Source organism: Tetrao urogallus (genome assembly GCF_951394365.1).
Source record: "Tetrao urogallus genome assembly, chromosome: 9".
Taxonomy (NCBI): domain Eukaryota; kingdom Metazoa; phylum Chordata; class Aves; order Galliformes; family Phasianidae; genus Tetrao; species Tetrao urogallus.
The window spans coordinates 16,503,952-16,576,040 of record NC_136822.1 but is presented as its reverse complement, the minus strand read 5'-3'; the positions used below and the strand labels follow the sequence as shown (position 1 = coordinate 16,576,040).

Below are 72,089 nucleotides of genomic sequence, written 5' to 3'. Positions count from 1 at the left end.
CCTTCATATTGGCTTTTTCATCCTAAATATTGAAAAAACAGAAATCGTGACTTAAACAAAACTCCTAAATATTTTCAATAGCATCTTTCACCCAAACAAATTCTGTAGAATTTGTCATGTCAATCCTACAGCATCAGGATATGATGCAGCAGTTGATTGTATGGAGAAGAGTGTGACCTTGATCATGGACAAATTTGTGCTCCTGTGAAAGACATCATATTATCACTGTCCACGCAGAATCACAAGTTCACGTACTTCAGTGTATAACACGTGGAATCCCGTGTTCTTCTTTCCGAAAGCTGAGAAAAGGAGGGAGTCAGCTCTTTCAGGACTTGAACCTCTGTCTCCAATTTGGTCAGCTGTCTTGCATCTGCTGCTAAGGCTACCTATCCACGTAGCCGGTGATCAAAGTTTCTTAATCGAAAAGTGGATATAACTGGTTCTGTTTCTTTTTCTCTGTTAGCCTGGCATAGACGTGAAAAGGAAGCCACCAGGTTCTGTGAGATTTGGGAGGGCTCATCATCTGGTGTTGAAATACCAACTCCACACGCTACAGCTTTCTTTTCAGGATGTCACTCTCCCGCCTCCACACTCACCACCAAACAAACATAGAAATCTACTACTGTTCTCCCCATGCACTCCATTTTCTTCCAATCTGAGAGCCATTTGTGTGTATAATTGAAAATTAGCAGTGCAGCTGTTTGAAGAGAGTAATTTATCACAGCACATTGTTCGCTCCTGACACTTTAGACCTGGCTCTAACAAGGCAGTGGTTGCTGGGGGTTGAGCTGCAGAAAGTGATTCGGCAGTAATGCCGCGTTTCCCCTGCTTTGTTGCTAATTGTAGCCTCTTTTTCTCCATTGAATTGGGAGTTGAGTAAAAGAGCTTGTTTGCTCTGTGCGACGAGGCTGCCAGGGCCGCTTGGGCTATTATCACAAGATACTCTTGATCTTTTGAAAAGCAGGAAATAGAATTTTTCTCCAACAGGGAAAGTAATTTGCGATGCGTCCATTAGTTCTTCATTAAAGCAAGATTAAATTGCACAGCAAATCACATCTGTGTTTGGATGATTAAAGGGTGGCATTTTAGAGGCCAAAACTAATTACTAGCCAAAATGAATGGGAGTGAAAAAACAGTCATGTTTTTACATTAGATAGTGTGGCTTGTAATTAGATTCAAGCTAATTCCACTATTTCTTCTCATTTAATGAGATGAGCCTGTCCTCATCTTTTTCTAGGCCATGCTAACAGCCCCAAATGTATAATTTTGATAATACTGAGAGTTTACTTTATTGAAATTTCTTAGCTACCTGCCACAAGTGACTGTTCTGTCTAGTGGTGCTTCATTATACATCAACACCAAGCTACTGTGCGTGGCCTGAGCAAGCATCTCAAGCAATCCCTGTATCTTTGTATGTATGTATGTATACTGAGATAATTGTAAATTTGTATGTCTGTATAGATGTACACACACATTTAAATATAACATCCATGATATACACATATCTTTTTGTTAAATTAAGGCAGGAATGTTGGAGAGGGCACTGGAGGAAAGAATGTGAGCTAGGTTTTTGAGAATCTGGAAAGTATGAATGTCTATGGGAAATTCCTTGAATTATGGGGATTTTGAGGCAGTTGTTCTTCAGGCAGGAGAAGGAGATAAGCAGTTGCATAAGTGGTGAATGGCTGAAATAACACATTTACTTGCTTTTGAAAACGTGGTTCTGCTAATTGTCATTAAAGCTTGAAACTGATAGCTGATTCGAAATGACCTAGTAATTCATTACCTTTAATATATATTATGTTTCTAAGATCAGAAATTATTGTTTCTCAAAAACAGATGTCCAATATAGTGTGGTACTACTCTTCTTGGGTTGCTGTATTGAGAATTAGGCAAGAGAATAAGTGTTATCCCTTGCTTCTACTCCTTTGTGAAGCAATAGATTGGAGATTTGCTTTGTGTTCTGCACAGTTTCATTGCAGTTACTCCCTAAGACAGTACAGACGTGGACAAGCCTCTGCTCGCAGGCCTCCAGTGAAGCATGCTGCCAGGTAGTGGAGAGTGGTGGTTAGAGCAGGGCAGAGAGGAAAGGGGAGTACAGGTGTGTAATCAGGCAATCGCCAACACATTCTAAGGGGAATTTACTTTTGTCTTTACTTGCCCTGCTCTTAAAATAGTAATAATAATACCATAATAATACTAAATGTATTATTTTATGTATATATATAGTATTACATATATAATATATAATATAATAATAATAATAGTAATAGCTTGCTCCTGCTGATTGTTTGCTGCTGGATGCTGTTAGGAGAAAATTGCAGAAAATAATTAACACTTCTGGTTAACTTCTAGCAATTTAGGGGTTCTTCTAGAGTAGTAGAGGAGTAACAACGTGTCTCCATTGCCGCTTTCATCTATATTCGGTCTTAACATTATGCTAACTTCATTGTGAAAATAACGCAGGATTTCTAGAAAAGCAAAAGATAAATTTCTTGAATGCAAAATGGACAAATCATTACAAAGAGGAGAAATTCCCCATGATTGAGACTCTTTTCCTAGGTCTCACGTAGGAACTCTTGAGACAATTTAGCCTCAGAGGCTGACTTCATTTTACTTTACCTCACAAAAGTATTTCTCAGACATTACCTGTAGCTGGTTCTCTCAGCTGTTAGTTGTTGGTTTTGTCTCATAGAATTTGCAGCTTAAATTTCATTTTCCAACTTTTTTTTTTTTTTTTTTGTATCTAAGACTGTGATTTTATTGAATCTACGTATTATTTATATAATCTCGGGATATAGGTTTCTTTGTCATGGACATGAAACTTGCTACTTAGTTTTAATAATTATTTTATTATTATCTAGTAATCAGGAATTGCACAGTGGACATTTATAAACGATGTTTCAAATTCATTATTACTGCTCATTCTGTGTTACATCTTACCAAACTCATAGTCATCTCTCCATTATGAGCCACATACAGCATTAATATAATAGTTGAAAATGTTGATATTTTTAAGTGTTTTCTTTTCTAAACTTATTTTCCCTATTGTTTGTCAGTTTTAGAAACTCATGCCATTGCAGCTGTGTTCAAATTCTCTTAATTACATGGAACTTTCCTTGCTAAAACACTAAGAGAAATGTGTCCATTTATCATTGCTTGTAGCTGGAAAATCTGTGACTTGACATACCTATAGATACTCTGACAAGCAAAAAGGCTTCTTACAGCTAATGGTAGGGGCTGAGAACTCATTTGAAAGGAAAAGGATCCTGTTTTATTCTGAAGATTGTTTATTTTCTGAACTGTGAAAGCTTCCTCCTGTAATGGAACAAAAATTTGCAACAATCCACTTCAAACCACTTAAATGTTCTGTATTCTCAGTTTCTTAACATATTCCTTTTCTACAGCATATGCAGTCATGGTTCATTTTCTAATAAAACACTTTAAAATGTACGATTTGTGATTCTGAAGAAATTAGTTTTGGCTGTGGCAGCAGTTCTCACAGTGTTCTTCACCAAATGTCACCACTATTAGCAGTTGATGTATGCTTTGTTTGATCATTTGTAAGTTCCCTGTGGCTAGCCTATCAAAATCATAGGCTTCCAGAAAAGTAACAAGCATTCCCACACATTCCAGTCTTTCTGGAAGACTAGTAAGAAGTAACTTCGGGGTTCAGTCCAGCTTTATGCATGCAAGTAAGTTGTCCAAATAACTTTACAACTTGCTTGAAAGTCCAAGATACAATACAATACAGGTCAGGCTTTTTTTTCTTTTATTGTCCATAAACAGAGGATCTATGAAAAGTTACAATTAGTTCTGACATGTAAAGAAATGCTAACAGACCTGATTACCTTCTTTCCCTGTATCTATAAAGGTCAATTGTTCCAATTCTCATTTCTGGTTGTTTTCCAGAGAATGAAGCATAACTGTTACTAATGCCATAACACATCACTGTAGGCATGCACTTTTTTATTATTATTATTGTTATTTTAATGTAATTAAATAAGTAATTCCATTTGAGGACTGTTATAGTCTAAGTCAGATACAATGGGTCTTGACAGAGAAACAGATGACCTCTAGCAGACAAAGAAGGGGAAGGGAAACAATATGTGCAAGACTGCTAAAACATGAGATTTTTCAAAGGATTATCAATGCACTCATCATTCCACACTTCTGATGGAGAGTGACAACATCAGTTGAACTGGTAACAGTTAGTTCTTAATCTTCTTCAAATCCATCATAAGTGTTTCTATGATTGTGTCTATATGCTGTCCAGAATAGCCTGAGAACTGTTGGAAAAGTGAACTGCAAAGAGGAATTTGTAAGAGAAGATGGTTTTATGGCATTCAGCAGAAGGAAAGGCTTTCTGGACAGAGATATCATGAGAGAAGCAAGAAGAGAGAGAGTAGAACAGTGCCTGAGGACAAAAGCTTTAGCAACACATAGGCAATCTTCAGCTGGAAGCATGAGGGGGAGCCAGCATCATATGAATATCCAGAAAGTGCTTGCATTCACTGGTATCTGAAGTGAATTCTTAGAAGTAAAACTGTATTTAAGATGGTGTAATTTATCTAAGTCATGATCTTGGGATTTTGTGGAAATACTCTAATTTTTAAAAAAGTTGATCAGATCCACTCACTAATAAATTGTATTATGACAGGTAATATTCAGGTCACACTTCACCTTTGAAGTATTAATGGCCATTCTAAGTTAGTCACTCACCTATGTCTGAAGTAAGCATGCAAAGCCTTAGCTGTCTCCATTTGTCTATAACTACTTTAGAAGCTTCAGAAGGCACTGAGCTCATAAAACTGCAGGCTTCAAAGAGCTTATTCAGAGATTCCATTCTGCTACTGCCATTCATCAAAGGAGCACTTTTAAAATATATATCTCTTTATAATAAAATGTTTTTTTTTTAAATATAACTGACAGTGGGGATGATTGAAACAAAATCTCCATTGGCTTCAATGACAGCAGAAGTGAGCTCCATAGTTTTAAAGATAACATTTATATTTCTACAGATAATGCTGTATTCAATTGTGTTATAAATGTAAGAAAGCAGAATCCATTTTTCCTCTCTTTTTGTTTAATCCTAATTTTATGGCATTTGTGGAAATACAAATGTACGCCTTGAACTTAAATGTTAACCTTGAACCTTGTAAATCAACTTTTAATTTAACTCATAATACGGAGAATGATCGTCTCTCCGAAAGGAAATGGAAACTCACTGTTTCTAAGTAGAATTCACCTTGTTGGACAGATACAAACCTGAAGAGTTGGTGGAATATTAAAGCTAGATTGTAAGTTATTAAAAAAATAGTACAAGAATTATGTAATTTACCAGTCCCATGATGGATCTTTCAGATATCTAGTACATGATTCTAGGTAAATCACAAAGAATCGAGTTATTTTACATCCCCTTTATACAGGAATAATACTACTTATCTAGATCATATTCCTCGTGGCATGTTCTCCTGTACCATCTAGTTTCCCAAAAGAATAGCAGGCTTTCCATTGACCTTACTGTTTATTAGATCAACCCTTTAACTCATCATTTTAACTTATGCAAGAGACTGTGGTCTTAGGGAAAAGTGGTAAGGGATGTCTGTGAAATAAACGTATTAACCAGCAATGATTTTAGAAATGAATCTTTATGGTTAAAAATAATACTCTCACTGCTTCCTTATCCCAACAGCTTGGTCACTTCTTTTGTTTGCTGCAACAGTGGACCTCAAAACATCACAAGCTGTTGCCATGGAAATGGCTGTGATTTTGCAAGTTCGGTTTTATGCCTTCACAGTGAAATCAGATAGAAAAGAAATGAAATGGGCAATAGGGAAAAAGCCTTTGCTTAAGAACAACTGGGCAATTTGATTCTTAAATCATGCATAAGTTCTTGAATTTCAGTGGGGTAATTGCCATGTAAGCACCTTCTGAAGTTACTGCTTCTCTATGGTTGCTTACCTGCTTTATCGAATTCTGCTGGGAAAAGAATGCCACATCAAGTCTACCTGAGCACTGACTGGCAGAGTAGCTATGGTTTGCTTTCCAGACTGTGACTTTGAATTTCTGGCTATTCCAGGAATGCATAGTGCTGCTTGGAAAAACATGAATTTGCTCACAGACTGCTTTGGAAGTAATGTAGTTGCCAAACACCAAAAATAAGATTTGATGCTCTCTGATAAGTACGTGCATTTCATGGGCTCTTATTTCAGTTCTGAAACACAAGGTTTAAGTATAAGCTTGCTGAGTGTGTTGTACAAAATTCTGTTTTGGCAGAACCATTTAAGGAGACAAACTTGATGATACTGTGCTGCATCTGGTGTTTCAGAGTAGACCTATGGTCATTTAAAGAATTTAAGTTGCTTGGAAGGGGAATTGACATTATTTTCTGCTGGCTAGAAAAAGTGAATTCTGCAGTTCTGATACAGTTCACAGTACAAACTGTGATTAGTTACTTTGATGAAAACTCCTAGATGGAGTTTATAATCTATTCATTGCAGAATGAGTTTGTTTTCAAAATGGGTCTTAATCATCAAAATTTCCTCAGATCTCCCCCGATGCAGCATGTGGTTTCCACCTAATGTTGAAGATGGGTATATCCCATACATGCTGCTGCATGACATGTTAGAGAAATGAAGTACCTGGGCCAGTTCCTTCTGTGGAGGCTGTTGCGGTTCAGACATTTGCAAAGCCAGAGGAAGGATGAGTGGTTGTGATTCCTTAGTTCAGCACTTACTTTTCAACCCATTGCAGCTAGCACTCTGTGTTTTCCAACATTCAGCCGTGGGATGGAGTACCAAGAGAGTTAGAACACTTTTAATAAATTGTTGGATAAGGTCATTGATCATTATGATCATTATTTGCTAACAAATCTACGCAAGCTTGATCTGACCGTTTGTTGCAAAGATGATGAATAGTCCAAAGCAGTTACTGCAGGAAATCGACTGCATGTGTTGAGAGAGATACTGACTTTCCAAATGATAGCGATTGCAGTTACAGACTTGAAGAGCATTCATTAGAAATATATACCTTAGCATGACTACAGAAAACAGACCAACAGCTAACAAGAATAAATTGTTTTTCATAAACATAGGACAACTATAAAATATTTCAACTGTAACATATTTCAAAACTGCTCTGTGAAAAAGGATGCAATATTGCATCTACCTAACATGTTTATCATGTTAAACCTTACTTTACATTTTGCTGTGTCTATTTCAAACCTAAAGACAGGAGTTTGCACAGGAAATCATGGCTTTTTCCCCTTTATAGCATTTGGTCTAATGAACTGTACTGCCTTTCTCTGCTTTGTATGCCTTGCTTATATAATGCGAACATGCACCATTCAGGAAAAATTGTTAAGGTATAAGAGCAAACACACCTACATGAACAAACAGCTTGAGGACAAAGCTGTGTTCACATGGGAACAATTATCTGTTCTCTGTTAATACATTTTCAAAGCAGGATTTTCTAACTGATTAGTTCCTGGATGTAAATTTCAATATAAATATTGGTATTCAGTGAAAGATAATTACTTGAGGCATTATGAGCCTGACCATTTACTGTCAAAAGCAAAAGCTATACTTGTTTAATAATGTAAACAGAGTGGGAACTCTTATGTCTTAACCATTTTGAATCACATTACAAGAAGATGAAATAGCACTTGAAGGAATACAACAGGGATCCTATGTGAATTTGGATTAAAGAGTAAGTTGCAGAATCAAACTATCAACTATGAGTGCTGGGTATACACTGTCTGCTGATCAGGATGCAAATGCTTTTCCTAAATCTCGTAAGAACTTTGTTAAGTTCCTTATATGCTATACATAAAAGATAACACATTGATATAAATTTCAGTGTGCCGAACAAGTAACACTGAAAGAAAGTTCAGTGGATAAATAGTAGGTATTGAGTATATTATGACATCTACTAAGGTAATTATAACTTCTCTGTTGGGGGAAAAAAAAGAAATGAGAACAAAAGTTAGAGATCCAAATATAGTGGCAGATACGATGAGTATTGTTTAAAAACTAAAGGTGTTACTTTGAGTAGGGCAAACGTAGCAAAGGATGTTCAGAATTGTTACCTCCGTTCTTGGTAAATACCTCCCAAATTTCCACTTTAACCATAAACCAGTCCCAAGAATTAAGAGCCATCAGAAAGCCATGACCTGAATCTCTAGACTTCTACAAAAAGAGTAATTATCTCTGGACTGCTTATTTGAAATAAAACTAGTTAGTCCCCATGCTTTCCCCATGCTTTGAGAGAGAGATTATACAATGCATGAGAGAGACCAAATGTCAGGAAAGGATTAATTAAATTAACTGAATTCATGGCAAAAAAAAAAAAAGATGAATTCATGGCAAATTCATCAAAGCACCAGAAGGAATGGGCAGTTACAGAAGACAAGGTGAGCCCTTAGAAAGAACAATTAGATGCTCAGGTACTTGGGCAGCGACCAGTAGCATCTTCCACTCAGGCTGAAGCTTGAGTACAGTCTAATGGACTGGCATGGGGAAAGAAATTACTGAAGTTGCAGAACAAATTATTGATTACTTTTAATTCTAACAGGAAAAAAAAAAAAGGTTTTCAAAAAGCTTATGTGGAATGAATCTTTCTGCTGGACAATCACCCAGTGGTGCAGTCTTCTGATCAATTCTCATTTATACTTGAAATATAATGGCAACAAATATTAGAAGAAAAACCAACATAAATACCAGAGACAATGATTTATTTTAAAGCAAAAAAAAACCGAAGTATCGGCAGCGTAGTACCTTTTTCTTAAGCTGAGAATAGCATTTATTACAATTATTGGTTATAGGACCTAGAGGTCAAAAAAGAAAAATGTTGTCAATATCTAATGAAAACAAGGCATCCTAAAAAAAGTCACTGCAGACCAAATGAAACATGACAGCAAATGATCCCTATTTCAAACTGGGAAAAAAAATAAAAAAGATAAATTTTGGAAAGTGGTTGCTAACCCAGGAAGACAATGGGTGGTTCATTCTTACAGAAGTCATGTATTATCATTCAGCCCTGGATCAATTTTAGGAAGGACAGAAACTAATTAGACTAAATTCAGGGTGGTCTAAGAGGATAGAGCCACTGTGGCCACGAGGTGGTAACAGCTAGCAGATGTAAAGATTATATAGTTTACACAACTCTTTTTTTTTATTGTTACTCAGATATAGCTGAGGCTAGTGAGGCTAGGAGATAACAGCAACCTATTGCCAACACTTTTTTCATACCTTTAATACAAAGGCTATTTCTAAGCTTGCTCTTCTCATATAATCTCATGGTAATAACTATTTACAGTGATGAATGCTTCAGAAAAATGCTTTTTCAGCCACTCTCATTCCTTACACAAAGCAATTTTTATATTTGTCTGTCTAGCTTGGTAAGGTCGTATCCACCACTTTGCTATTCTATCTTCAGGAATGCCCTGAAGCTTTTCTGTCTTCGCAGTGTGAGACTGAATGAGCCCTCCCAGTGCATGGGCATCACCAGGTCTCTGTCCTGCCTTCCAGCCTCATAGGGCTCTTTCCCTCCCCACACTATTTGCTCTTCATCCTTTACACATACTGGGCTCCTGTGGCTCTTTCCTCTAGACCTGCCTTTCACTCCATTATTACTTACTTCTACAATGAGAAGACAAGCGGAGATGAGATGTTTAGTTGTTACAATGCATGCTGTTAATAGCTTTGATCTGTAGAAAATTACAGAGCATATTGAAGCTTCTGGTTCTGCCAGCTCTATATGTGGAGCTTCCTATATTCCCTGTTTAGCTTTCTTTTCCATTTGATTCTTCTTAAATCTGTAAATAGCTGTGCATTTATGCCTACGGCATTCTTTGAGAAATTGTGGAACTGATTGGATGTATTATCCTAAAGTTTCCATGGTATGACCAAAGAGACAAATGACACCAACCTGAGAACAAAACCTTCCTTCATTTGACTACCAACGGTATCTGCAGTAGCCTTCCTGGGGCGAGCTATTTGGAGAGTGTACAGAAGCATGTGTGACTTTCATGTTGCTATTAAGGTGAAGCCATTGTGACAAGAGCTATGACTAGTTTTCATAAAGATAGTTTGAAAAGACAAAACCAGGACATCAGCTTTACTTCGTAGGTAGGTGAAAGAAGGCAAGGGGCACAACTAGACAAGCTAGGAGCCAAGAGCAGCCAGCTGGAGAAAGGTCTGTGATCAGTGCTCAAGAAAAGGTGTTTTTTTGTTTTTTTTTTTTTCCATGAAATTTGACATTAGAGATATTGAGGAGGCCTATGTATTAAATTCCTTAGTTTTGAGGCACTGTAGTAGAGCTGTCAAACAAAGATATAGAAAGTGCTACTGTTTCCACTAGACATGACAAGCTAAGGATTCCCAACAAAGTAAGCTGTCGAGGCCACCTGAAGAGGGATAATGAAAGTGATTACATCAGCAAAGAGGAAGGAACAATCCAGGTAAAGCGTTGGTGGATGTTTGATCTTGGAGGGTTGCTGTTACCTCCAGTGCAGTCATCCAAAGCTGTCTAAAAATTAAATAGGCTAAAAGAACAAGAATGCCTAGGATTTCTTCCAGGAATTTCTGTAGTTACCTACTAGGCTTCAAAGGGTACTTCTTTTGAACCTTCAAATATACAAGGAGGTCACGTGCACTAGTGACTGCAGATTTGGAAACCTATTATTCATTATTTTCTTTTGCTGATTGTTTTACAGTCCCCAAGGCGTGTGTGTTGCTCTCTTTATCACAGAAAAAAAAAAAAAAGAAAAAGAAAAAGAAAAAAAGAAAAAAAAAAGGTTCTGTAAAATCTTGTTCTTTGTTATAGGCGTAATGGTGGCTGTCAGTTATGACAATGGCAGCCTATTTTTTCCCTTTTTAATTCTGATCAGGGCTTCTTATGAGAATGGTAAGTCCAGTTTTCATGATGAATGGTATCCTGTGACCAGAAAAAATGTCAGGTTGACCTAAGATATTTTCTCTATATATAGGCTTATTCTAAGATTACCTTCAAAAGCCTAAAATCAAAACAAATTAAGTATTTGGCCTGACCACTTTGTTAATTCTTTAAAAAGGAGTATCAGATGTTGTCTTTGGCTATGCTGACATTCAGAACAAGAAAACAAGCCAAAGCAATGATAGAAATATGAAACAGTCAGATATTGCCCACAAATATAAATAGCCACTAATTAAATAGCTATAGTTAAAATAAAAAAAAGTACATTTTATAACTCTAGATGGCAGCAGTGGAACAAAATAGAGAAAAATGTATGGTTGTGATTATACTTGCTCACTGATAATATAAAATCTACTACTTAAAAAGTGCTGATATTTCTTGGCACAGTTTTACTGTTATACTCTAGATGGCAGCAGCATCACAAAATACAGAAACCCAAGATTCACTGTGTTTGTGCTAAGTCCAAACAGCCATCCTCTTCAAGTTTTTGGAGATTAAAGCTGGGAGAGATAAAATGCGTATTTCCTGTAGGCCTTTTCCCACTACAGAAAGAATATCAACGGAAGTGAAATATGATGCACAAGTAGTGATACATCGCTCCTGAAGTCAGGCTACATTTTATCACTCTCAGAATATTCCAGGTTTTACTAATGAGAAACTGATGTACAGAAAACGTAACCAACAGCATCTCTCCAGCTGGGTGTTGCTGCTCAGCTCCGCTTTTTCATCTCCTGATGGAGATTGGATGAAAAGCTCCAGCCATCTAGGAATACTTTTTGTATTCCTACCTGCTGAGGTTACATTAAATTCTGCAAGTAATTATTTAATTATAGTAGGTTTGTTGTTCATTCTGCTGTGGGTGTATTCCCCTGTATGATTTACTGCTGTTATAGCCAAACATTCAAGAATCTACCAGGGAGTTGATGATAGGCAGCATAACATCACCAGATGTAAGCACTGAATATTAAGGCAAATCTAACATGTTGAAGAGATTCTCTCCAGTAAGGTAGAAAAAAAGTATTTACTGCTAAGATAGAGGATGGACTTTAGGGAAATGGGGCTCTCACTTTCTCTAGCTGGCTGGAATATTATCCTCAGTCACAGAAAGAAGCTTCTTGAGGATTAATTAGGGTATTGTCTGGTCCAGATTTGTGTTAGAAGCAGATTTTGTCAGACACAGGCTGTTACCCAATGCCATAACAGGGTCATACTATGGGGATTATTCTGTTGATGTCTTTTGAGAGTATGGCTTGTTCCAATGTTCAAATCTGTATGAGTGAGGTGATTGACTGTGGTCTTTGAGTATGACCTATGAATAGGACATGAGAGAGATCCAAACACTAATTGGGAGCCCATCAGGTTTTTACTTGGATTGCTTAATATTCAATCATGAAATTAACTGAGTCACCCCATCATCAGTACCACAAAATGATTGTAAACTCTCTAGAATTCACAATAAGCTCTCTGACTGTAATGCCTAAATAATTTCATCTGCTGAATCTGTAGCTCAGAAATGGTTAATATTTGACAGAGAAATAGAAAGAAAAAAATAGCACCTGAATAAAAACTTGGAGAAGGTCTCCTTTTCATTTCACTGCCTTTATGGTAGCTAATACATTCCTTTTCTCAAAAGTAAGCTTATCAGACTATTGCTTTAGACTACTTGAAACTATTATAAAGTTTTTTTGGCACTTTTCCCAGATAAACTACACCTGCTTATAATGAACAGGCCTAAGTGCATTTTCAAATCCTAAAATTAAATTAGAAATAGTTTGGATGTCCCTTGCCAAGGAAAAGCAGGCATAAAAGTAGATAAAGGAAAAAAAATAATGAAGACTACAAAAAAAAAAAATTGCAACTCTTCTATTCTCTGGTCTTATGATCTCTTGGAATAAGAGGTGAAGTAATCCAAGAATCAAATGGTGCTGGTATTGTGTTTCTCATTACCAGGCACTCTTCACAATGCAGAAAGAAGCCCATGCCCTAGGCTGCAAACTGCTCCGAAGCTCCACAATTAGGTGTGCTGAAGTTTCTATTTTCTGATGAATGCCAGGTGCCACTTGTACTGCGAAGCACACTACAAGCCTTAAGTCTGTCGAGGTCCTGTATAACTTCATGGCTGCAAGTCAGTGAAGTCTATGAGATCAGAGTCTTCTGAGGATTAGGCATAGTTTCACCACTTGTCCTTGTAGGTATGAGTACCTGCTGGGGGGATGCTCCAGGGAGAAAATGATTCCATGGAAATAGTATTTTGTCCTATTAAAATGAGATTCCCACTGAACTTTACACTGTGGTGGTAATTTTGCGAGATGTGGATATGCATTCTCTTTTACTTCTCTGTAGGCAGGTTCACAGGCAAAGCTGTTCTACTGGTGGGATGAAAAAGCACAGTGAAAGTCAGGGCACCTTATCCTTCACCCAGGTAGCATCTCTCTGTGCCTTCCCTGCTTTGAATAGATTCTTTTCAGCCTTGTACAATTCTTGATGGTAGACATCCCATTAGCAGGTGCCAGCTAATGTTGCTGATGGTATGAGGGCAAGGACTGCTGCTGCCTTCTCCATAGTGATGTCTACGTGTACAGTAACAGTAATAGTGTTCTGCCCACCAGTTAGCTTCTCAGCTGAATAGCAGCTATATACTGCAAGAGACTAATCAGCACATTCATTGTTTTGTCTGTTTCCTATTTTATTGCAATGACTTCTTGAATATTTAGAGTGGAGTTCCTGCAACCAAGACCATAATGTATTTATCTACTGTCTGACTTACTGCTTAGTTTTAGAAAGAAAGGACTGGAGATACGTTTTAGGAAGTATCTTGAAGTGGAGTAAGGTAGGAAAAGAAGTGATACCAACAGGCTGTTGGTAATATATATTATCATATATGAGGCTGTGAAATATATATTTTCTTTGGAGCACAAAAAATGCATTAAGGCATAAACATTTTCTGCACATGCACAAGTGCTGGGCTCTCTGCTACAATACCACTTCACTGAAGTGGTCCTCTCAGCCTGTGAGGAACTGTTGTTCACTGGAGAGACTTAAATTACTCCTTGCTTTGTGAACCACTATAATGATCAGGCATAGAGGTGTCCTAATATACTGAAATGAGACAATGACTGAAGATGTTGAAAAGCGCTTACTGAGCTTGTCACAGAATCCTTGCAGCACAACCTCGCTTCAGTTTTCTTCAGCACTGTTGAAAAACTTTTTTTTTTTTTTCTTATGCTTTGCATTCCTGTGGTTTCTAACACAGAGGCACCACTATTTACCACCACATGCTATAGGCTATGCTGGTAGCCATAAATTCTAAAGAAGGGGATTCTCCAGCACCCCAGACGGCCTCCGGTGGGGCATTCTCTAAGGTCAGTGCTGTGATGTTGCTAACAGCAGGGAAATTCTCCAGTATTTGATTCATGAAGAGATCTTTGCCTAATAGAACGCAGAGGTTCTATAGTGAGGACTTCTGGGCAGGTAATATAAACTCTTTCCTGGTATAGGGATCTATATTCTAGATCAGGAATTAGTCTTCACCTATCAGTTATCTTTTACATCCTCTGAAAGCACCTGCTTTCGGCTACATGTAACTTCCTACATCTGTAAATGGCTGTGGCGTAAGGGAAGAAGTGATAAGCAAAAGAAGCCCTAGGCAGGGAAGAGGAAACACTCAAACTATGGAAATGCCATATGGGTCAGTTCTAACATAAGGGCTGTCTACCAGACCACGATGAAGGACTGCAGTGTTTTCACATAAAGGACAATGAAGTTAGCCTTCTCCAGCTGCAGGTCAGAGGTACCCTGTCCAAGATGCTGGTCTTCTTCAGTCCATGTTCTGCTGAACTTCACCCACTGCTCATCCACTGCACAGCTTAGGTTCACCATTAATATTAGAATGTTAAGAGTTTCGTATTAGTGATTTTAAATGTTTATTTTAAAATTCTCTTCTCAGTCCACACAGGCAGCACCAAGTTACCCCAAATCCAGGAGAATTCAGATCTTACAATGATGTAAACATCAAAAATTTCATTGCTGATTTAGTAACCAATTTCAAGCAGTATGTCTTGAACTGAAGAACTCAAACCTAGGAGAAAAAAATCTCAGCATTTCATAGTGAAAGCAACTGTTATCTTTGAAGCATGAAAAGCTGCACCAGTAACATTCTCAGCTGAGCACGCAGTTTCTTAGATTGGTTTTGCTGATAACTAAAAATTAACAATTCAGCATAAGTCTTAATATAGACATCTGTCTGCCTCCTGCAAGACTTTCCTCCAGTGTTTTCACCATATTGATGCTGTAAAACATCAGTATTAGCAAAGACTGACTCAGCAACATACCTTGAACTTTGGAACAGTGACTTGGCACCTCAGCCTAATACAGCATAAAAAGCACTGTGCACCCTTACAGCTTACCAACTTTACTCTTAAAAGGTCATGTCAGAATGTTGCCAGCCTGTATTAACAGGATATTCAGAAAACAGAGATGTTGTATTTGTTTTATACTGTCCTATTCTGATAAGAGAATAGGCAAAGTTTCTTAACCGTACTTCAGCTCATCTTTCCAGACCTGGTTGAGAGGTCAGTAGAGAGGACAGCAGTTCTTTTTCATCCTATCAACAGAATTGCTGACTAAGTTCCATATAGTTACATATGTACACCTGTACTCAATTAAGCTGGATAGATAATACAGGCCAAAATGTAGAGACAGACTCCTGACTGACAAAATGAAAGCCTAAAATATTACATATGCGTGATGTGCTGAAACAGTGAAAACACAAGCTCTGGTTAGTTTGAGCTGCAGGATTACGGGGCAAGGTCTTGGGTTACAGGTTTTCTAAACTCGGTGGTATGAAAAATACAACCTTTGCTTTTAAATGATTGAATTTTGTGCAGACTCATTGACAGAATGGTAATGCATCTACTCTGCAGAGAAGAAAATGTAGAAATTCAAGCATGATGTGTAATCTCATTATCAAAGGGAAGCCAAAGCTTTGATGTCAACATGAGTCCTTCTGTGGACTTTGATATAGAATTAATTTCTGTAATCTTAATTATTTTTCCTCTGTCTAATTTTTTTTAATTGCATCATGAAATAGTGTTCTCCTAAGAGAGAACAAGCAGTTCAGGGATTTTCTTTTCTTCCTTTTTTTCAATCTTATTTTCGGTTTAGTGGGAGTACTTGTTCATTGAGTTACTACAAAAAAAGTGAAATGCCTCTGTCTAGAAAGACAGTACAAGATGTATGTGACTCATAAGAGAGATGTAGATGGCATTTTGGCCTTATAATGGATGCACAAGAATGAAGAGTGGTAATTCATTTAAAATCCCCAGTTGTAATATTTTGATGTATTATGACAATATAATTTTGTATGGTAATAGCTGATTATAATATGTGCATTTATAGGGCAGTGTTTAGCCAGGTGGCCTTTGCTTATGTAAATTTAACTGTCTGTGTTTGAAAGTAATAGTGGCTGTTTCTTAATAGTCTTCAAAAAAAGACATGCAGCAGCTTCATACATAATGTGGACTGCAGGTTTGGAAGGCTGTATCCACAGTTATTTGTTTCCTCCTTACTCTTCATTGAGAATACCCAGAAAAATGCATTCCACTCAAGAACAAAAGTGTTCCTCTAATTTAGTGATATTAATATTGTTTAGGTGTGTGCCCTTTTCACAGACACAATTCAATGTGTCATTTTTCTCTGCCACACAGAGCAGGGATGAGTGAAGAAAAATCAAAACTTTTCTGAGAGCAGAAAGAAAGCCTTTATTATGTGAAGCTTAAACAGAAAAGCAAGAGTGACAGGATTTCCATACGACGGAAAGATTATCTTCTTTAAATGTGTAACTCATGTTTGCTCTTTATGGGTAGATTGTTAGAGTGCATGTTCAGCTCTCTCAAGAGGCATTTAGGACTTCAAATGCAATGATAAATTAATTTGCACGATAGAGACAATAATGAAAGATTCAATTTCAAACAAGAGACATGAAATTTTGTAGAATTTTCAAACATTAAAAGGCATAAATGGCTGCCTTATTTATTTGTGTAAATGAACCCAGCAATGAAGCCACATACTAGATTAACAGCTTTATCTACAGCAGAGATGGGATTTACAACAGTTGTTACTGGCTTTCTTCCATGATATTTGGCCATCCCATCCCTGAGAGGCCAATCACAACAAGGCAAGGGCAGGTTGCAGATCTGCTGTATGCAATCCTTGCTTTTCCTTAGATAGCTAAGGTTATTCTTGGCAACGAGGAGACGACGAGTTGACACCCATCATCTAAGAAAAGAAACCATTGGTTTACTCAGAAGGCCGATACAAAGCTCCCAGATGGGAACAGTTTTCTGTCACTATCTATCAAGACTAGAGTACAACTACACAGCCTCCTGTGACATCAATTCTATGCTGAGAGCACAGTAGTCTTAAAAACCACTGAAGAGCCATTTACTTGTAAGGTATAACATCTGGCAGGAGCTAAAAGTGGCAAGGAAATGCTTAACTGTGCATTGAGTTGGCAGATTCTTAGGTTCAGATCACATAAAAAACATCAGCAGTGAAAGACCGCGAGATTTATCCTAATTTTTCAGATTACTTCTTCAGAAACTCTCCTTTTGAACTGCTCTTCAACAGAAGAACAAATGTGTAGACTTCAATGCTTAATAAAGCTAAAAGCTTCTCCCTGGGGTAATTGAAATTTTTCTATCAAAGTGTAGATAGACCTGGTTGCAGCTGCAACAAAGAAGAAACATATAAAGCCAAGTGGAAAGCAGTTAGACAGCATTGGTGGCGTAGGACCATTGAACGTGGTCTTGCTAATTGGAATCTATAGCACAGGACATTCAACTACATGCTGGGCAAATGACCCTGAAAGTTTCAAGTCTATCTGGTATAAAAAAAAAGTTCAGATGTAAAAATAATCATACGAATGATGGATTCTGTATTCTTGAATGGGCATAACCAACCAGAGATCTCGGTAACTGGCAAATTTCTTTTTTAAATAAGGCCCTTTGAGTCCCATATATGCATCTACTTTCACAAGCATTTCAAAACCTGTCTGCTAATAATTTCACACAGAGCTTCCAGAGAAGCAATGTTCAAAAGAATGAAAGTAATGAAACACAGCAAAGTTTTACATTTTTATTTCTGTACTTTGGGAAAATTCCTATTGAAGACAGAAGGCAGTGCAAATTGGGATTTCTTTACTGCCAACAAAAATGTGTGACTCTTGATCTAATGAAAAATTAGAGAGATTGAAAAGCAGAAGTAGACTTAGGAAGGATTTCAGTTACAGCAGGATGCAGCCCTTACTGCATTTGTAGTTTGAACTGTGATCTCTAAGGAAAGCTCAATTGCTCCGGAGTGTGGAATTTAAGGGCTTTTTTTTCCAGAGGAACAAGTAGGTTATGCATTTAGAAAACACAATTTAAAAGAACATGCTGTTTAATAATGACAATGTTTAATTCTTGAAGCATCTGACATCTAAATTAAAAGTTGTTCAAAATGTTTCCATAAACTGGAACTTGTGAATTTTGTCGGTGATGTGAGCCCTGGAATCTGATTTGGCAAAGTATAATATTTGTGCAGAAAAAGCTTTTGTATTATTGCGATTGCTGTTGGTATGCAAAGATTCACTGGCTTAAAATCCAAAGTGGCATTCTCGCACTCTCTGTAGCTCTGTGAGCACTGAAATATTTACGGGTAGTGAAAGAGCCTCAACAGACGACAGTAGAATTACGTCTCTACTGCACAGTCTGCTAGCATACAAGGATGTCAGCACAAGTGACTCAGAGCTTCTGCCATGTTTGTCTGGTGCTACGTCGAGGGTAAGTGCCTTAATGGAGGACAGGGTACCTTAGCTTGGGTGCAGCTCTGTGTTACGTGGCTGCATCGCCTCCCATGCAAATGCTGCCACGTTCAGCGCTCAGTTTGGTATCTTGACACAATGCAACAATACGTAGAACAGACAACCACACAACCTCAGCAAATTCCTGCTCCAGGACAGGCAAGAAATAGATTTGACCTAGGACTACCTGAATATCGGTGAACACTGTTAGATATTAATTAGTCTTTTGGTTTACTCTCATCTTCTGCCATATCTTACATTATTTTTGGTAGGAAAAAGCATCAGAGGTGACAATCATGTATTTTCATGTATTCTGCCAAATCCTTCTTTATCTCTAGCCCTTCTTCATCTATCACCCATTTTATCATTCTATCTTCATCTCTTTTTTCTTCTTTTTCACTACTGTTTCTTTTTGTTTTCATCAAAGCCTAAAATTCGAACCTTTCTTCTGCTGTTGTCCATTTCTCTTCCTGTTGTTTCCGACTTTTCTCTATCATCTTTATTCTTGTTTCTGTTTCTTTTCTTCTGTATTTCTGTTTGTTTCTTTTGTATTTCTGTTCATCTGTTTGCTTTAATCCTCAGCCCCTCCTTTTGATAGTTCCTGAACGTATATAGTTTCTGAAAATTGCCCATTTCTTCCCCGCTGCCAAAAGCAGCATCTTAACTGTTGAGAAGAACTCCTTTCAGATGTACCAACTCAGCACAGCAGGAAATAGCCAGGGCTGGGGGTGTTACTGCACTGCCTCAGACTTGAACAAGGGAACATGTACACTTGTGGAACAATGGAAATAGCAGGTTAAAGCACCCTCAATTTTTAGGGCTCAGATGATGAGTCTTCTAACAAATCACTGGTGAAATCAGAAAATGCTATGTCTAATATGCCAGACAGGGTATCAAACTTAAAAAGAAGTGGAATTATGCATGATGGTCTGAGCACTTACACAGTAAAATTATTGACAAGATCAAAAGGATGGTCAGTTTCCTGGTGTTTATCAGAGCTGTCTACCTTTATCACCAAAGTAGCTTCATGGTTCCCTTTTTTATCTCAACAGATAGGTAGTAAGAAAATACTATGCTATTAATGGAAGAGTATTTTTAAAAAGATAGTAAAAAGAGAAAAGCAAGTTCAGATTTAATCTTCTCCCCTCCTCAGAGGTATTTATGAACACATGTACTACAGTAAGGTCATCTGAGTTGAGACAGAAATCACAAAAGCCACAGAAAACACTTTTTAACTTCTTGCTAATTCATTTTACTCAGTTCCATACTGCCTCATTGTATCTAGCAGTACAGCAGGGTTTCAGGTCATGCACATTTATGTGGTATCAGTTACTAGCTGTGTCTTGCAAACAACGAAGTATGCATATGTGCATGCTTGTTCTAAGTATTGGTATCTAATTTCTTAAGGTCAGTGCCTACCAACTAAAATAATAGTTGATTAAAAGCTCCTCTGAGCGAGTTGAATACAATCCTATTTTGGAAAACAATTGTTGCTGAGATCCTGATGTGAAAGTCTATGTTCTTAATGCTTATCTTTGCTCTTAGGGCAGTGGGTCTTGTCAAGTAAAAACAAAGGCAGCCTAGGATACGTGCCTGAGAAGAACAAAAGAAACAAAAGAACAAAACTACCAGAAGTAAAGTGAAAATAGTATTTTCCTTTCCTGGTTTCTTTTGAAAGTATTCAGAAGACAACAATGATTCATTTGTTCGCATGTGCGTATCTACAGTGATAGGAAGGATAAAACATTAATACTTGGAGATCAGAACTTCCAGGCTTAGATACCCAAAGCTCATACTGTGTATGACACACCATTACTTAACCATGACCTCACACAAATACAGAGATACCTCTCTGGTGGCACAGTGCACTTCACTTCATGGCTTGGAACAAAGTCAAGTACAAGCTAGGCTATTTTTGACCAGCTGCATTCATACTAGCATTTGAAAGAAATAGAATCAAAGTGATAATGGGATTAGCAAACCAAGCCAACCCCATGAAAAGTTGTTCTGTGAATGGACGAGCTTCAGACCATTGCATAAAGTCCATTAAGCAGCAGTGTTCTCATTTGAGTTCATTAAAATTTCAGTGAAGCGATTCTGCATTTTCTTTGCATTGTGCCAGAATGAACATTGTGCACAACAGCAGGTGTTGTCTACTGTTTCTCTTTGCTTTTAGAATGACATCAAACTTAAAGTTGTACTTTGCTTACTTTCCTATGCTGCTACTGACAAAAATAGGAACACCAGCCAAGCACTGGTAAGCCAGAAGTTCATCCAGTGTGAAAAACAAACAAAAAAAAAACAACCAACGTTCACAGGTTGTAATTCAGTGTAAATTTATTTTCACATAGTGGTTTGTTGCCTAGATGTATATATTTATTTTGCTGAGCATGCATATCTTGTGGATTTTGAAGAAATGAAACCTGAGTCATATTCGCTCATCGTTACTTCAGCATAAATACAAAGTGTAGTCAAAAATGATTTTCTTTCAGCATAGATTCTTGATGTCTTCCCTATGTAATTTAATTACTTTGGTGACAGTGCAGTAACAGGAGGCAGAGTGTAACCGTAAATGCCTGCTGCATTCTGTGAATTATTTACATGTTTTATCCCACTAAACAGAAGGAATTTTTAACCCTAAATCTGTGGAACATTTTAAGGTCACCGTGTCTAGACAAAGAAAGATAAATGTGAATGCTGTAAGCTGCAATACATACAAACCAGCTCCAAAGACTCTTCCTTTCAAGATAAGTATGAATGCTTATTTACAATAATAGGAACACTTACTATTTCTCCTTTCTCTGATTTCTATACCAGAGGGTTTAAAACTGCACTACATGAAAATGTTTTTACATACACTCACTTAGCAACACCTTTTGTGGATCCTATTTTCAGAAGCGGTGTCTGCTTACAGCACTTGCAGATGTATCTGGGCATGGCACATGCAGTTCAGCTAACCTCCAGACAACTATTCATTCATTTGTAAAGGTCAGGAATGCATCTGTAAAAGGCTGCTGAAAATTGGGAGAGATTCCTGTTTATCTCAGTATTCGAATAGTGCAAAAATTACAGCAAAGGACAAAACAAACAAACAACAACAAACCCAAACCTTTCCTTTTGGAGTTTTCTTTCCTATTTTTTTTGATATAACAAACCACTGGCCCTTTATATAGCTGCAGCCCAAGAAGACAATCTAGTTGAGACCGTGTGCCTTAATATGAGCTTTGGGCAATGAAAAGATTAGTATGCCCTGATTTAATTACACAGTTCTAGTGCAGCTGAATTTACATGTCTCCAATACTTACCTCATTTTGAGGAACAAAGAAAATAAGCATGTAAACAAGTAAACCCCACACACTCGGAAGCAAAAGAACTTCCGAGACTACTGCTGAGCTGTAGTTTTACCATTTGGTAAAATATAAGAGGCCAGTAAGAACTCATAATATCTTTCAAGTACTCGTCTGTGTTGCCTGTCTCCAATGGGGATGAGGGATGCAGGGCTGTTTACAGAGGATCTGAGCGCTGCCAGTTCCTGAGCTCCTGCTAAGTCTGGAAGTCTGAATGGATGCCTCTCTCTCATAGTTATCAGCCTTCTGCCAAAATTTCAGAATTTGTTTTTTTCCCACTTAAAGGTGAACCTAGATTTTTTTACGATTATTTTATGTTTTTGTGACACAAGCTGCTAAGTGTCAGCATTTTTGCCTCATTGAATAGAATGTAAAACCCAGATTACTACACTCTGGGTTTGTAAATGAAGGTGAAAGTGTGAATGTATTTGACCTTTATTTTTGTTCTTTTTAAAAATCACAATATCTTCTAAGAACTTATGTTTCAGGGGTTTGATTTTACTGAAGGACAAGGAATATGTCCAGTAAGACACAGCAATACTCCTTGCTTGGGTAACAACAGACACTAAAATTAATTTGCATAGAAATAACTCTTTAGTTGAAACAACTGGAAAAAAAAAAAGGCAAAATTAAATTATCAGCCTACTAATAGCTTCAGAGGGCTATCAATTTGTGTATCTTTGCATACCCAAATATAATCTTAGTTTGTAAGATCACTGCACTGCAGAATTACATTGCTGATTCCATAGTTGTCTCAATCTTGCCTGAAACATTGAAAATGGCAACAGTTTTCCTACTTTTGGCTAAAATTAATGTGTAACATTCTCATGTCACAAGGGTTTGAGAATGACAACTCTGTTCTGACCTTCAGTTTCACAGACAGTGGGATGTCCATGAATTTATTTCTGTCGTACTATAGCATAGCCAATCTTTGTTTTAAAATTGCTAGTGATACAAATCTGAAGTCTTTTGGAAAAGGTTCTAAGTTGCTAATATCAGAGGACTCTGAGTTGTTGTACCTGAGTAGATAAAAGCTTCTCCCTTTTAATATTCTCCCTTTTAATATTTCAGTAAATAACTAATTTAATTTGGTAGTTACTTCTAATTTACGTTAAGTGAAAACTTAGGCTCAGAACTTCACTGTCTCCTTCCCAAACCATCATGGCCCACGGCCTAGAAACAACTCTCTTCTACCACCTTTTCACAATAGGCACAGTAATCTGCTTCAGCGTAAGCTTGTCAATCTGTAAACAACCCTGCCCCCTTAACTGCTACTACATAGCAACATGTGCATACTTTCAGAAAAACAAATTTTATCAGGCAAATTTGGATGCAGATTGCTTTGGCTCAAGCCAGCTCTCGTTATCATTAATGACCAGAACCGTACTCTGCACTGCAAATATGGAGACCCAACCACCTCACGCAGTTCTGAAATTGTGCTATTGGTTTTTTTTCATGTGTGTCCTGTTTTGACTCCTGAGGACAGCAGCTGATGGATATATATATATATATTCTTTTCCACTTATTTTTGCCTTTTTTTTAAAAAAAGAAACCCAAGACCGTGACTGTTTTAACATCTGACATTAAGAGAGCATCCCTTGGAAGGTGAATAAACCAATCCCAGGCTGTTCAGTCTTGGGGCAATGACAACTTTGGCCAAAGAATTTTTGCAGCACAACTGTTTGCTTCCTATTATTGGCTCCCAGAGTTTCTCCTGGAAAGGCCCAAGGGCCATCTACCAGCAGGAAAGAAGAGCATTTACTTTTTTGTGTGAAGCTTTCTCTTCTCTCTTACACGTGGCCTGGACACAAGTGACAGAACGAACCGTAGGGCATTTCTAAAGGTTTAAGAAGTATTTACAATCAAATGATCCTTCGACATTCCTGTGGAATAATTATGATACAAGAGTGAGAATATCTGGGCACACAGAGAGGGAAAAGACTAGACGATAGAACTGCTTTTTTTCTTAGCATTACCTCATACCCAAACAAAGGTATGAGCCAGAGTGGAGAAAGTGCAGTGTCCTCTGGAAGTCTGTTTATTTGTTGTTTTTATCCCCCAGTAATTTCTGTACCATTTCCCTTCATGCTTCACCATAGCATCCCATAGCTGTGCGCTGCCTGCGCAGCCCACGCCCTGGCTGCACCGATCTCCATGTCTCCCCAGCCCAAGCCACTCCCAGGGCACACGGTGGTAAATGGCTGCTCACGATGGAGTCAGCTGGGACACCCAAGCCAAGCGGACTGAAGGTGTCATTATCGATATTTAAAACCACTGCAAAAAGATGCATTTGGCAGGCACGAGCCTGCTATCCAACCCTGCATGACTAAGCTAACGCATAGCGCTGAGCTTATGGCACAGTTTGGGGCCGATCCTGCGGTGAGGGACAGCGAACGGCACAAGCGGGCGTTCAGATGCGTATCTTTACACGTGTTTTATTGTGCTTTTCCCTCAGCGCGGAGGAGGGCGCGGCCTGCGGCCGCCCCCCCCCCCCGGCCTCCGTGCCCAGGACGCACAAAGGCGGCGGGCAGCGGTGCAGGGGCGGGGGAGGCGGGCGGCATTGCGGCTCGGCCTTCCGCACCGGTACCGCTTTCAAAAAGGACACCGCGCAAAACGCCGCATTTTCCCCGCAGCGCCGACTGCGGCTGCAGCCGCCGCTTCCGCCATTTGCGCATCGCGGCGGCTCCGGGGCGGGGCGGCGGGGCCACCTGCGAGCCGGGAAGGCGGGAGAGCCCGGCCCCTCAGCGCGGCGCCCGGCCGCTCCCATCCCCTGGCCGCGCGCGGGGGGGGGAAGCGGCCGCCGCCAGCCCTTCCCGCGGGAAACGCCCCACTCCGGCGGCTCCCGGCACCCCCGGCCGCGGCTTGGGCGGAGCGGCAGCGCCGCGTGGGGCGGGAGCGGCCCCGGGGGGCGGGCGGAGGGGGAGGGGAGCCCGGGCAGCGCTCCCCCCCGTGGTGACAGTTTCTAGAAGCACGTCCCGCCGTCCTTTGCGCTCGCAACATGGAGGAGCTGACGGTGGAAGTGCGCGGCTCCAATGGGGCCTTCTACAAGGTACGGGCGCGGTGCAGGGCCGGAGCCGCGCGGGGCTTTGCGTGCCGCGCTGGGAGCCGGGAGGGGCGGGCGGTCGTGAGCGGAGCCTCCGAGCCGGGCCGGGAGGGGGGGCGCGGGGCGGCGGTGCCGGGGTGTGGCGGTGCGGCGCGGCGCGGCGGGGCCGCGATGAGGGGATCTGCTGAGGGAAAGGAAAGGCGCCGCGGGGAGGGGGGGCTTCAGCGAGGGGGGTCTGTGGTGCGGGGGTTGGGAGGCGTGGGGAGAGTAGGGGGGGGGAGGTTGGGGCTGAACGGGGGGCATCGGAGATAGAAGTAATGGCTTTTAAAATATTTGGAGTAATTCCGTAACGATTTCGGGTTTATTTATGTCGTCAGAAAGCTTCCTTCGCCATCAGCCTCCCCGGAATGCCGGGACGGTACGGGATCCGTGCGCCGTGCCCTCAGCTGTGCCCGTCACTCACTGCCCTCAGCCCGGGGCAGCCGTTAACGCTCCGCTCTTTTTATGGCCAGAGCCGCTGCCTCATTCCCGCAGCGCTGTGCTCCGCAGCCGTGCGGGGCGGGACTGCGCGTGGGGCCGGGGGGCGGCCCGCCGTGCCTCCCATTTTCCTGCTCGCGTCTGTGGATCTGGGCTGGGAGCCGTTGGGAGCCGTACGGCATGTGGAGGCGGCGGGCAGGGGATTGTGAGCAGCTGACTGCAGGAGTCGGGGTTTGGGTGGTTTTTTGTTTTTTGTTCTTGTTTTTTTCTTTTTGCAACTGGCTGTCTATTAAAAGAGACAGATAGGAGATAATCTTACAAGGAAGGAACATAATGGGATAAGCTCTGTGCCCTTGGTAGGTGTTCCTCTTCATTGTTTTTGCCAAAATCCATAGGTAATAAACTTTGCATATGAGATAAATTTTTAGGTAGATTAAAAATAACCATGTGGAAACCCACATCAAAATAATGTGTATTTTGAACATAGCTGGCCTAAAACAGGATTGATTATTTTTCCTGCCTGTTAGGAAACATGGAGTTTGGAGACACCCTTCTTAGCTTTCCATCTGTGCCCTAGGATCTTGGGCAAAGAACGAAGCATGAGCTGGTTCTTTTTTCTGCTTCAGGGGAATGTGGGACTAATGGGAGCATTAGGAGGTGTGCTGAATTCTTGGAGCTGTGTGTACAGCATTTATTGCAATAAGCCTGATTTAAATTCTGCAATAATGACGTCTCCTAAGTCAGTGTGAATTGTCAGGCTTGGATTAGCCCCATCATGTGTTCAGCCCTCTGGATGGTGGCTAACGAGCAGAAGTTTTACTTAAAAATGTCATTATTGGCTTTCAGGTCAGCAAAACAGGGATTAGGTCCAGCATGAAAGCCATTCACTTCTTGGGAAACTGAAGGGCTAGAGTGTTTGGGCCTGGAGTGGGGAAAGCCCCAGCTCTAAACAGTCACTGTTGTTGTGAAACCCACCCCAAAACACAATAAACCAAGCAGGAAAATGATTTTAAAATGTGTTGGTTTTTTTTTTTTTTTGAAGTGAAATCTGTGTATCTGGTTCCATTTTGTGAGTCTTAGAGTTGAGGCAGAAAGGTTCTGCCTGTGTTGTGGAACTAAGTAATGCTGCTGCTGTGTAAAGTTTGGGAAGCGAAGGAGAAGGGGTTGTCGGCCTCATTTGGGAAGTGCTCACTTAGGATTGATGTTGGCATTTGTGAGGTTATATGAGGGGAGAACGTTTGAAGTTTGCGCTCAGAACAGTCTGAATTTAGATTCATTATCACTGCATACCTCCTGGTAGATGACGTGAGAAGGATCCTGCTATGCCAGGAGAGATAAAGACCAAAATAATTATGTAAACAATCACGTGACAGTTTTCTAATTAGTTGTTAAGACGATCTGCAACTTAGCTATAGTAACAGTAGTGATTGCATCTTTTGGAGTGTCTTAATGCTTTTCTAGTAGTTACTAGAGGTATGACCGTGGTAGGTAAAACTGGGATTGCTACAAACTAATAAGAAAAACCATGTTCTTTATTAAAATACACAAAAAATAAAAATGTTTTTCTTGATGCATATATCAGTGAAAAGTAACAGTGGTTGTGGTAGGCATCAATGCCTGCCAAATTCTTCTGTCTAAAAAGATATAGTATGTTCTGAATTTAACCTTTTGTTCATGTATCTGCAAACTGTATTCCCCCTTTGCTTTAAATCAGTAATGTGATCTGGAGAAAAAATGGCATTTGTTTTGCATTTTACCCCCAAGGTTATCCCCAAGTAGACAGCAGAGTATGTTCGGCCAATCCCTGCAGCTCAGAAGACTGCGTCTGTCAGCATTACTCATCTGTTGTCTGTGAGCCCCATCAGTGCCATCTTTTCTCTAAAGGAGTTGTGCTCTTGTGGTAAAGGTGAGGTTTGTGTGGTGGAACAGTTGAAGAAGTTGGAGAATGGAGTGATAAACCAAGCTAGTTAACAATTGTATCTGCTGAAGGCATGTTGATCCTGACCTCAGAAAGGCTGATGATGTCTACTTCAGTTCTAGATTGCAGGTTGATTTATTTTCTTCAAGGTGTTAGAACAGACTTCATTAGTTTATTGGATTTTATTTATTTATTTCAGTTTAAAATGACCAAATGTGCATGGATTTCTTTGGGCTCAAGCTGGGTTGAAGAGAGTGAGACTCGAATGCTCCCAGTTCTGTTTGCAGTGTTCTCAGGCTGATGGTTTTCTGTGTGGAGCTTGGAACTTTGGTCATTCTGTCATACAGAGATGTAGATCATTGGCTCCCAGAATTAGGGACTGGTTGGCAGGGACATCCGGGTCTGTCCGGTCCAACCCCTGCCCAAGCAGAGCTGCCCAGAGCACAGTGCTCTGCACCACACCCAGCAGCTTTTAGAGATCTCCACTGAGGATATTCCATTGCCTTGGGCAGCCTGTGTCAGTGCTCCATCACCCACAGAGGAAAAGAAGTGTTTCCTGATACTCAGGGCAACCTCCTCTGTTCTGCTGCGTACCCATTGCCCTGTGTTCTGTTGGCTGTGAAGTGTACGTAGGCAAGAACGAAATGAAAATTTTGTCTGTATGCAAATGAGAGCCATGGTTCCACTTCTTGTTGTGAGTTTGGATGTCTGCTCGAAATAAAATGACACCAAAGCCCATAAGCTGAGCCATAGGTAGCTTATAGCACGTGGAGCCTTTTGGTGACATCTGAATAACTGAAGATTCATTGCTGTAGAGATTTCCATTTAATAAAGAACGAACTCCTGTGTGTGGTTTGCCCTAGCAGTTTTCCCCTTCTTCAGGAGTAGCTGCATTGAAATAAAAATGACAAAAATGGGAGATAGGCTTTGACTCTTCACCTTCAGTGGTCAGGTTCTAACGCACCTTGGTGCCTGTGATAGGAGGTGTGGTTTTGGTAACAGTCCTGGCTGCAGCTCTGGGAGCAGGAGCTGAGCTGGGCTTTCATATAGAGAGCAGCCTAACTGTTGTGCAGGAAGAAGTGATGGAGGAAGGCGTGGTATTTCTCCGTGTGTATGATGTCAAAGCACAGTGAGCAGTTCTGTGCAAGAACATACTTATATATCAATAAAAATATAATGGTGTTTTGAAGTTGTAATGAGAAGCTTTGGAAACTTCTCCATGAGATGTTCTGTTTGTTTTTTAGCTTGACAGTAAAATAGAAAACTGTCATTAAGAGGCTTACGTGGGTGTTGGTGCCCAATTATTGCACCAGGACGCATTACAGTAAGTGGAATGAGGGGTGTTTTTATTTTTGTAAAGGTTTCAGCTGTCTCTTGATGGACAGCGTTTACTTACTAAATCTTGCCTTACTGGATGGGAAATTTAATGCATTTTTAAGATGTTACTGTTCTTGGAACTTGTGTAGACTGGTGCATGAACTGTCTCTAGTCATTGCCATCGAAGAGTCATTGTCTTGACTCTTAGGCTGATAAAAGGCAGACACTGCAGGCGGTGATTATTGATTTCTCATGTACACAGTGAGTGGAGGGCATCTCTAAGTTAAAGTTTTGCCCTTTGGGAATATGCACATGAAGAAAGCAGCATAAATAACGTGAGTCATTTAGACTTCATTCATAAGCCTAAGCCAGGAGATTCAGTGCTGAGGTTCTTGTGTGACTCATGAGGACTCTTGAATTTACACATGATAATGATGACTGTGAATGAAGATAAGTAGTAATGTCATAAATAAAAGTGTGGTGGTTAGAATTGAAATAGGAGTTGAGCATTATTTCCTACCTGATGCCTGCTTGTAATGTGTGGACTGCTGTCTGTTAGCAGGCCCTGTAGCATTTGCAGTGAAAAGAGCACTTCGAAGTTCAAACCAGAAAGGCAGCATCTTGATTGTTTATAAGCTTCCTGTGTTTGCTTTGGTATTTCTTTATGGGGGTCAGAATGGAATAGTAATAATTAAGTGGGAGGTTTTGTATTTGTTACATGAGACAGAGGTGTATAACTGTTGGTTTAAAATACTAACAGTGTTTGGTTCTGACAGGAGTGAAAGGACTGGTAATTAGATATAGGCTTCTTGACCTTTATGTTGGTGATTCAGGAGCAGCCGCAGTACTTGATGGCAGTGTTACTGTTGGAGATGTGCTCAGCAGCGCCCGGGCTCCCAGCGCAGCTCTTGGTGTGGTGGATGTGGCTCAGAAGCAGCGCATCGTCCGTCTGCCCCAGGAAGGGATGCCTGCAGCCTCACTGGCAGCACCTTGCCTTTAGGTTGGACTGTTGTGCTTGGGGTCGGCTAGTCTGAAAGTGGGCTGGAGATGGATGTCAGATTGCATCTGGCTGTTAGATGGATTTTGTGACTTGGTGTGGAACTGGATGTAAAAGGCAGATACAGGTGTGTGTGTGTGTGTGTGTGTGTGTGTATGCATGTGTGTCCACACAAGCACAGTTCACTGTAAGGGCACTTCAGTAAGTCTTGATCCGTTTATGTCATAAGCAGAACTTAATCCTAAATCCATGAGCGGAACCCAGGTAAAAGGGGAAGATGCAGTGTGTGCTGCTTGTTGTGAGGTCCCAGCTGTGGTGGTTTTGGTGGCAGGTGGTCTTTTTTTAGTTTCCTGCCCTTCTGTTCATGCTTGGTGTACAGTATGGCCTCATGTTAACTTTGCTGGGTCTCAGATCCCAAACGCAGCTGGCAAGCCCTGGCCGTGCCAGCTCTCAGCTTACAGGTGCTGGGAGTTGGTTCCTGCCCAGTGAGTGGCAGAGACAGGTCTGCCTGGAGCACTGCGAGCAGCACGCCATTAATAGTGTAGTACAGTAGAGTCCCTGCTGCCTTGTGAGCAGCTCTCAGCACATACATGGACTTCCAGGGATGTGGCACTGAGTGACTGACATGAAGATCTGGATGAGCCAAAGCTGAGGTCTGCCAAGGTGAAGTCGCATGAATTTTTCTTCTTATCAGCAACTTCATGTGTGGTGTAAAGCACGTTTGGAAATGTTATATGTGAGGTGGTTCCTCATGCAACAGCTTTACTGCTTTTATGCCAATATATTAGTTGTGGTATGTGGTCTCCTGTTGGCTTGCTCTGCCTCATCACTTGTATGGAGGAGCTCTGAATTAGATATTGTCTTTTGTCCATCTGTAGCCATTGCTGCTAAATTAAATGCCACTAACAGCAGCCTGTTTAGTTGAAGAAAAGTGAAGGCGTGTAATCAGTGAGCCTAGCAAGAAGTGGTTCTTACACAGTGTGAGACATGAGGCATGCTAACTTAGAATACAAACCTACTTACACAGGTTACCTCGCTGACAAAGAGCTCCTTTGAAATTCCTGTTTGAAAACCATTTGGGTAAAGAAGAAAAGTCAATGTTCATCAGATCCCATCTCTTGTAATTCCCTTATAAATGTGTGGCATTTGATGGGAAGTTTAATGTAAAAAGTACATCTGCTTTATTCAAAATATCTTAATTTCTCAAGTTTTGAGCAGAACTGTGAAGTGTTTGGTTTGTTTTTTTTTAATTGACAATCATCTCCAGGCCACTGAATACTTCTAAAAAAAAATTGCAGTAAATCTCATCATGATGTATGTGAAATCTTTCTGGTTTTATCTTGGAGTTGCAGGTGATGGCTGATAATGCTCCTAGGATAGGCCAGGGCTGTAGGTAGGAAAACAGAGAGGACTTGTTACTCTTCAGAAATAATTTCATATTTCTGACAAGTTGCTTGGTGATAATGACCAAGTGATTCCTTATAGAATGATTTAAAACCTATATGAATTCTCATTCTTACTGGTGGTGTTCTGCCTGCCTGCCTGCCACTGCTGCACTTCTGTTGCTGTGTGTGTTCCTCCCCTGCAGAAGAGAAACTGACCATAAGAGGAAGAATTAAACCTTGGGAAGTCTGAAAAGCGTGATACTCCTTCACTGTTCATCTTGTATTTGTACAACTGGATTCTGGTCAGACCTTTTCACAATAATATAATTATTTAGATACAGTTGTATTTAATGTTTTATTTGTCCTTTGTGACCTGAAGTGAATACCTGATAGATGTTAGCTTATCTCTTCTGAAGTATTTCTCATATGAGTGCTGTGGAGTAGAAGAGTCAGAGCGTGCCAACTGGGAGTGTTGCTCTGATAGTTGTAGTGTGTATGTGCGCCAGTGTGGGACGGCGTGCTGCTCCTGTGTGGCACTGCAAGTGCAGTGAGCTGAGGGGCTGCTGTGTGCCAAGGAGCTCCAGAAACTCACATGGTGAGAATGTAGATAAAAGGCTGCCCGTGGAAAGGGGTTTAAATCTCCAGTAAGTATTGCTTGTTGCCAGTAAGTTGGCATTCCAGCAGTGTGGTACCATGTAAACCTGGTTCATGCTGATGTGGTAAGTGATTTTTCTTACATATTTTTTAGAGAATCTGAACGAGTTGTAGGAAAACATTATTTCCTGCATTTTACGTAGCAGTAACGTATCCCCATGCTGGTAAATAAAATGGAACTTTTCTGGTTATTTACAGATGTTGCTAGCTAACAGATGGTTCAACCAGTAACATGTTGTATGCCCTTCGTGTTCCTTGCCTCATGAAGCAAGCGTGGCTTCAGTCTTCCTGTACAGAGACTTCAGGGGAACTGCAAATCCCTGTGTGCACACGTGCTTTGCTGCCAACTGCCTCTGTTGCTTCCGTCTCAAAGGGCTTTGCCTTCCTTCCCTGGCAGAGGCAGGGTGGCCTCTAAAAGGGTTTATTTCATTAGGAGCACACTAGGTGGTTGAACAAGGTGACTTTGGTTTCTGATGGCCTGCTGTGTTCAGGATTGACCCAGCTGTTTGTGCTATAACCACTTCCTTGCACTGCTGGCAGGTGTCTTGTGAGCGTTGCTTAGGGAGCGGGTACTCAGATTTCAAGTGAATGCTGCCCTTTGCTGGCGTTGCACAAGTACAGGTTTGAGTCCAAGGAGACTCATTCCTACAGCGCCTTGCAGCCAGCTGTCACTGCGGGCTCGTGCAGCATCTGTCAGGCACGGGGAGCCCATGGTGAGGTGCCTTTTGCTGAGCTGACCCATGACACCTCTGGGGGTGCTGTACTCCTCACACAGCTGACTCTGTGCTTAGACCTCCTCAGCTGGCAGTTTGTGAAGGCAACTTAATCCATCCAGCAGGTTTCCTGGAGCCTTTCGTAAGGATCCCTTGGAACTGTCTTCTCATCTGAAACTGCATGTTCCTTCTTGGTCTTCCTTCTTGGGCACATACCAGGCTATAACAAACACAGGAGTCATTAGAAAACATTTTCTTACTTTGTTATTTTTTGTCGTCTTTGTCTTCCGCTTTTCTTTTGTTCCTTTGTGTTTGCAGTCTGCCTTCCTCTCTTAACTATGAGATGGGAGGCCTTAATTTCTGCTTGGGTATAATTTTTTCCATCAGGTTGTTCTTTGTCTTCAGGTTTTTGACATTAATCAGTGCACCGCTAAAAAGCCCTTCGTTTTTCAAAGGGACGAAAAATGGGCTTTTGCTGCAGTTGTTCCCACGATCATAAAAATGTCACACAAAATGACGTGTAACATCCTATTATCTTTGCTCTGCTGTGAGGTGCTGTGGGGATTTGACTGCACACCGTTCCCACTCCGTGTTTGAAGGATGACATAGTTAAGTAGCCACATAACAGCCTTTATTGGCAAATGTTATCCATCCTTCAGATTGTGCTATTCTGAAGGACAATTGTTTGGGACTTTTTTTTTGTTTGTTTGAGAAGAACACCTGAAAAAGCAAGTGGTGCTGCTCACAGCTGTGGGACAATATTTTGAGTTGGACTCCTTGCCCTGGGACTGCAGCTTTCTCATTTTGCTTGCGTAAAGTAGCTGTGTATGCCTGTAAAGAGAACAATAAACTTTGAAGGCAGGATTTCAGTTGTAAATGTGTCTGTATGAAAAGTTGCTTTCAATAGTCCACGTGCAACGTATTTCTTAGAGCAGCCTCATCCATGCAGTGGGATTGTCTGGGAACTTTCCTACATTCAGATTATAACAGCAGAGGTGTTCTCGGGTGGTTTCAGGCTGTGCTGAAACTGCTGCCTTGCTGTGATTCCATGTCTTACAACAAAATTGTTTTTGTTTTAGGGATTTATCAAAGATGTTCATGAGGATTCACTCACTGTTGTGTTTGAAAACAAGTAAGTATTTTATCTTAAAAATCATTTGTGCATTGTTGTGTTTGTTTTGACATGAAGGGGAAATAGACTTCATTAGAAAGGTAGTTCTAGAAATACAGGCTCAGTGTTGTATTCCATTTCCATGAACTGATTCCTTAAATAGCTGTGGTCAGAAGTCACACAGTCAATTAGCACTCCTTGGCTTTTTGTTTTAATATTTTAGTAATGCCTGCAGACGCAGTGGACAGATGTAATTAGGAGGTAGTGGCAGCTGCCTGATATTCTTACACCTGCAGCAAAGAAAGGTGGAAAATACCTGAGTAGCTCTTCCTGAGCAGTTCTTTCTGTGTCTGACCTGGGAGTGCAATCAGCTTCATCAACCCGAAAAAACGATACAGATGTCCTGATGGAGTGACTTTTTTAACTAGTGCAGAATAGAATGCATAGAATTGCTCAGGTTGGAAAAGACCTTAAAGATCCATTGAGTCCAACCACAACCTAACCATACCACTCTGTGTGTGTGTGTGTGTGTGTATATATATATATAATATACACATAAAAAATCAACATTGGGACATGCATCAGCTTTTGATGTGCAAATGGTTTCTAAGCTGCCAGCACCAGCCTGCAGGTTTGTTGGTCAGCCTTTCCTGAAGGAAGATGAGGGAGTAAGAAGCCTAATAGTGGGAAGCTTGCATGTATGTACACACAATACTATATGAATGGTTTATGTAATCCTGGGATGTATGTATGTGTAATGCATGCATGAAGAAAATCCTGGGGAGAAAAAGATAATCCTGTTTTTTTTACTCTGCAAATTCAGTCTGTCTTTCTAACCTGTTTTCTAGCCCTTCCATAAAAATCAGTTAGAAGTGGCAGCCGTAGCTAGCACTTCCTGGGTGGTTATGGGAGCTCTTCGTGTCTCTTTGGTTTTCATGTTACCCCACTCCTTCTCCGTCCTCACCATCCTCCAAAGAATCACACAGATCTGCTTCTTCATCCTCCTCTTGTTGATCTTCATTTTCATATTCAACATCCATGTTACTTTTCTGTAAGAGTAGATGTTCTTAGCCTTGAAGGCACATGCTTTCACACCACAAGCCAAGTGAGCTAAAGGAAGTGCCGGTGGTTCACAGCAGCTGTTTAATTATTGGCAAACACACTTCTGCTGGTTTATATCTGTATCATCAACCTGTTTTACTGAATGTGTGGCAGCAGCAGCTTCGTTCTGAAAAGGGTAAGCTACAACATATTGAGTGCTTTGTTGACCAAAAATAGACCTTATCAGGAAGTATGTGTACTACTCTATTTATGCCATGATGCAAGACTGATAAATTATTACGCTTTTTATTGAGTTTAATTCATAAGGGCTTTAATCAAATTGAAATTGGCAGGAGGGTACCATCCGGAATGCATTCTTCTGTTGTGATAATGAGCAGCACTTAGCAAAGTAAGTGAGTCTGTTAATGGCATTCAGTTTACGTTTTTTGCTATTGTTTACCAGTCCTAATCTATAGCTATTACAAGGTTCCCGAAGTTGGTGAACTAGCACCAACTGCCAGTGGTGATTTTGTGGCCACAGCAATAATTAATCTGTGGGCAGATAGCAAGTCCATTAGGAGGCGTTTTGGAGAAGTAAAGAGGCAGAGAATGAACACAAAGTTGTCTGGAGCTGGGAGCCTTTGTTGTGGTGTACAGGTGAGGTTCTAGATGCAATTCTTTGTAGGTCCACTAGAATTTGAAGCAGCCATAATCAGAAGACTTCTGTATAGTAAGAAATACTTCAATTTTTTTTATAGCTTTTACCAAATATTTGCGATAATCATTCGGACCAGTAGGATCACATGCCTGATCCTCTTAGTAGGTAACTTGTAACAAAACACAACTAATTTCTTAAATAGCTGTTGGTGATATTTTGCTGGTGAGATGCTCCCATTTTGGACTTGATGTCATCAGAACTTCAAGTCATATTCTCAGAACTGAGCCTTCTGTGCGTATTTCTCCCTGTTTTTTCAAAAAAATACCAAAATACCTTATGGCTGAAATGGGTGAATCATTACTGTACTGTCTCCTTACAGTAGATGAAGATCCTCCAGAGATAGAAGCAAGGATAGAGTACTGCGTGCATTCAAAGATTTTCTTGGAGTGGCGAGGTCTCTTCTACTGTTGCATCTCACTGTGGGCAGTCTGTAACTTCCTGTGAGCTGGATTCATAACCTGCAGTGCACAGTTGAAACTCTCAAGAGAGCTTTAAGCAGCTCAGTTGTTGACAGCAGTTTGTATCTTGTTCAGTTATGATCACTGTGTTCCAACTATTTCCAAATTGAACTTTTACATAGCTTGTAATCAAGGGAATGCATTTTGTTCTCAATTCTTCCTATTTGCCTTTGTGTCTGTGAGACTAATAACTTGAGGAAGGGAGGAAAGAAAGAGACAATACACAGATCCTGAGGTTAGTGACCATTACAGTTATAAGCATGTTTAAATCGCAAGTGGTTTTTTTTCCAACCTCCTCTACTGTTTTTCAGAGGTAAAATGAGATTTAAGCTACACTTCATGACAAAAATACTTTCCAGCTTCAGCAAAAGCTATCCACAATGTTCCTTGTGTTATTGGTGGTGGTTTTTCAAAATTACCCTGTAGATGGAAGAAAAATGAACCGTGTAGCCATGGCTAGGGCAAAACTCCATGACCCCTTCTGTTGTGTTGGTCTGTCTGTACCTGATGTGGTCTTGAGGATGTTCAGAATGATAGATGTTGAATACTTGGACAGATACCATGTCCAAGTCCCTTGGATCTTGTAGGGTTTTCTAGTTGTTATTTTTGGTGGTGGTGCTGGCTTTATTTTAATCCATCTTCAGTTGGCATTTTGAGTAAAAGAATGAGAAACAGCTTCATGGCTTCCTGTGAGATTTACAGAGAAGGGAATTATAAAAGAATACAGAGGGTGTCAGTTACTCTACAAGTCTTCATATAATGCACCTGAAATGTGTATTATATATTAAGAAGCCTTGCAGAACCAGCTACAGAAAAACAAATAGCCTTTCTTGTACAAGAAGGTAGCTTATTAATTTAACATGCATAGTAGTAATCAGTATTAGTAAGCAGATGTAGAGATGTGTTTTGAAATGAATCTGTTCCGTAGGCTCCTACTGGAGATTGTTTCAAATAGTTGTAGATAAAATTCCAAAGTTTTATTAGGAAACACAGTTGGATTTTCCTGCTTAAAAATTGATAGGAAGCAATTATAACGCTGTGTGCCAATGAAATTGTCATTGCTAAAATGCTGAAGAAATGGACAAACCCAAGGTGACCACAAGGATGAATTCACATGTTAACAAGGCTTTCATTGAGCAGTACAGATTTCAGTATGTCATCTGACCTTCTCATGGAGGGTTAATAAAATCGGTTCAGTGAAGGCAGTCCATTGAACTTTCTTCTGAAGTTTACTGAAGATGTGTTCTGTTACTGAATATCTTCCCAGCTGTGTCTTTTGTTTTGACAGGGTTGTTTCAATACTTCGCTTATGAAGTTTGCTTTCTAGGAATGAAGAAACTGAACTGTTGTGTGAAATGAGTGAGAGTGAACTCGGAGTTATCTAAAAATGAAGACCTTAACAAGAGAAAAATCCTGGCACTAATGTGTAATGTCTCTTCAACTTTCAGTTGGCAGCCAGAGCGCCAAGTACCCTTTAATGAAGTCAGATTACCTCCACCTCCTGATATCAAGAAAGAAATTGGTGAAGGAGATGAAGTGGAGGTGAGTTGATCCAGATGTTTGCTAATGAGCTGTTGTGTCACATAACTGGTTGTATCTTCGAGATGGGGGTGGCTGTAAGTAGATTAGTGAAGAATGGAAAAGGACTGTGTCTCTAGGAATGGATTTATTAAGCTGGTAAATAAAAAACGTTTTAATTTTCTCTTAGCACTTCAAAATACAGCAGATTTTGCTTCCGGAGAAACTGCCTGAAATTACAGGGTCTTTTTTTTCCTCAGAAAATTACCAATGGAACTTGATTATCATCTAAAATTTGAAACAAAGCTCTGTATTTTACAAGATAAAAACCTAACTTGCTAATTCTTGGTGCTCATGAAAACTGCTGGAAATATTTTTATGTGAAAGTTCAACAGAGATGTGCTCAGTTTTTCTGTTTTTATTTAAAATATAGGGAATACTTTGGCTTTATCAGAGGTTAATTTAAGGCATTTTTTTACCTCAGATTTCTTCAATTAATTTAAATTTCTTGTTTAGTCTGCATACAAATAGTTAGAAGACCAGGAAAAACAGAAAGCTTCAGATATCATTGGTTCTGTATTTGATCTTGTATTGTTAGTGGTGTTTGTTCAATACAAAATACATAATCATATGTGATGTAGTCCTAAGTTTATCAAACCAAAGGCAAAATGAAACCTTAATTTTGGAGATCCTTCTGTATAGGAACCTTTGGTGTTAAGACAGTTTTTAAATTCAGTGAGGAATTACCACTGAATAAGTGTTTTCTCAAGGTTTTATCTCCAGCAATTTCTGTTGTATAGTCAGTGAAATATAGAAAGGAAATCTGTCTGTAATCCTTGCAGGGCGAAGTAATGAAGCTTGTGCAAGAAGCACATAACAATAATAACAAAGGCAAAAAATATTTCTGAGCAGTATACTGTTCCATTGTAATGGGAGCTAGAGAAGTTGAGATGCTCTTTCCTGATTGTGAATGTAGGCAACTCAATTATGTCTGTGTGTGCTTTAAATATTGTTGTTTCATTTGTTAATCTGCTCTCGTTTTCAGGTTTATTCTAGAGCAAATGATCAAGAGCCTTGTGGCTGGTGGCTGGCAAAAGTTCGAATGATGAAAGGAGAGGTAAATCCTTCCTGCTGCTTTCATGCTGCTTTGTTAGATACAGTAAATACGGAAGTTCTTTGTGATGCAAAGAGATGAATCAACCAACTACCAGCACACAAATATGGCAGAACAGATTTTTGAGCCGAGATTGCTTTGGAATGACCCGTGCTGTGTTACAGCAACTGGGCTGAGCAGTTGCTTGTAGCTGAGCAGCACATTCTGATTATTAGTAATCAAAGAGCATGGAGGTCTGTATGCATGCGTGCAGCATATGGCTTCCAAAAATTCTACTTAGTGAGTTGAAGTTGGCTCTAAGAAGTAATAAAGTAGTGCACCTTATTTGTGGTTATGGTTACTGTTTATACTACAAATCTAATTCTGGTAATCAGGCACTCTCTATCTACAAGTGTGTGTTGGTGGTTCTGTTTGTACATACATGTCACTTGAGTGTAGTAGAAAAAGTTGTTGGTTTTTGCACATGCAGAGCTTGTGTTTTACTGTTGGCTTTTATGATTGTACCAGCAAATTCAGATTCAGACAAATTGTAGATTCAGACAAGTATATTTTTCATTTCAGCTGATTGAAATGATAGTGTTTTTCATTTGGAGCTAACTCGAGTTCTTGTATGCCACAGAGATTAGGATTTTTGCTGTCTGGTACTTTGCTACATTGGTTGGTTAGAAACTTTGACTTCTAAATTATAGAAAAACAACATTCTTAATCTGTGTGGTCTCAGTTAAGTAATGACAGGTGTGAAGTTCTGCTGAATTCTTAATTATTTTTAACAGGAATAAAAGATATTTTTTTCATTCTCAGAAGGCTGCTACTTCTATACCATTGTCAAATCAGTTACTTTGTAAAGGTGTGCCAAATTTAAAACTTCAAATAGGGAAGCAGTGTGTGGAAAAGCACGTTGTTACATCAGCAATGTACTCTTTCCTGGTACTTGAGTCTTTTTTTTTTTTTTTTTTTTTTTTTTTGATGGAATCAGATGTTCTGGGGGGAATCTTGGCCTGTGTGTTTGTGTTTTTGTTTGATTGGTTAGTATGTATTTGTCGTTGCTGACTGAAGTTACCATTTGGACAAACATTCTTCCCTAGTTTTATGTCATTGAGTATGCTGCTTGTGATGCCACCTACAACGAAATTGTGACTTACGAGAGGCTCCGACCTGTGAATCAAAATAAAACCGTCAAAAAGAACACGTTTTTCAAGTGCACAGTGGATGTTCCTGAAGATCTGAGAGATGCGTGAGTAGTTACGCATATTTTACTAATAAGGCAATTCATTTAATGAGAAGAATTTGAGAGTGTGGGGGGGGTATTTTTGAGGGTCTCATTAGGAATTATAAGGGTGGCTGTGATTGCTGTAGCTGAGTTAGAATCTACTGGCTGGGATCTCTGCTGAGGGTTTGGGCTATGGACAGAAAGCAGGTATCAGGTGGGATCTTCAGGTCTTGCTGCAGGCTGATGTAGCTGATGAACTCACAGCATGTCTCTGGTTCTTAGAGATGCCTCCTAGCTGTGGTGGTACAGCCCGTGGAGAAATAAGCTCTGGAAGCATGGAAAGAGAGAATTTTCCAATTTCTGAACTTTCTTCACTATAAAGTAGTGAAACATTCTGGGATCTGGTTGTGTTATTACATTGGCAAGGGGAAATGCTTTTAGACTAAAAGATGGGAGATTTAGGTTAGGTGTTGGGAGGAAATTCTTTACTCAGAGGGCAGTGAGGCACTGATTGGAGCCTCCCAGAGCCGTGGAGGTGCCCCATCCCTGGAGGTGTTAAAGGCCAGGCTGGGTGAGGCCACAGGCAGCCTGGGTTGGGTCCAGTGGGTGGCATCACTGCCATGGCTGAGGGAATGGAACTGCATGATCTTCAAGGCCCCTTCCAACCTGAGTCATTCTATTATTTTCCTTTCTTTCTGATGCAACTTCTTAAAATAAGTCATTTATCTCTGTAGATGCGCTAATGAAAATGCACACAAAGATTTCAAGAAAGCTGTGGGAGCGTGTAGAATTTTCTATCATGCTGAAACTGCTCAGCTAATAATACTTGTAAGTAACTATTTTTGTGTGAATGTTGCATGAATTTGGTTACATCATTTGTGGTAGTTCTGTAGCCATCTTACATTTCTGTGGATTGCAGTCTAACTTCACGATCTCTGGAAGCTGTGAGCAGTTTAATACTTGCAGATGTCTAGATCTATGGGGGCAGGCCTTTGGAGGGGATTGTAAGTACTGCACTGCAGATAGCCTAAATTTAGGAACAGCTCTCAGATAGGATGACAATCATAACAGACTGAGAGCTGTTTCAGAGACTGGTGTGGATTGTTCAGAGCTGGCTAGCTTACTCTGCTCGAGAGCAGTAGGTTGCACTTGTGCAGCATTACACTTTGTGCTTTGACCCACAACTGGGTTTCCACATGAAGAGCTGCATCAGCTCGCATCATGCAGAAGCCTGGGTGTGAACTGGCAGGTGGGTAGTGCGGGTTATCAGGGAGCACAGAGCCCGAATCATAGGGAGGGGCCACACTTGATACTATGTAGCCTAAAGGAGCTTTTGCAAAAACAGCTTAGTTGGCCTTTTCAAATGTGAAATTTCTTTTCCAAAGGAAGCCATTAAGAAATTGTTCACTTCGATTCTTCTGAGATTGCTTTGTTTTACTACATAGACTTTTCCTAACAGTTTCTCTGCATTTTTCTGCTTACTTAATTGCATCCACTTGAATCAGACTAGGGAGTCAGTGAGTATAACATGGTAGAATAATATTTAGTTCGGTTTGGAACATCAAAGGGAGGGAACTACTTCATAGGTGATAGCAAGACTTCTGGTGTTAAGCATAACGTGAGTTAGAACAGAAAATTGCTGGCTTGGTAAAGATAGTGCTGAATTTTTCATTGTTTGTTTTGTGGAAGAAAAATGACCACCTAAGTACTGGAAATGCGGTTCATGTTTATAATTTATTTAAATAAGCAGGTTCTTAACTTATCCTTTAAATGTGACTTTCCCTAAAAAATGAAACATAATGTCCTTATTCTTTTCTGCAGTCTGCCAGTGAAGCAACAGTGAAGAGAGTGAACATACTGAGTGACATGCATTTGCGCAGCATTCGCACCAAACTTATGCTTATGTCAAGAAATGAAGAAGCTACAAAACACTTAGAAGTAAGCAATAGCTTGAAATTCTTGTTGCTGGAAGCAGTACTTCATGTTGAAGACATGCACACGAGCCTTATTTTCTTTTTTCCTTCAGTGCACAAAGCAGCTTGCAGCAGCATTTCATGAGGAATTTGTAGTCAGAGAAGATTTAATGGGACTTGCTATAGGAACCCATGGCAGTAACATACAGCAAGCCAGGAAGGTTCCAGGAGTTACTGCAATTGAACTTGAGGAGGACACCGGTACTTTCAGAATCTATGGCGAGGTAAGGGAGAGCCCCTGTGTGAGTCTGGTGCTCACTGTCTGCTTTCAGAGTGGTGAGAGCTTTACACAGAGCTAAACTGGAAATTGCTCAGTATGCGTTTGGATATCCGTGTGCACATTGCAGTGCGGCAGCTCGTGCTGCATGTAGGTGAAATACAAGACTTTGTTTCGTTGTTGGTTTCCATTAGATACGTTCTGTCCTAATCAGTCCAGGTGCTGTTGCACAGATGCAGGGTAGCTGCACCATGTACGTCAGTCAGCCCGAGCGAGGTATTGTTGACTGCTATCTTAGTTGATGGAATTTTTATTTTTTTGGCTTCCTCTGCTGCTCTTGTTGGTGCCCTCCCCCTGCCGTCTGCCTGCTAGTTCATGTGTGTTTATTTAATCTGTGTGGTGTCTGTCCTCTAGCTGAGCCAAATACATTTAGGCGTTTATCGGCCTCTTTGTAACTTGGCCATTTAATGCTGGTTTTATTTTGGCCAGTTAGTGATGGATTAGATGAAGTCTGCAGGTTTGTCCTGAGTTAGATTCCATTTGTGAATGTCTCTTACCTGATGTGCTTTAAATCTCACAGATGCCTTGTTTTCAGCACCAGCTTTGTCCTTCCCTGGCAGCCCAAAGACTCCATGTTACTAAGGCTCTTGCATCTGTACATACTTGTCTGCTTTTTGTCTCTTTTCTGCTGGTGCTGGCAAGCAGCCAGGCGCTAATGCCTGGTGCATGGGCAGGCTGTTTTGCACTTAGACGTGTGGGAGTAGTGACCCCTTATCCTTGACGTCATAGAGTCTGAGAATCTCCCATGATTATATTCTGCAGTGAGGTTTATCAGAGCCAGAGTCTTTGAGGGAAGAACCAGGAGGTGCATTTTAAAGAATATTGGGAAGCTACAAAATCGGAAATTAAGCTGTATAGGATTGTTTATGATTTTTCCCTGTGTAATCAAAACCACTTTGATTCCGAGGCCCTCCGCCTTCTGACTGAGTGTCTTGCTTGTGGTACTCAGAAACCACAGCACTGTGAACTTAAGAGCTTTGGTAGTGAGTAGGGTTATCTTCTGAAATAATTTGGTTCCTCAGAGGGAGAGAGCCAGATCTGAAACAGAGAGCTTTCTGTTAGAGCTTCCTTACTGGTGAAATGCAATTGCATGTGCAATTCTTGAGGTTCTTCCCTCTTGTACCTATTTTAAGATACTTAGGTATTACATTAACCATGCCTTTGGATGGAAGGATAGCAAGATTTTTCCGGGAGATTTGGTTGTTGTTTTCCATTTAGAGAGCAGGCTGTTCTTTAGGACCACTTCATTAACTCTGTTCCATTTAAACTAGGGGTAACATGCTTCTTATTTTATATTTTTGGGAGAAGGAAAAAAAAAGCAAATTCATCACAACAGAAAAAACATGGTTCCTTGCTGTGACTTAGGGAAGCATTTATCTGCGTGGGACTGGGCTTCTCAAATGATCAACAGAGGTAGTTTTTCCTGTTCAGAAAGGTCTAAAAGAGCTACCGTGACTCTGGAGAGGGTTCTCAACCCTGCTCTTGATTGATTGTGAATTGATTATGAAGCTCCTGAGGTGGCTCCACCATTTATAATAGATGTGAGAGTCTATCTGCTGTATCTGTATTAGCAGCTGTGTTAAAGAACATTTGCCTTGAAATCTGCAGCCATGCAATCCTTATTTCACACTTTCGTGTGGAACCTTGATGCTTCAGAAATAGTAGGAATAACACTGCATTTAGGAGAACATCCTGCTTTTAATCTTTCTGTTAAATACTTTACAAGTGACCTGGATGTGTCTTGATTGTATGGGGGACTGTATGGAGTAAGCAAGCAGGAGCGGGCGTATGTTCCCTACCTGGAAGTGAAAAGATAGTTTGTGCTAACTGGAATTGTGGGAGGTGTGTATATGGTGGCTGTTTTCCTGTTCTGAATTAGTGGCTGCAAGGACGTGTCCGAGTCAGTGTTCTGTGCTGTCTCATGTTGGGGTGTGAATGAGTCACACAGGTTGGACTTGCATTAAAAGTTCCAAGTGCTTGCATTGAAGCATAGATATGCTCTGGGTGTCCTTGCAGCTTTTTTCCTCATTGTGGCTGTTGGTGTGACAGCAGTCACTGACCCTTCTTCTCTATTTGGGGAAGAAGTGATAATCGTGCCTCTGAGGCAGGGCGCAGAGCTGTCAGTCGTGTCCTCCTTGTAGAGCTCACTGAACATGAAATTGCAACTGCGTGTTGATGTTGGTCGTTGTATCTGTTACTGTGAGCATGCAAATAGCCCTGCTTCCTGCAGCTACTTCCTGTTTATCTCTTCTTGCATGCTTCATTGCTTTCATCTTGAAATCCATATTGCCCATGGTTCTTTCCTTTAGCATTTTTAACTGTGCCAGAATTGTAGGTTTGTGGATGTTACGTCCCTCTAGGACTTGGTTAAATTTAATGTAAAGTTTCGGGGGCTGGTGGCATCTGCCTGCTGGGTTGCAGAAGGGATAGCAGGTGAAAGGTCGAAACATCAGTGTCTCAAATGTTGTCATTGCTGACTAGATGCTGGCTGTGCTTTCACTGTTGGTAACTTTGTGTTTATTTCTTCTTGCAGTAATGGTAGGACCTCTAGAAATTTATTGTCACTTAATTTCCATTATTTCATACTGAAATTTTAAGGGAATAATGGTAGAAATTCCTTCCACGATTCAATGATGGAGTAATGTCTTAAAAAGCTTTGTGACTGAGGCCAGAACCACGTTCATTTTGTTTTTTAAAATGTTTACTCTTCTGGAGACACATGGATGTTGCTACAGGGTTTTGTTTTTAACGTACTGCATTATTATTATTGTTATTGTTACTATTTATTTTTTACTTTTTTTTTATTTTCAGACTGCTGATGCAGTAAAAAAAGCCAGAAGTTTCTTGGAATTTGTGGAGGACTTTATTCAGGTTCCCAGGAATCTTGTTGGTACGTAGTGCTTCATAACCTGTAGAAAGGAAGTGCACTCAGCGTGGCTGTGCATAAAGCTCTACATGCAAGTACCCTGTTGGGCTTTCCATTTATATAGAAAGTGATTCATCTTTGAAAATTTTGTACATCAGGGAATTATCCAGAATCTGCATGTTATTTTAACTCTTGAAATGTTTTAAGCATAGCTCTTTCAGGCTTGTACAGTCTGCTTTAATGGCAATGTTTGAAGCTCAGGTTCTAGCAGTGCAAACAAATTATTTGATAAATTAACTGCATAGATATTCTGGTAGTAAATTCCAAAATGTAGTCTGGAAATGCCGTATCTGAGTTGCAGAAATGACTCAGGACAATTCTGAGGTCATCGCTCACTAGAAGGGAGAGTATGATGAAATAATTTGGATAAATAAGTTGTAATACACATTTTCAAGAGTTCTGCTGTTTCACTGCTACTCTGGTTCTGTTTAAAACTTGTATGTGGTGCTGATTTTGGTCAGTGCTTGCTGTTGTGTGTGTGCATGCTGTTTGAATATAATTTCTGAAGTTTTGTCCTATTTGGGCATGGTTTTCATTTATGTGTATGATATGGAAAAAATCCTGGGGGGGAAGAAGTAGAAGGCAGAGGGGAGGGAAGTGATGCACTTCTTCGTACGTAAAAACCTGTTCAAAATGTTTTGGACTTTGGTCTAAAATAACTCTTCTTGCTCTGAAGGAAAAGTTATTGGAAAAAATGGAAAAGTGATTCAGGAGATTGTAGACAAGTCTGGAGTCGTCAGGGTGAGGATTGAAGGAGATAATGAAAATAAACTGCCTCGTGAAGATGTGAGTACTTTATTTCTTCTTACAATTGCGTTTTTATTTTGAATCCTGCAACAAAGAAAACACCAGAAGATGTGCAGAGAGTGAAAATTTCTGGAGCGAGGTGCTGCCTTTCTGCATGAGAGTGGGATTATTGTTCCATCTCACTGTCATTATTCAGTTTATATCTATAGGCTTCATGGCCTATGCATCCTTGTTTTTCATGGCCGACCTGTAGTGGTGATGTTCATTTTAAGAAACCATGGCCTCTGTGCTAGGGCTGTGTGTATGGATTGTTTATCAAAGCCCATCTTACAGCTTTTTATGGCAGTAGAAATTGATTTTTAGGTCTTTTTCAAAATGGCATTGTGCAATAAATCTTGTATGAAACAGCTCGAGAAAAATACTTGCTTCAGGAGCAAAAACTCATCTCCTATGTACAGCGTAGTTGTGTAGCTGTCAACACTGGAAACGCTAATTTGGGGTTGATATATTTTAAATATATGAGAACATGGCATAAAAGAGTCTAAAGATGCTTCATCTTGTCAAGTTGGTGTAATTAACCACTGGGCCTTTGTCAGGAATCTGTGGATGCCTCTACACACAGCTGCTGTGATAGAAACGTGTAGCAGTTGTGTTGCAGGGGCAACCAGTGGTACGTAGAAACTGTATGTCGATTACTTCAGCTGGTAGAATGGGATGTTGGGGACACTATGGGCAGTCTGAAGTCTTACTGGATAAGCCCTTATCCCAATCTGTGAGCTGCTTCTCGTGTGTCTTTGCTGCGTGAGATTCGGTTACCGTTCAGATTGCTTTTATAAATTAAGCATAAAGTATTTTGATGATAATATTCGTTTTGAAAGCAAGATTTTGTGCTTTGTTTCTGTAGGGAATGGTACCATTTGTATTTGTGGGTACTAAAGAAAGCATTGGAAATGTCCAGGTTCTTCTAGAATACCACATTGCGTATCTGAAGGTAAGTGTACTTCAGAAGGGGGGGGAAAAAAAGGTTGTAGAGGAAACTTCTGTTGGAGTAACAAAATATCTGAGTAACAGCTTTAGAAGGGTTTGCATCTGGTCAGCTGTTTTTCTGTTGACTGGGATTTGAGGTTTGGTGCCCTGAAGCCTCCCCTTACGTGTGTTACTTAGGCCTTTTAAAGCATGATTGTGGCTGCTGCTTACTGCCCGTGCTGAAAGAACCGGACTGCAGAGAGCACTGCCTTAAGTGGCACAGGAGAAGTAGTATGTGATGGCTTCCTCCACATCAGTGTTCTGTTGTTCTGACATTACTGCTGTGTTGGTCTAGGATGGAGTTTGTAACTGAGTAGCACAGAAACACTCAACCACTTTAAATAGTTTTGTTTGTGTGGAGTCGTGGTGTGATTGTTACCAAAATAATTCCTTAGTTTGAATCGGGTTATATTGGTTTGCTTTTGAAAGTTGACTCGAAAAAGTGAGGTGAAGCATAGTTAAGAAGGGTAATATTTGTCTTACAAACAGTCTTTAAATGTAGTGATTTAGAATGTAGATGAAGGGACAATGGTATTTTATGGGGAGAAGTAACATTTCTTCCTCTGAAATGTTTTGTTTCCATTTGTGTAGGAGGTAGAACAACTAAGACTGGAAAGGCTCCAAATCGATGAACAACTGCGTCAGATTGGTATGGGTTTCAGACCTTCCTCTGCTAGAGTTCCTGAAAAAGAAAAGGGTTACACAACTGATGAGAGCACCCTCTCCTCAGTGCAAGGTTCCAGATCGTACAGCGGAAGAGGGAGAGGCCGCAGAGGCCCCAGTTACACATCTGGTTACGGTAAGCTAGTTTGGTATTATCTTCAGAGCAGCTATTGAGTGAATCCTCAGTGTGCTTTTGAATTCATCACTTCTTTTTAGGTTTCTTTGTGTGTTGAATAGTTGAGTAAAAGTAGAGTTGAAAATTCAGAGTTGCTGTTTTATTTTTTGCATAGCTCAGAAAACCTGCTTGGAGTTGCATTTTTGCTGAATTTAAGTGTTAAACTGGAAGAGATGAGTAGAGTGAAGTTGGGTAAGATCTTGCCCTCCAAAGGTAGTAGCTGTGACCCAAAACAAAAAAAACCCACAACTTATCTGTGGTCATGGTCATTTGAAGAACCTGAACATGGGCATATTTCACAAAAATATGGTGTGCAGTGAACAGAAGGGGAAAAAATTACTCAGTGAATACATTATAAATTACTCTTGATCTGTGTGCAACTCAGTCCTGTTACAAAATCAAACCAGTTCTTTGCGTTGCACGGTCAGACACAGATCATCGCGGCCGGTCGTGGCATGTTAGACAGGTTAGTTCTGAAATGGTAATGCTTAGTTATTTACTCTTCCCTGGTGGATTGTTTGAATAAATGTAGTTGAGGTTCAGGTTGTTTATATGCACACAGCGTTCAGACTTCCGTTTGGCAATGTGTGTTTTGTTGTTGTTGGTTGGTGTTGTTTTGTTTTGTTTTTTTTTGCTGTAAAACAGCAAGAATTGTATGATAGAGCCATAGGAGTATGGATATCTTTATTCCAAAATTGTTAGTAGGGAGAGTTCCTGGATGCTTAAAATAAATGGTAGGTGTTTAATTTCTTAGCAGTAAAAAACTGTGCAGGTTTGGTTAGCTCAGAAACAAAGGGAAGTTATAAGCAGTATTTAATATAAACAGCTAAATTGAAGCAGCATTACTGCAGCCAGAAGGGGTTGCTTAGCAACAGCCATTAGCTGTAAGGTGGTGAAGTTGTCCTTGGGAATTTCAGAGAAGTTGCCTAGAAACTGCATCAAATGCCTGCAGTGTATGCACAGGAAATAGCATTCAGTCCTTGATTTATCCATGTACATAAATTGCCATTTGAGTAATTTTTGAGCCCTTATTTCTCATCTTACTGCAAGCAAACTTAAGAAGCATAATACTTAGGTAGTTTAGCTGTATGTATGTGTATATGTGCACATTTAAGTGTTTTTATTTATTTATAAACTTGCATCTTTTTATATAGAGTTTATTTTGAATTTGTGTATTTTTATATATATCTATAAAATATTCACAGCTAGGCCTGCTGGTTGAGAATCTGAAACCAGAATACGATCCCAAGTTTCATATTCACTTCCCATTTTCTTTTCCTTCTTGTACAAGGTACAAACTCTGAGCTCTCTAATCCCTCTGAAACAGAATCTGAGAGAAAAGATGAACTTAGTGACTGGTCCCTGGCAGGAGAAGATGACAGAGAAAGCAGACATCAGCGTGACAATAGACGACGTCCTGGAGGACGAGGACGCAGTGTGTCTGGAGGCCGTGGACGTGGCGGACCTCGTGGTGGCAAGTCATCCATTAGCTCTGGTACTGCATCTCAGACGTGTTTTGTTTTTTGCTCCTTGCCATTTTCTCTCTAGCCTTTCAGTACTTCTGAACATTCCCTTTTTACTCTGTAATCTTAGTACACTGGTATTTCAGTGAAGCTCTGTGATATTTTTATCATGCACTGTCATTAGATTTCTGCTCGTACTGATACTCGTTTCCTTCCTCTGCTATAGGCAGCTGTTAATGATGTCACTAAATGTTACAGATCTTTGCCATGCCACCAGTGGTTGCCTTTTGAGTTAAGCTTTTCTTTTAGATACAGGAGAAAAGAAATGAAAGAATAAAATTTAGCACAGTCAAATTCTGATAAAACAGTAATTCGCAACACTTCAGTATCGTCAGCATTACCATCAAGCTAATTAATTGAAAGGTACATTTTACACGTGAACACCTTTAAGTAAAATGGTTTTAAAATGTTCCCTTGAACGTAAGTACCACACTGTGATGTCCCAGAGGATATATGGTTGGATTAGAGCATCAGAGAGGAGCCAGTATGCACAGGACTGTAGCGTTTATACCTGGTCGTAAAGATTGCTTAATGTTTGGAACCACAGATTAAAAACCAGTCGGGAAGATGAAATGTGTCTAACTCAGTATCTTAAATAAAAACTTCTTGTTTGTTCAGTGCTTAAAGATCCGGACAGCAACCCTTACAGCTTACTTGATAATACAGAGTCGGACCAGACTGTGGATACTGATGCCAGTGAATCTCACCACAGTAGCAACCGTCGCAGGAGGTCACGCAGGCGAAGGACTGATGAAGATGCTGTTCTAATGGATGGAATGACAGAGTCTGATACAGCTTCTGTTAATGAGAATGGTTTAGGTATGTAAACGGCTAGTTGATAGAGCCAGAACAAGTTTGTAAGAAAACAGTGTTACCCATGTAAGTGTAGCGTTCATTTCTATTAGTGATGAGTCATTGTTCTGTTAAAGGTTGCTGTCTGATTAAAGGAAGACTTCTACCTCCATGGCTCTGCCATGCAATCTCTTGTTTACTGAGCTCCATTAGTACATTCATATGCTCTTTCATATGCCTCTTTTGTAAAACCTGATGGAGATACCAAAGACTAACTTTGTTTCCTGTTTGTACTGCTGTTTTCATAGAAACACGGTGCTGTTATAGATCAGCGTTCTGTCTGTCCTCCGTTACCTCAGTGTCAGGGTAGGAAAGCTGCTTAAGCGGCTGTTAATTCATCTCTACCCAGTTTCTGCTTAAGTAAATTCTCTTTGATACTTATTGGGATGAGAATATAATTTGTTGTTTAATAGTGTAGAAAAAAAACCTTATTTTGTGGTTGTGGCTAAAATCTGACATATGGTTATTTAATAAATGAAACCTGAGGTCATTAAGCAAATGCCTAAATGTTTTCATGAGCCAGAAGCAAAACAGTAAAATCTAGCTTTTACTTCATTGTGTATGCTTTCAATATAAATATGTTGTTCTTTCAGCCTGTCTTACTTAGCCTGTTTCTTAGCCTGTCTTTTTTAACAGAAGCAATTTAAAATGCTCCATGCTGAAACTGCTGAAGAATATTTTTTCATCAGAAATAGTTCATGGTAAACTTTGCAATTGCAGATGATAGTGACAAAAAACCCCAGCGACGCAATCGTAGCCGCAGGCGTCGCTTCAGGGGTCAGGCAGAAGATAGACAGCCAGGTAATTCGAGTGAAGCTGTGGGTATTCTCAGGTCAAAAGCATGAGAGAATGTTGTGTCTGCTGTTTTACATATAGCTGCTTAATATACAAAGGTTAATAACTAATAAGACTACTAGATAAAGATGAAAGATGTTTCTTATACTAGGAGAACTTTTAAAAGTTCTTAATCTGTCTAATGGAACTAATTTATAATGTCTAACTTTTTGCTTGGAAATACAATTAAAGCTTCTGATCCAGTTCTCATTGAAGTCAATAGGCAGTCTTCTGTTGACTTCAGTAGTCCAGGATCAAGACATAAATGAAAGTTCATGATCTGCACTCACTTGCGTCTGCACACTTGCATTGAATGTGACACAACCTTTTCAGCACTGGCTGAGGAGCAGAGGTGGAATGGCAGGCTGTGGGTGCCCTGGCAGAGCTCTGCGAGGGAACCTGCATGGTAACTGCCAGTCCAGAGCTTGATCCAAACTTCTGCTGTCAGTCTTCAGCTTTTGTGAGCGTTGTAAATCATCCACAAATTGAGGGTGGGACGGAGGAGGAATTTAAATGAAATTGCATGTTTTCAGTTTTTGTTGTTGTGGCTTGTTGCACTTTTGTGTGTACTAACACTTGAGATGTGAAAGGTGAACTAGCTCATTTCAGTAGAACGCCCTGCTCAGAAAACACTTGTACGTGTGTGCCTTAAGGTAGTAGCAGAAGGTCTTCTAGATTGACAGGCTCAAAACATTACAACATCACCCACATCTGTTTTCTGTCTATCTGTGGTGCTCATACGATATTGGATTTAGAAGGAAAAAAAAAAGGCTGTTGCTTTACAATAATTAAAACTTAAGGAGAATAAAAAGTACCCTGTTACACTTCTCAGCATTCTGTAGTTCGGGAACAAAGTTTATAAAAGGGTGGAAGGGATGACTGGCATCTCTACAAAATATGAAGTATTTCTCTTTAAATGCAAGCATTCTAGGAACAGAACCAAATCCCCATAAAGTTCTTGTTTTTTTTCCTGTTGATTTCTTTGTTAAAAATACCACTTCCAATTTCAATAATAAATATTTTTGAAACTGACAATAAGAGCATTGGTAGTTACATGCTTTGTGACAAATGCTCAAATTTAATCTTCACTTATATTTACTACATCTATAGAGAATGAAATGGAGAGAAGGAACTCTTTCCTCCTAAATATGAGGAGCATGTTTCAGTCATTTAGTAGTTTTGTTGGTTTGGTTGTTTTTTTTGTTGTGTGTTTTTTTTTGTTTTTTTTTTTTTTTTTGCTGTAGTTCCTGGGTTCCTACTTAGATATGAGATTAAGAATTTATATTCTTCATATTAGTCGGTTACAGAACATCTCTTAGAGAAGTCTTCTTGTGCAGAAACTCCCTTGGTCTCAGCAATAACACAGGGACCCAGTTAAGAGCCTAGTTAATGTACCAGAGAACTTGTTATGCTTGCTCTGCTGATACGGGATTCTTACAGTTATTGATAAACCCAGGAAAATAGTTCACCTGAATGCATGGCATACTAAATACAGTTGACTGTAATGTTAGTAGATAATGCTTGCCGACTCTAATATGCTTTAGCTCATCAAAGATATGAATGTATATTTAAATTTGTAGTACTGTGTATTCCAAAAATAGAATTGACTCTCAATTGTTGTGGTTACGAGAGGGCAGGATAAGACAAAACCAAGCTACAAGAACATGTGCTGAGGTGGTAAGAAGAAAGGAGGTCAGAGAACCCCTGGCCAGCATCCAGTAAGTGTAGCCATAGCAGTGCAAGCATGGCTGTCCTGCTTTTGAGTACAGGCTCACTCATACAGAGCCACCTCGAGTGCCTGTACGCACAGCAGTTGCCCACCTGCCCACAAGCCGGAGGTGGATTGCCTTTTGAGTACCAGGAGGGTGAGTTCTCTTGTCAGTTGCTTCATGGAAGTAACAACAATTTTAATGCTGCTCTGTCGTAAGTGATAACATACTCTGAACCTCCTCCCCCAATTCATTTTATATTTTAACCTGCGTTCATTTTATTAGTGTGCAGTTCATCACTACTTAAGATAGTTAAAATCCCAATAAAAAAAGTGTATGGATATAAAGAGCCTGCAGTCTTGATGTTCTGAAGCCAGGTGTAGAAATCCCTTCCTTTCAGATAGAATTTACACTCAGGACAGAAACATTATTTTGTTGATGGATTTCAAGATCCTGCCTTCAGATCATCACTGGCTACCACAGATTTTGGTGAAAATTTTACTTATTAACATAACTGATCCTTGCTGCGTAGTTGATAAAACCTGTAAGAGTGAAGGCCTTTTGTGAGGTAGCTCCCAGTGGTAGTGTGACTGTGCAGAATAAGGGTATGAAGTTTTAATGCTAAGTTAAATATCTAATATGAGCATCACTAATTTTTTTTTCCTTGAACAGTAACAGTAGCTGATTATATATCACGAGCTGAATCTCAGAGTAGACAGAGAAACCCTCCGAAGGAGACATTAGCCAAAAGCAAGAAAGAAGCGGTAAGAGGATTTTGAACATACATTTCCTTTTCTCTTCCCTTGCAGGAAAACAGTAAAGGAATGCCTGATTTAGATAAATTTTATTTGAGTGCTCTGAGTTCAAGAACAAATCACTAGAAGTAACACTGGTTCAAGTAAACAAAACTGAGCGCCAGCTGGTAGAATTATCAGCGCAGAATTCAATGATCACTGTAATGCTTAAAGGACTGCGCGTGTTGTATTTATTACTGTAGCATTACATGATAAAATGTGAAAATTAGCACTCATCTCGCTGGATGAGTCTTGAGAACTGATCCTTACAGCATTGTATAATAGAGGAGGGGTGGTAGGATGTTTAGTGACCTGTGTGAACTATTGCAGAAAGAGCTGGCAGTACAGGAATTGTGGATTTGAAATGTTCTGAATGGAACAAAGTGGCATAAATATGTCATTAAAATAATGTTCAAAACCAAAATATTTTACTCCTAAGATGACATTGAATTCACTGCTACTAGTTATTGTTGAATTGAATGAAGTGAGGTCCATTAATTTGTGATAGGCAGTCCTATCTTATTATGGACTTTGAAAAGGGTATAAACTCATCTGTTAACTACTTTTTTGTCTTGGAAAAACTGGCATGGTTCTCTCATACTTCCAGTACAGAAGCATTCTAGAAGTGAGGAGGTAAAAACTAGGATGCCGTGAACGGTTTTACTGATTCTTCTAATGTTGTGTTTTTTTGTGTTTGTTTTTAAGACAAAAGACACGATTGATGAAAATAGCCCTTCTGAAAAGGCAGTGAATGGTCCTGCTACGCCTGCTGTGGATGAGCCTTCTAAATTACAGCACAGCCCTGACGAAAAGAAAGTTACTGTTCAGGAGGAGGGAAATAATCAGGAAGAAGCAGTGCTGAATGGTGTTTCATAAACTGAAGTTCCTAGTTTACAGTTCTTCTACATTACATTTAAAATAGTGCTTGTATAAGCTTGCCAAAGATAGAATATGGATCGCCAGTCTTGACACCGCACTTTCAGTTCCTCCATTTTGGAATACAGAAAGGGGAGGGATCCTGAAGAAATCATATGTTAAACATACTTTGACACCTACTGTGTTATAAATATATCATCAGATGTGCCTTGAGATAGTATATGTAACATTTAAATAAACAAAATTGCTGGCTATAGGAAATGTTATTTTGTTTTCAAAATACGGCAAAGATGTGAGGGGGATCCCTAACATAATACTCTTTATGAAAGCATTAGCTGCTTTTGTTACATTTTTAATAATATGCAACCACTTCTTCACCTGAGGAATACTAGAAAGAAATGCAGTCTAAAATATTTTGCACTGAAATGTAATTTCTCCATTAGTTTAGTCTGGAAACTGGTCTGTTTTAATACATGTTTTTTAAATGCTGTATGTAGAGGAAAAATCTGCAGACCACTGGAATACATTTGTTAAAATTCTCATAATCTGCAGGGATACTGGGTGACATTGGCAGTGACTGTTCTACATTGAGGCTTTGTTTGGTTTATTTATTAAACTGTACAGTATTTAAAAATCAAACATAGCTTTAGTTAACACTAAGCTGAATTAGTCATGTCCATTAAGACATAACCTGAACTACTGAAAAGATCAATTTCCAGAAAGTTTATTCTGTATAAACTACATATGTTAGTCCTTAGTAGAGTATTTTTATTTTTGTTTTGGTTGTTTGATGTGCAATATGTTTTTTTTGTATGCTGGTAGTAAAAGAAAATAAACTTTGATCTTCCATCTGTTGACTGTTTCTATCAGAAATTCAAATTGCTATCGACTTAAGGTTTTCAAGCTGTTAACCACTGCAACTTACCTGCCAGGCAGCTTGAACCTCTTAACTCTTCTGTAAGTTTTCTAACTTTAACCTAACCTTGCATTAAGGTGATAATGTAAAACATCAGTTAATGTATCTAAAAACAGACCGATATTAAAGAATTGCATAACCTGACTAACATATATAGGAACTGAAGTAGGTGTAGCTCCTGTGAAGCCAGACTAGTAATATACTAACAAGTCTTTCTTGCACGTGAAGCAGAAAGATGTGAAGAGAGCTGGGAAGTAAGGAGTTGTAAGAAACCAGAGCAGTTATCACAGTGATGAAAGCTTTACTGCGTTAGAAGAAAAATGATCTTACCTGATTTGGCAAAAAGTGAGAAATGACAAAAGTACTGCACGGTGTGTGCCTTCAGGTGTGTGCATCCGGGTGCTGTACTTCACACAGCTAGGGAAGAGTTGTACCAGCAAGTTTTTTTTTTTCGGGTATTCATTTCATTGAAGGGCATGTGCAATGTAATATGACTGTTAAGGCTAAAGTCTCCTGGAGAACAAACTGTTAAATTGTTATAACTGAAGCAAACATGAAAGTGGCAGAAAGGATGATGGTAGCTATAAGCGGGTGGGAGGGGGTGTGTGTGGAGAAAGATGTTTAACAACAGTCAAGGTTACATGACAGTAAAGAACTTCAGTAGCTTTTATTTGGTGTAGGCCTTGAAAGATGCATTTTGTGAAGCTGCTGCATGTCCTTCTTGTAGGCGTGTGTTGTTTGTTGTTTTTTTTTTTAAGCCTGCTTTAAGTTTTGTAGAAAAGCAGAGTATCCCTGCCTTCTGTAGGTTCAAAACACTTTCTATTTAATGCTTGTGTTACTGATTTTGGTACTCTATTCTAAAGCACATAAGCTTCCTGTATTGTTCTGATATTTCTGAATGGCCGTAGAATTAGACCTCAGCAGTACAGCTACTGAACTTCACAGAGTATGTGACACTACTCATAGTGCTTACTAAAATGGTGGCAGAGTGAATGGTGAAAAAATTAAAGCTCTAAAATCCACTGTATCTACGAGCAGACACTGTTAACCATGATGTATGTTGTACAGTTTTACCATAGTTGCAGAAAGGCTGGAAAGATTCTTGGAGCATGAGAAGACTGTGGTCCCAGTTGAGACACGGAGGACAGCTGCTGGTGTTTTGCTCAGGTATCTTAAATGGTTTATGCAAGTAAAGTACTCCAGTCAGGAAGGCACCTACAAAGCTCGTCATCTGCCTGACCACTCTGAGGCCAACCAAAAGTTAAAGCATGTTTTCAGGATGTTGTCAGGTGCTTCTTGCCTCACCCTGGCAGTGTTCATCAAGCACCTCGCTGGGAAGCCTGTCCCAGTGTCTGACCACCCTCATGGTAAAAGAAACTTGTCTTAATGTCTCACCTGAGGTTCCCCCTGGGCCTGGTACAGCTTTGTGCTGTTCCTGTACATCATGGTATTGGTTTCAGGGTAGAAAAACAGCCCTTTGTTCTGTTTTTTCTCAGGGAGCTGCATAGAGTAGCAAGGTCATGTCTTGGCCTTCTTTTCTCCAGACCAGATAAATCCAGGTGGTCACAGCCCCTTCTCCCTCGACATCCCTCCAGTTCTACCAGCTTTGCTGCCCTCTGGACACTTCCAAGGACCCTAGCATTTTTCTTAATGTTGTGGAGCCCAGAGCTGTAAACTATGTTCCAGGTAAGGCCACATCAACACTAAAGTGGAAGAGACTGGCAGGCTGTGCTTGGTTAATTTGGCTGCCAGGACACACTGCTGCTGAGCACACCGGCCCTTGGCACAACTGGGTCCCTCATGCTGAGCTGCCCTTCAGCCACCTGTCCCCCACCATGTACCTGAGTCCAGCATTGCTCTGTCCCACATGTGGCACGTGGCATTTTCCCTTGAACTTCAAGCAGATGATTGTCCAATGCTCCAGTGTATTTAGATCTCTGCCAGGCTTCTCATCGCTCCAGGGAGTTAGCTTTGTAGCATGAGGTAATGCATAAAACTACAGTACTGACTAAAGGTTTGTAATTTACTGCTGTAAAATCCATTAAGAATTGAAAGCTACTAGAAAATTTGAGGCATTTAGATCCCTCAATAACAGTTAAGAAGCTGAACCATCAAAAATCAACTGAGTATGTTCAGTTTCTTACACTTTATTTCTTCATCCAGAAACAACCACATCACTCTCCTACTGCTTTTTGTTAAGTAATTACTGTTCTTTTCTACCCCTCCGCACACTCTTTCATCACGCTAACTTTGGCATATGACAGAATAGCAGCACGAATTTCAACGTAACTAGTTTAACAAAAATTAGGTAACAGCATGTCAGCATCTGGTAACATGCAGGAAGAATTGGCCAAGCCAAACTACTGCTCTTCTATGCAGAAAATACTTCTGAGTGGCAGCTTTAATCGATTACTGAAGAACAGCTCTGAAAAAACCTTAAGCTTCACTCCCTCACATTTCCCCAAAAGTGACTAAGAAGTGAGCACAGAGGAGTGTAGCTCCCCTGATTAATTTTTCAAGCCTCATTTGTATCAAGTCACTGATAGAGATTCGTACTTGCCTTAAGCTGTTTATAACAAACAATCATTTATACAAGCAAACCCTCTGATTTTATCTCCAATTCATTTTTTAGCTTGGTCTTCCAGTAAATCTTTAGCTTCATTGATTTTGGCTGCTACATATGGAGAACCACCTAGAAGAAAGATAAGCTCATGTCACATCAGATGAAGAAAGCATTTTCTTTGTAGGTCATTACTGGTCCTGCACTACACAAAAAAGAAGTGCGAAAGATACTGAAGTTAAAAAACAAACTGCATTATGACTGAAGCCATTTGAGTTTACACACATAGTACTGCAGTAGCCAGATGCACGGGCAGCTCATCATTAGACTGCTTTAGTTTAACAAAGTTCAGTTTTTATCATTTAAATAAATGAACTGGTCAGTAAGGACTTAATAAAAAGCAGCTTCTTGGGAATACACAAGTGTACCCTCTGCAGATGAATCTCTCCTCCCTATTCCAAAGCTAGGCTACAAACTGCTGCTGCACTGACAGACTAGTTCAGCATTTAAACATGATATGCAAATAACTTAATGAAAATTTTAAAACAGATTTCATTGTGTAAATGCACTGTAATTGTAACTGATCCTGAGCTACAAAGATCTGTAGCACGCGTGCCTTTTACAGGTATTAAACTTAACTCCAGTGCCTTTACTTGATGCTTAATTTAACTTATTTAGGTCATGAAAACATGTAAGATGCTCATGAGTCTTTGAGCAGCTATTTTTAGGTTTTGCATATATTCAGTAGTCAATTTTGAAGTAAGTTCTGCTTAGATATTAACTATGCTAATGATTATTTGGCATTTTAGTGCACAGAAGTAATGAAGTACTTTAAGGAAGCCGTTTTACCTTAAGGACAGATAAAGCAAATAAGTTGCCCTGCTGAATTTTTAAGTATTTTTTACAGGTTTTTTGGTTGTTGTTGTTTTTTTTTTTTATTATTTTTTTTTTATTTAGTAGACAGAGTATTCATATCACTTCTATACAGTTGTTCTCTTCATGGGTTAAAAACATGTATTAGTTGCTCAAAATGAATTACTTTTACTTGCCTTTATCTGGATGATTCAGAAGCATGATTCGTCTATGAGCTTCTCTAATTTTACTTCTGTTGGCTGTAGGGCTAGTTTGAAAAACAGACAAAAACTCACTTGAGGGAACCTGATAAAATCCCCCAGGTCTTTACAAGGTGTCTTACCCATAAGCTCTTTGACTTACACGTATATTAGCATTTAAGTCCTGGAGAGGCTTTCCAAAATGCCTCCTTCCCCAAGAAGACATGTTACAGCAATCTAACACACTGGGCAACATTCACACACACTTGAAGATTTTGCTTATTTAGCTCCCACTGAAAACTGAAAGTCCTGATCAAATCCTGTCCATCCCTGACAGAGCTCTCAAGTGCTGGTGTGAGAATTCATCCTGAACTTGAATACTCAGTTGAAAACAAACAAAGCTGCGTTGTAACATTTTTACTGGGACAACTCTGGAGAGGTTCTTAATTTATTTTAACTCCTGCTATGCAAACTTCCCAGTTGGAAGTTACCTTCAGAGAAGAATGATTCTTAGTCCATATGTTATTACATAAACTTACGTATTTGGTTCTGAGTCTAAGCTTTGGCAGGAACAGTTACCACACTCGTATAGGACATCCAACAGTAAGCGATGGATTTGCCCAACGTGCAGGAAGTAGGCAAGGACAGCACCTTCACATTGAACTTCACCAGAATGACAGCACCCACAGCCACGCTCCCCATACAGAACCAAGGCCAAGTCTAGAAAATGGCATATTTATCAGGGCCTGTGTCTGGCTCTTGAATGTGTCTGGGGCTTAGAGATGTATGGGAGCCTAACCAGAATTCACTTTAGCTGCATCCAGCAGAAAATCCCAACTAAGCACAGAAAATCAAGAGTGGTCTCTCTGTATTTCCTGGCTTGGCAGTGATGTTCTCTGGGGAAAGCAGGCATAGGGCAGTCCTGAGAAAAGAATATCCTTTTTACCTTTCATTTATAATTAATATCCTTTTACCTCACTCCTAGTATTAAGGCTGCTTCTCGTTTAGTCATTTTGGGTTCAAATCCACCTCTGTAATAACCACTGAAGTCCTGAAAGAAAAAACGTGTTAGTTTTAAACACAAAGGTGATATAAGTTTATCAGTTATAACAACTCCGACTGCCTTAGCAGCTGCTGAGCATTGCTCTGTAACAGTGCTGGGCAGCTTCTTTTGTGCTTAGGAGTAAGGAATTCCATTTTCGTTGTGTCATTGAGTACTCACTTCAACTGGCCAAAACAACTCTGCCAGAACAGAATCATTAATGCTGGAGAAGGCCTCTGAGATCACCAAGTCGTACCATCCACCTACTGCCAGTACTGCCCACTAACTATGTCCCAAATTAATCAACCACCACCAGAATCACAGACCGATATCAGTGATACATTTAGTTCCAGAAGATACAACGCTACATGGAGGCCGCAGTCTGCAGCTGCTCCATTTTGTCACCTCGTCGCTAAGATACCGCTGACCCAACGTACCGCTCTGGGCAGGTTCTGCAGCACTTGCTTCATCTGGGGCTCCATTTGCTTCATGGCTCTCAGCGCGTAACGACCTTAAAGAAACCAGCGTTGAACACGTCTCAGTCCGAGGCATCAGAGACACGGGGCAATTCGGCGCCATCGACACCGTTCCCAGAACGCGGATCTTTTCGGCCATAAAACAACTTCGCTCTTTCGCGTGCCGACCTCCCGCAGCCCCGCGCCGGGCGCCGCCCCCACGCACCTGCGAAGCCCGCCGCCGCGATGGTCAGCCCGACCGCCACCAGGGTCCCGGCCTGCAGGGAAACGGAGCGCTCGGTTACCAAAAGCAAAGAAAATAAGGAAGGGCGGCCTGCGGAGCTGGGCTGGGCAGCGCGGACAAAGGGAAACGGCCGCGCCCCGCTGCGGAGCGCCCCGCGCCCCACTCACCATGGCCGCGGCCGCCCCGCAATGCCCGGCGCAGGGCGGAGCGCGCGGAGGCCGCAGCACGCCGTAAAGCGCGGCACGGCACGACAGCTGCCGTAAGGCGGGGCGGGGCTGCGCGCTTCGTGGTGGAACGCTTCTGTGCTCCTTGGGCAAATTGTGCCGATGTGCCTGAGCGCTTCTGGCGGCACAGATCGGTGCTTTGGAAATGCTCTTTGCTCTCCCAGCCTTGCCCCGTCCCGCTGCTCTTTTTTTTCGCTCCGTGCTCCTCTCCCGACACGTCGCCGCAGATTCGGCACGCTTCGCCGCTGCGGGGCCTGCCCTGCGCTGCGTGCTCCCCTGTGCGCTCCCACATGGCCGCGCTTCGGTATTTCATTGCTGAAGGTTGCTACAAAGTGAGGGAGAACTACAGCTGTGGCACTTGTGTTGGAATGCTGTCAATAGCACAGTGCCTCCGCTCTTACTGCGTTGGCCCACGATGGTGGTGGGATGGCAGCAGGGCTGAACCTTCCCCCAGTAGTGCTTACACGTGGCTGCCGTGTGATGGACGGCAGTCTGACAAAATGGTGTCTGGAGTGGAAGCGTGTATGAAGCAAACGTGTGTCACTGAATTACTCCTCCGTGAGGAGAAAATGGCACTTGCTGACCTTCCTTGACACTTGCTGAATGTCGATGGAGAGCAAACAGTAAATGTGAGCAGAGTGTGGCGGTGGGTGGTGCACTGCAGGAACATGAAATACACATAACAGCAGTGTGAAATACACAGCAGTGTGAAATACACATAACAGCAACGTGAAATACAAGCCACGGCCTGGATGGCCAGGCACAGCTGTCATCTCTGCTGGTGTGGATTGTTGCAAGCAGGGCATGCAGGTTCTTGTTCATTGCTGGCAAAAATGCATTGCTAGTGGTAGTGACTGTGTTGAAAAATAGTATTTTGCAGCTGAGAATGTTGTTTATCAAGTAGAGCTATTGTGCTCTTCGTATCTGCTCTAGTTTCCATGGAAATAAATAGGAGGCATTACTTTCAGAGAAACCTACATTTTTTTATCTTCTGTTTAGCTCTGAGCTCACTTAGTGTATGTTATAATTTCATTTGGACTCTGAATTATTTCTTCACCTAAATTTCAGGTGCTTGAAGCAGGATCATTCGAAGTATTTAGAGGTGGTCTCCGATTTCTTTCCTTCCCTGCTACCCATCGAATCATTTGTTGGAAGGGACACTTACAGGCCACGTTGTCCAGCTCTCCTGCAATGAACAGGGACACCTACAGCTGATCAGAGAGCTCAGAGCCCCATCCAGCCTCAACTTGAAAGTCTTGGCAAGTGCTAAAATTTGATTTTGTGAATGGTTTGTACATAAATATTAAGGTGATTTGTCACACAACAGTCAGTTATACTCTTGAACCCTCCTTTCTGAAATTTATTCCAACTGTATCAGTGCTGATAGTTGTCTGTGCTGTGAAACTCATTATATTGAGCGGTAGGAAAACACACTTGTGCCAGTTGTAGCAGAGAAAGTGGAAAAGAGCAAAGCCATTATTTGCACAGCCTTAATGAGTTGTGAATCCTGAAAGGCCCCAGTTTCTAGGTTTCACCATATGGAGATTGTTGCAACATGAAGGCCTTTGCACACTCTGCATTCAGATGTACCTCAGAATCTGCTGCTCTCCTAACTGAAGATGAATAAATGAAGATGAATGAAGAAATACCCGTTCATTCTAGTCTTGGACTCAAAAGAGGTGAAGGAATCCTAATCCTTTTCAGAAGAGAACTTCTCAGCTTTATGACGGACAGTTTTACCTCATGTATACCTTCAGTGTGTAACTTCATTGTCCCCAAAGAATTGGGCCCAGTGAGGAGCACACAGAACCCTGTCAGTTGACACTGAAATGATGGATAACAAGCAGCTTGGAAAACTGCAGACCTATACAGGAATGGTACTTTCTGGTTAAGGGTTCTGTTCTGACATAAAGAAATGCCGTAGCTTCAGGATCAGTTACCACTACAGTGGGCCACAGCTCTCTTCCAAGGCAAGTGTGTGAATTCTAAACAAGGGGACGCACCCAAGCCTAGAGAGCATTTCCAGGTGCAGCAAGCAAAGGTAAGCTTTGTCTTCATTTGTGATTCTGTAAAACTGTTTGTTTCCTCACGTCATGCAAGACAAAAAACATTGAGATGCCTAGGGGTGGGTGTTGTTGTTGTTACTATATAGTAAGTTTGCAAGTTTCATTTTCCTTCTCTTTAGGAGAATGAGATGAAGGGAGAAGGTATGGATAACGATGTCATTAATACATTTCAGCAGTGGGAGCTCTTTTGTTTTCCAAATCTGTGCCTTTTTTTTTTTTTCACACAGGTTTTGTTTTGCATGCAACTTTTATTTTGGTTTGCTGTTAATGTATCTTTGTTTGCTATCTAGGGAATGTGCACTGCTGTTACCTCTCTTCAAAAAAACATACATAGCCAGACCACTTCTAAGACTTCCTCATTTGAATTTATAGAACAGTTTGATGGATTTTCCTGTTAATTATACTATTATACTGGCAGGAGATGTGTTCTTGTTTAGCTTGTGTTGTTAAATTCACATAACTTTTGTCTTAAATCCCCACGTGTACCTCTGTACTTGTATAGAAAAGGTGCTAACAGGAGTAAGCACATTTTGACCTCAGAATTGAGTGTACAGTGATATTTGGCCTAAGCTTGAATATAATGCTAATTTTTCTATAAGTACTCATTTAGCTTCTTAATGCAATGGTATCTCCAGTGTTTACGTGAATTGCATATTGATAGTAAACTTGGTTTCATGTGTGGAAATCAGTTTCAATACATACAACGGGAGAAAAAATTGAACTCTGAGATTTCTGTGCATGAAAAAGAGCCTGGGTAAAATGCTTGCTTCCAGTACTGTGCCATGACTTGGAATGCCATACTTTTCCGAAGACCGAAAGAAACTCTTTAAGGAACACCATTAAGCTAGACCACTTTCTTCCCCACCTCATATACTCCCAAATGTTCATTTTTGTGTCTAAGGCACTGTTTGAACCTTTGTTGCTAACTGACCATTTCGTAAGCATTTTAAGTAGCTTTATGTAATGAATGGTGTTTTGGTATTCTTTCAGAACCCCAACTATACGTAGGTAGGAATAAAGGGCCTCCTCTCTTAGGTCACTCTTGTCATGGACTTTTTTCCTCTTAGCCATAGGTTCTATAGGTTGCATACTAATGATTTGTGTGATCATAGCACAGTCCTTTCAAAAAATCATAATGCTAGCAATACTTTTAATATGAAAAACATTTTGGGATGGAGCCGGGGGACTACAGCTTACCAGGAAATGCTCAGTTGCCAGCACTCATGATTTGCTCAAGCACAAATCCAAGTCATTTGGCTCCCACTGAGTTCAGTTGCAGCTGAAGTGGTGTTTTTTCTTTTTCCACGTCAGTCAAGTCTGAGGAGGAAAAAAACAAAGTTCAGCATGTATCTTTGTTATAGATATGCTGATACAGGCATGCTCAGCTGTCCCCAAGCTTGATGTTGATGTGCTCACAGCTGACCAATAAAGAATTGTTATTTTAGGCAGATTAGTAGTGGAGTTTCCAGAACACTTCTCTGGCACTTTGATACCTGCATGGATGGAAAGTATCTTCACCACTGATGCTACTTGAAAGTTAATGCTATGTAGAAAACAGTGGCATACATTGCAAGGGTCCCAAGTGTCTATGGAGCGCCAGTTGGAAGGCAGCTGCAATGGAGTGCTTCTCAGTGCCTTGTGTTTATTGAAGGGTGGCTGGAGTTGAAGAACGCTTCCAGCAGAGGGGCCTGGGTCTGTATACTGATGTGACCATTCACTGGCTGAAGGTGCAGAATCTCTTCATTAAATTATGGCAAATAATAGGCTTGTGGATAAGACAGCATGGCAGCTGTATAACTGCCGTACTCTGTCAGAAATAACAATACTCCTTGGCTGAAAACGTCCAGTTAATACCAAATCGTGTCTGCAAATGTAACAGTAACAAAATAGTGTTTTCTTGGTGGATGCTTATGGGTTTTCTAACTACTGTTTATACGTTCCTATCAAACTTGCTGGCACTTGTTCACACCCTCAAACACTTGTGCAGTTATTAAATAGCTGACAAAAGTGTAAAACTATTAGCTATTAGCTAAATAAAACCATGTAAAAGTAATAGTTCCATTAATACATTTTTAATGAACATTTTTTCCTACAGCAGAATAACAAAAACCAAAATTGCTGTATGGCTGCTGCACCTAGGAAAAAGTCAAGTTTAATGATAAATCTGGCCTTAGAGAACCAGCCAGAATGGGTAGAGTTTGAATAGGATTTAAAAACCCAACTGTGTGCAGAAATTAGAGTTTTGCCCCTGAATCATATGGAATTACAGTGCTGGATGCGTGTGCCATGCCTACACAATAAAGCCCAGAGGAAGCAGCTATTTCTGTTGGTTTTATTAAACCAACCAAGCAATTTAATTCTTTTGTTCAGGAGAGTTCTACTTCATTGATTAACAAAAGCAGGGATATAATTTTTTCAGCCTTTTTGAAAAGCCTGAAATGTCAAGCCTTTTAAAGCAGATTATTCTGCCTCTGTGCAGTGAATACAGCCAGAGTAACCTTTTGTCTACAATTAAATATTCTAGCATAAATATAAAAGAAAATCAGAGATGGGAAAGATTGACTCACGAGAGATTGGAGAGGTAGATTCGCACGGTGATAGTGCGAGCAGCTTGCTTCTAATTAAATATGCGGCTGAGTCTCCAAGCATTTGCTTTCAGCCGCAGAGAGAAGAAGCTGCCCAAGAATGGGAAGGAAGGAATATATCACATCATCTGCCTGTCCACAGGCTTTCCTTTGGGCTTATGGAGGTATTTCAGCATTTTTATATTGGCGTTTTTCACGGGAGACAGAGGTGAACTCTCGAGGGCAGTAAGGCAGCAATCTTGAAAGTTTGGGCTTCCTTGTTTGTCGAGTAATTTGACTTTAACAGTTTGTGTTATTCTAGAAGGGCTGTTAAAACCAAGTGGTTTGTTTCAGTATTTTGGTGGCTGGGGTGCTGATCTCAGGGCTCGTGTCACGATTTTAACGATCTTTCTCTCTTATTGTCACAGGTTGTCATTGGCATATTTACTGATATTTTTTTTCCTGTCCTACTTCAGTTTGTACAATTCTATAGTGCATTTTTTTAATTTGTTTACTATGAACTGAGAACTCAGAAGGTAAAATTCAAGAATCTTTGGCGTTTCTGCTAAAATGTATTTTAGAAAATGATAAGGTTTGCAGTCGGAGTCTTAGCTTTATTTATATTCATAAGCCTTTCATCTTTATACATACTCATGGTATTTTCAGCGGAGTACTTAAATGTGGCACTTATAAAATGCTGATGACATAAAATACGGCTGATCCTCTTAGGGTTTGCTGCTTACACTGAAAATGTTAGAAAATAATAGGAACAGAAATTTCTTTAGTTAAAAACTCTACCTTGCTATTTCACGTTCTAATGTTTATTGAAATAATTCGGAGTACTTTTTGTAACTTTGGGTGTTCTTTCTCAATCTGAACTTTTCTGATTTGGAAGGATTAATGTAGTAGGAATTCACAGTGAGTGTTTGGAAGAAATAAAAGCACTTGAAAGGCTTTAGTTGTTAATTTAGCAGTACGTGAACCTGCTCGTCTCCTGTTTTACGTATTGCCAGTGGAACACTTCCGTTTGGAATCGTGCCACTACCACTTTAATCTACATCTACATTTATTGTTTGGAAGCCAAATGACAGTGTTTTGGAGCACTTAAAAAAAAAAAAAGAAAAAGAAGAAAAAGCTCAGCTGACATCAATTTACTCTGTGATAACTTCATGGTAGCTCTTTGTTACAAAGGTGGCATTTGGCAGGTTTCATTTAGTCTTGCTTTAGTGAAAGGAAAAGGAAGGTAGAGAAGAGATGAGCACAGATCGTACAGGTAAAAGTGCAACAGACATGCATGTTGTTTAGAGATGTATGTAGTGCTTCCATATTTTAATTGGAGGTTCTGATTTCATGTTATAAGTATGCTGAGTAAGTCTGTATTAGATCAACAGTACTAAAAATGCTGATTTTACATTAATTAGAAGAGTTAAGGAAAATGAAGATGTGGCGGTATATGAAACAAAAGCATTACGTTAATGTAAGGAAGCATCCTCAGATGACGTGTCAGTGAGTTTCCACTGCATTTTTAACTGTTCTATTTACAGATGAAGAAGAAGAAATTCTTGAGTTTGTGCGTCCTTAGACTAGCAAAAGATAAGTTTTGCATTTTACTAGTCATAACATTTTAGAATTCAAGAGAATTATGGTATTGAAGACCACTGAAATGGTCTGAGTTTTAAATCCTCTAAATCTTCCTCCTGGTTTTTACCATTTATTCACTTTACTCTAAAAATAAATCTCTCAAGCTCAAAAGGGATGAAATATTTTCTTTTGAATATACATGTGCACCTACGCACATGTACCTGGGGAGCACAGATATCTTCAAAATTGGATGTAAAGCTGGAGGAATCATAAAAGACCTTATTATTTTATTGATTGATGAAGGCAGAAATGCATTAGGTTAAACAACAGTAATGATCTGTTTTCTCTTCTGACTGGAATTACATAATGATATTCTACTGTTTCTTGAGGTGATGTGGGTTTTTTAATTCCTATTTACTATAAATGCAGTGAGATCATAAAAGTGTGCTGACAGCTTTTTTTGTTTGTTTGTTTTGTTTTGTTTTCCACGCCCAAATTGTTTTGCTAATGAAGATTATCTTGATTTAAAGTACCAACTGCAGGGAAGGCACAAGCGGCTTCAGCTGCAGGTAGGCTACCTGAGCAGATGTGTTCATAGAACTTGTGAAAGAAAGTACCTGGAAACCATATGTGATACAAACTGTAATAAATCTGCTAGATTAGCTGGGTTTAGAGACTGTTATCTGCAGGTGTGTTTTTCTCATTTTCCTTTGCATAAGTGGGCGTATACAAGTTGTATATGTCCAGTACAATACCAGATATTCACAGCCGTCAGCGAGCCTACTTTTAGGCATTAGTTTCTGTAAATGAGATGCACAGAAAAAGCATTTTGAACATTTTTGCACTCAAACTCTTGTGGCTCTGCATTGTCTTCTCTTCTGGGGGAGCATGCATTATATATGGCATGCCAGCATTCGTTGTCAGTGAAAAGAGAATCTGCTCATACGTTACTCAAAGGGATTGGTTTGCCGTGCAACTGGTGTTACACAACCTGCAATATCATATTAGTGATGTCCACTAAAGTTGGAGCTTGAGATTTCCTCTTCGTGGGCTGCCGTCCACCACCAGCATTTATAAAGACGTGACTTTGCTGAGAGCTCTGGAGCAATGTGTGCTTCACAGTATTTACTTCTAATTTGTTCACTGTTTTTCTGTGACACAAGCTTTAGAGTCAAAGAAAATCTATGTTAAAGATTTCCCCACTTAATGCTACAGATATATTTTTGTCTAAAAATGAAGAAATATCACCAATTAAAAATCTTTAACAGTACCATGGGTAATTAAATTTCTGTACTTAGGTAATCTATTAATGCAACAATTCTTACTGCAAAATATTAATACTTCAATCTTATGTTTTTGAGTAATTAGACAGTGCATATCTTTTGTAGCAGTATTTTACCAAAGAAACAGACACTTTAAAATTGTGGCTATTATGATCAGGGAAGTTTATTTTTCTTTTTTGGTACGTTTTTAAGTACAGGGTACTTTTAATTGTCTTTGTGTTTGATGTTAAGTATGTCCATTCTTAGGAAGTGCAGCATCAGTGTTGGTACCTTCACTATAGGGCTGGACAAACATCACCTCTGAGTACATTCAGAGGACTCAGTGCCATTGGTACAACTGAGAACTGAATGTAGTCCTGTGCAGATATAGCAGGTGAGATCCCTGGTCACAGATGCTCTACTGTGCTGAATATAGATGCTGGTTATTCGTCATCAGCCCGGTACATTATTAGTAAATTCTCTTCTCCTAGTGATCCCTTAACACATGATTTCTCTTTATTCTTTTTGCTTGAAGAAAAATGTAGTCTGTCCTGTGTGTTGCCACTTTGCAACCCTGAAACTGAGGCTTTGGGGGGATGGGAAAGGAGCTCTGCTGACAGGCTGTTAATATAATATTTGCTATTGCGATGATTTTGCATTACCTCCCACTGAGCAAAGCATGGAGTAGCATTAGCATTGCCTTGTCTGCTCATCACTTCAGCAAGAGCAAAAATCCTCTATAGCAGCCTATGCTGCATATGTCAGGAAGTTAAAAATATGCCACGGTTCTAAACCTCTATTTCAGATTATATTTTACTGTAACCAGCCAGGATCAAAACAACCATCAAGTGGGACTTACTTAGAAATATCATTCTCTGACTCTACAACCGAGGCTTTAAGTTATCAAACACACATTTGCTTGTGATGGTGAAAATGCATGCTAGTGCACAGCATGGGAAGGAGTTTGCTTTGTTTCTGCAGCTCATGAAGAGATCTGATGGAATATCTGTATTGTGGCAAGAGAAAAAGTACAGATAGTTTTTACTGTTAACTCTCACCAGTCTGAATTCTAGAGCACAAAATGGGGGATGGGCAAATGGATAAAAGGTGGTTTGTAACATTTTGTACAGGACTAATAATTATTGAAATTTCTAGATGACGTTAGCAAAACAGTTGTGTTCATTTTTGAATTGTTTTCGGTTGCTGTTGATTTGGGAAACATAAATACATTTTAAACTTTGACATGTTTGATAATATTGTTTTTGTAGGTAGCTGAAGTATTATTAACTGCTGTAGACTGCAGTGTCTTATAGAGCTGTAACTGCATGCAGCATGTCTAAGTAGAGTATAAAAAAATAAGACAAGTGATTGTGCTTGGAATGGAGAACACTGATCTGGTAGAACATGATTTTAAGTTTGGATGTGCAAAACGTGCATGGCAAAATTTCAGGGCTTGAGGAACTGCGTCTCCCCTAGCATCTTGGTCTGCCTTGATACATTACTTGGCACTGGAAAAAAAAGAAGAAAAAAAAAAAAAAAGTAGTTTGTCAGTTCCCAGCTTAGTTTTTTGTTCTGTTATCAGCTGCGTGTGTTAAGTAGGCTAAGTAACAACTCACAGTATTTGCACGGTTCTCTGCATTGCTGGAAATACAGAACAACTTTGATTGAAGGATTTCCTGACCTGCTGTTTTCTAATGAGAAAAGGATGAAAAAGAATATAAAAAAAATCCCTAGACCGTGATAAAGCAATGTTTGGTGAGTGGAATCCAAAACCCTAACAGGGAAAGTCTGCTCTGAAAGTAGTGCCTCCTATTTTACTGTTCATCAGAGGTGGATGCTGGTGTTATGGCAGTAGATGCTGAACCTTCTCAAGAATATTCCATTACATGTTGTTGCCATGCAACAGTTGGCAGCAGAGGGGAAGTCTGACAAAATGGTACCCGACATGAAAATGTGTATGAAGCAAAGGTGTGTCATTGATTTCCTCCACGTGGAAAAAACCTCACCCATTGATGTTCCTTAACACTTTCTGAGTGTTTATGCAGACCAAACAGTGTATGTGAGCACATTGAGGTGATGAGTGGTGCATTTCAGTAGTGGCAACAGTGATGTGAAAGACAAGCCACATTCCAAATGGCCATACGCAGCTGTCACACCACGGAATGAAGAGCGTCTCAATCCATTCATCAGCACAAACCAACAGGCTACAACCAGGGAACTTTGTATGGAACTATCAGCTTCAGTGCATTGGAAACAATTGTGGCAATGTTGGTGCACAGTGTGCACCAAGTGGGTCACATGAATGCTCATAGAGAAACACCATATAGAGAACACCATATGCACGTTTCTCAGGACCCATTGAGCCAACATGAGGCTGTAGGTGTCTGTTTCCTGGATTGCATCATTACCAGTGATGAAATGTGGTGTTACCACCATGAGCTGGAGACAAAATGGTAGTCCATGGAGTGGCAACACGTGAATTCCCCACTGAAGAAAAAGTTCAATTTGCAGTGGGTAAAGAGATGTGCACTGGCTTGTGGGATAGAAAATGGGTGATCCTTATGGATTCTCTGAACCTGGACAAACCATAAACTCGGGCCACTACATCACAATGCTGACTGAGCTGAAGGCTGGACCTTCCGGTCGGGTCAGAGAAGAATACAGCCTTTCTCTTGCAAAATAATAATTCCCGGCCTCATGTCAGTTGGAAGAATGTGGAGGACGCTGCCAGTCTTGGTGGGTGTGGTAGGACAGTCCAGCCATATAATTCAGATTTGGCATTTTCTGATTTCCATCTGTTCAGGCTGACAGAAGATGGACTGTGTGGGTGATGTTTTCTTAGCACTGCTGCCATCACATCAGCTGTGAGACAGTGGGTCACTTCTACTGTTGCAGATTTTTTTATGAGCATGGCATTAGTTGCTGGTGAAAATGCACAACTAGTGGTGGTGACTGAGTTGAAAAAGTGTTTTATAAGCTGAGCATTTACTTTATCAGATAGCATTATTTGTGCCCTTCGTATTCATTGTAGTTTCAATGGAAATAAAAAAGAGGCATTATTTTTGGAGTGACCTGTTGATATATATATTCATTCCGCAGTTATTCATCTTTAATTAGCTATTATGGGATCATCTTTAATTAGGGAATATTGCTGGTGATGGTGTTGTTTTTTTAAACAGAGTTAGTTACCTCCTTGTCTTGAAAAGGGTTTCCCCCCATTATGTGCTTAGTGGGATGGGAGATGATGGTGCTTATTCACTAGATTTAAGAGTTTGAACACTAACTATTCTCATTCTCAGTCTTACTGTAGTGGGGAAGCTTCAAAAGCAAAAGAAGTTGTAAGATCTTGTACTTCTTTTTAAGCCAGAGATGAAGTTTTGAGTCCTTTGGGTGGTGTACACAGATGCAATATTTAGTAACATGCAAAACACAGACAAGCAGCCAATTTTATTTCAACGTCACTTCAATGTCCTACCATTAGATTGGATCTCCAGTGCCTTACAAAGTCAGCAGAAAGAGTTTTTTTCCTTCATCTCGTGAAATCACAGTCTGCATTATAGAAACAAATGACAAAATATATACCTATATGTGTTTAGGCATTTAGGCACATAAAATTAAATGCTGAGCTAATATGCTCCTGTGCATGCAAGACTGCCAAAGCCATGAAATTTGGCACTCGAGAGAGAGAAGCTTAGGTGGGATATGGATTAATGTTCCCCATAGCTAGCTTTGAAAAGAAAAACTGTGTTATGTGAAAGCATTACACTTGAGTCTCAGTTAAAAATGAATAGAAGCCACTGAAATTGTTCATTGGAAAAGCTGTACCGTAAGGTCAAAAGGGCTAGAGAGAGGTGCAGAGCTACATAAGGTGTTTATGCAGAGACTACCGATTTCTGGATGATCGTGTATATTCAGAAGAGGTAATATTATG

The 72,089-nt window shown here is 40.1% G+C and overlaps 2 protein-coding genes across 3 annotated transcripts; one reads left to right on the top strand and one right to left on the bottom strand.

Annotated features, from left to right (window-relative positions):
• Nucleotides 1-25,141: 25,141 nt before the first annotated feature.
• FXR1 (FMR1 autosomal homolog 1) lies at nt 25,142-54,192 on the top strand (the record flags this gene model as incomplete). Of its 2 annotated transcripts, XM_079539554.1 has the most annotated exons (17): nt 25,142-25,192; nt 33,727-33,779; nt 37,424-37,517; nt 38,539-38,610; nt 39,693-39,841; nt 40,552-40,645; nt 41,639-41,755; nt 41,844-42,014; nt 44,879-44,957; nt 45,670-45,779; nt 46,645-46,731; nt 47,358-47,565; nt 48,896-49,099; nt 49,746-49,946; nt 50,700-50,780; nt 53,195-53,286; nt 54,022-54,192. In XM_079539554.1, the coding sequence occupies 17 exons, from the start codon at nt 25,142-25,144 to the stop codon at nt 54,190-54,192; spliced, it is 2,034 nt and encodes a 677-aa protein (XP_079395680.1). The 2 variants fall into 2 exon arrangements, with proteins under 2 accessions (XP_079395680.1, XP_079395681.1); XM_079539555.1 differs by lacking the exon at nt 50,700-50,780.
• A 3,537-nt stretch (nt 54,193-57,729) lies between these two features.
• DNAJC19 (DnaJ heat shock protein family (Hsp40) member C19) lies at nt 57,730-60,260 on the bottom strand (the record flags this gene model as incomplete). Its single annotated transcript, XM_079539688.1, has 4 exons — nt 60,200-60,260; nt 59,695-59,771; nt 58,718-58,788; nt 57,730-57,800 (listed from the first exon to the last, which is right to left on the bottom strand). Exons 1-4 carry the CDS (start codon nt 60,251-60,253, stop codon nt 57,730-57,732), a joined length of 273 nt encoding a protein of 90 aa, XP_079395814.1. The 5' UTR covers nt 60,254-60,260.
• Nucleotides 60,261-72,089: the final 11,829 nt, after the last annotated feature.